Source organism: Cajanus cajan, chromosome 8 (assembly GCF_000230855.2).
Source record: "Cajanus cajan strain Asha chromosome 8, NIPB_CcT2T_4, whole genome shotgun sequence".
NCBI classification, from domain to species: Eukaryota; Viridiplantae; Streptophyta; class Magnoliopsida; order Fabales; family Fabaceae; genus Cajanus; species Cajanus cajan.
The window spans coordinates 18,395,307-18,467,395 of record NC_138524.1 but is presented as its reverse complement, the minus strand read 5'-3'; the positions used below and the strand labels follow the sequence as shown (position 1 = coordinate 18,467,395).

At 29.5% G+C, this 72,089-nt stretch overlaps 2 protein-coding genes and 1 pseudogene across 7 annotated transcripts; 2 read left to right on the top strand and 1 right to left on the bottom strand.

The window, feature by feature from the left end:
- Window positions 1–3,096: 3,096 nt before the first annotated feature.
- Window positions 3,097–13,604, top strand: LOC109807096 (G-type lectin S-receptor-like serine/threonine-protein kinase SD1-1). 5 transcript variants are annotated; one of them, XM_083062545.1, is made up of 6 exons: window positions 3,097–4,775; window positions 5,077–5,184; window positions 5,309–5,460; window positions 5,537–5,747; window positions 6,432–8,007; window positions 12,896–13,604. In XM_083062545.1, exons 2-5 carry the CDS (start codon window positions 5,097–5,099, stop codon window positions 6,449–6,451), a joined length of 471 nt encoding a protein of 156 aa, XP_082918671.1. In that variant the 5' UTR covers window positions 3,097–4,775; window positions 5,077–5,096; the 3' UTR covers window positions 6,452–8,007; window positions 12,896–13,604. The 5 variants fall into 5 exon arrangements, 3 of the variants coding, with proteins under 3 accessions (XP_082918671.1, XP_082918670.1, XP_082918669.1); XM_083062544.1 differs by having other exon boundaries at window positions 3,098–4,775; window positions 5,018–5,184; window positions 5,537–6,097; XM_083062543.1 differs by having other exon boundaries at window positions 3,101–4,775; window positions 5,537–6,097.
- A 6,141-nt stretch (window positions 13,605–19,745) lies between these two features.
- On the top strand, window positions 19,746–20,894 carry LOC145950933 (uncharacterized). Of its 2 annotated transcripts, XM_083062884.1 has the most exons (3): window positions 19,746–20,124; window positions 20,211–20,316; window positions 20,389–20,894. In XM_083062884.1, exons 1-3 carry the CDS (start codon window positions 19,981–19,983, stop codon window positions 20,742–20,744), a joined length of 606 nt encoding a protein of 201 aa, XP_082919010.1. In that variant the 5' UTR covers window positions 19,746–19,980; the 3' UTR covers window positions 20,745–20,894. The 2 variants fall into 2 exon arrangements, with proteins under 2 accessions (XP_082919010.1, XP_082919009.1); XM_083062883.1 differs by having other exon boundaries at window positions 19,763–20,124; window positions 20,211–20,894.
- Window positions 20,895–46,895: 26,001 nt separating this feature from the next.
- Window positions 46,896–48,966, bottom strand: LOC109794025 (pentatricopeptide repeat-containing protein CRR2, chloroplastic pseudogene; annotated as a pseudogene).
- Window positions 48,967–72,089: the final 23,123 nt, after the last annotated feature.

Below are 72,089 nucleotides of genomic sequence, written 5' to 3'. Positions count from 1 at the left end.
TCAAAATTACAAACTGCAATGTTTCAACCTGAATGTAACAATTTGACCTTTGTTCACTAATTTGATCATAACTTGAATTTTAGACCTCCTTTTTGAGTGATTTCAATGCCATTGGAAATCTAACATCCAAAACTACAATTCATATGAAGATTACAAAACCTAATTCTAAAGTTATCATGCTTAGCACAAAATTTTTTGCAACCGATACAGAGAGGATAAAATCTCTTTGTTGCACCTACGCCTGACGTGACTAATGCCATGCCCAACGTGAAACCTTGTAGGAACAACATCAAATGGTGCTTGACGTGGTCCATTTGACATCTAGTGCGATACTAGTTTGTGAGGAACCTACAAACTACACGAAAATTTCACAATACAAATCCAAAACCTCAATACTCCAAACCATTGGATAAAAATCACAATTAAGGCCTAATGCTACTCTATCATACCATCAATCACTGAAATTTAATTTTCGCTTTATTATATAAATTAAGAATTTCTTACAAAAACTAAAAACACTCCAAATTCTCAAACAATACAAATTACACAAAATTAACCACACATATAAACATCACATATGATGCGCATAAGAAGAGTATAAAATAGGAATTCACAAATTACAAGAAAGAATTGAAATTCCTCTTCCACAATATACAATAACAAATAAAAAATTGATGATCAATTTCATTACCTAACATATATCTCACACCTAGAGCGAGACTATTCACTCCTCCTTACCTCAATGAACACAGACCTTTGAGGTGACCTCTTTCTGTCTTTTGTTCTTCCAATTCTTCGAATCACGAAAATATAAAGAGAATGGATGAGAAACATAAAACATAAAGTGACTCCTCTCTTGTAAAACCCCTCTTTTAGAAAAAGACCTAACTCCCTTCCCTTTTAATTAAAACAATTATAAAATAAAATAATACAATATATATATATATATATATATATATATAAATACATAAAGACTAACAACTTAACCTATACTTCTCCAACAAAATATATAATAAAATATCATAAAAGCACACATTTCTCCGATAAATATTATACAAAATTATTTCACAAATATTTATTATTTAATTAAAATACTCATAATTATTGAAAACCTTTAAAATATTTTATAAAACTCTTTTTATCAATTTAAACATCCTTTTAATAATTTAAAAAAACTTAAGGTGTACATGTGGTGGAAGACTTGTTTGTTTAGTTAGATAAGCTCATCTTTCTAACAAATTTTGTGATCATAGATATTGAAGAAGAGATGGACATTCCTATTATTTTAGGAAGACCATTCATGACCACAGCCAAACCTAAGAAACATGGAACATATTGTTTAGGTTGGACATACGAAGGAGGTAAAGCAACTCGATATGCAATTGGACTTACACTACAACACAAATGGTATTTAGCAACATTTAAAAAATGTTACTTAATTATGTATAAATGTTGCTAATTTGTTTTAGCAACATATTATCAAATGTTGTATATAGTCAATGTTGCTAAAGACTTTTAGTAACATTTTTGCATAATTAGGTAACATTTTTTAAATGTTATCAAAGTAGTATTTTTGTAATATTTTAATAATGTTACCAAGATTTTGTTAATCTTATAAAATAATTAATTTTAATTTAAATATTACTATCAATTATTGTATTAATATGTCTCCTAAACTTCTAAGAATTCTTTAAGTTTTTAGGGAAAGAAATTTTTAGTTAGTCACCACTAATTATACATAGAATATCAAATTTCATTTATCTTAAATATAACTATATGAGTATATATACTTTTTATGAGTCATTAATCTATTCGATGTGGGACTTTAATTATGGGTTACAATTAGATATAAGAGAAATATATTTTTTTTTACTCGATGTGGGACTTTGATTTTAGAAGCAATTATAGTAACATTTTTCAAAAAAATGTTGCAAAATAACTTATGTAAATTTTTTTTACTCGATATGGGACTTTGATTTTGAAAATAATTGGAAAGAATAATATTAAAATAAAAAATGTTACTCTATCTATAATAACATTTTTCAAAAAAGTGTTACAAAATAACATTTATATAATATATAGTAATATTTTAACAAATGTAAACAAGAAAATGTTGCTAAAGGATTAAAATTTAGTAGTGTTAGATGACGAAGGATCTAACAAGGTGTAATGAACTTAGGGGTCAGTTCCTCAAACATTATTGTCCTTCCACTCTAATAATGGGTGTCTCCTTTAGAAACACATGATACCCTCTTTAAATTTTAAGGGCTTTTTTTTTTATCTTTTCACCTTAAGGTTTATGTCTATTTTGGGCAATTTTCATCCTTTTTCAAATCGTTTCACTTTTTCAGTAGTCTGCTACACCAACTCCAATCCCACAACCATATTATCACCCTCCTTGTAGCAATAGAGGTGTTGGACAGATCTTATACACTCAAATCCTTCAAAGAGTCATGCCTATAGTAGCATGAAAATTATTATTATTGGTAAATTCCACCAAAGGTAGAATGTCATCCCAACTTCTAAGATAGCCTACAACTCAAGCTCTCAATAAATTTTCTAACAATTGAAGTATCCCCTCAAAATTACCATATGTTTGAAGGTGATATGCAAAATTCAATCTGATGTAAACTTTGTCAAAACTTAGAGATAATCCTTGAATCTCTATAAAAACTTAATTACAAATTACACTCTATGAAACTGCACCATCTCGTTAACGTACAATTAAGTTAGATTTTCCAAGAAAAAATGATGTTAAAAGGTAAGAAGTGAGCACTATCATGATGTCAAAAAGTAAGTAATATAATATCAAAATTACCACGCTATCATGAAGTTAAAAAAAATAACATAGAAGTAGCATTGCACTGTTGCAAAGTCATTTATAATGATCTCAATATCTAGTTAACATAATATGAAAAATACCGCCTTTGTGGTTGCAAAGTCAAGTTGAATTCCGATGTACAACTAGTAGTAGTGTTTCTATTTTTCAAAGTGAAAGTTATAGGATAAGTTATTCAACACACTTCGCTGTAATGGATGATTATTTCGTTACACAACTATTATGACTTTTTCCACGCAACTGCTCTACGGTTGTCTGTGACTGTCACTCTAAGCAAGTCTTTTTCTGACATCAATGAGTGTTGTCTTGGTATTACTCTACGAACCATCTACCATTTGTAATACTGATCCTTTGCAACTTCCCTTTCGCCCCCTTCCTTAATCAGTTCATTTATGTAATAGTTATCCTCTTCCTCCGCGTAATTAGAAAAGCTCTTATATTCTCGCAATAACTTGTCTTCCTTAACCTTCTAATAGCATGTTTCTATTATCATCCAATTCCATTCAACACCAAAGCTACGTGAGAGGAAAATTATGTTGAACGAGCTTTGGAATTCACGAGCAAAGTAAAACAAACACGAACTATTTCTACTAGTGGTAGGTAGAGGCCATATAGTGGTTGCAAACGTAATTTAGAAGTCATTGCTTCCATAGAATCAAAAATCAAAATGTTATTCATTTGGTTCTTATTATTCTTCTGCATGATTACAACTTCCACTTCAGTTGAGCGTTTAACAGTGAGTCAATCTATCAGCGATGGTCAAACTTTGGTTTCGGCAGGTGGAATATTGAAGTGGGTTTCTTCAGTCCAGGAAATTCAACAAGAAGATACTTGGGTATATGGTACACAAACGTATCCCCTTTAACAGTGGTGTGGGTGGCTAACCGAAATAAACCTCTTGATGATAAATTAGGACTTCTCAAACTCAATGAAAATGGGATTCTTGTGCTTCTCAACGGCACTAACAGCACCATCTGGTCATCCAATATATCCACCAAAGCAGCGAATAAGAATAATCCAATTGCTCATCCATTGGATTCGGGAAATTTTGTAGTGAGAAATGGAGAAGGAACTAACGATGACAATATCTTGTGGCAGAGTTTTGATTATCCGGGTGATACATTGTTGCCGGGAATGAAATTTGGATGGAACTTGGAGACTGGTCTAGAAAGATCTCTATCATCTTGGAAAAGTGTTGATGATCCTGCTGTGGGAGAATATTCTGGAAAAGTTGATCTCAGAGGGTACCCTCAATCATTTGAATTCCAGGGAATTCGTATAATAACTAGAGCAGGGTCATGGAATGGCTTGTCTAATACTAGAAATCCAGATTCAACTCGTGAAACGACGCAAAAATTTGTGTTGAATGAAAAAGAGGTGTATTTTGAGTACGGGCTTCTTGATAGATCGGTCTTCTGCGTATATAGACTGACCCCATCAGGCACAGCGCAGACTTGGTTTTGGACTACTCAAAGTAGCACCCGGCAACTCGTCTCAAATGGGGAGAAAGATCCATGCGAGAGTTATGCCTTTTGTGGCGCAAATGCTATATGCAATTATGATGGTAACAGTCCAAATTGTGAATGCATGAAAGGGTATGTTCCCAAGTCTCCTAATCAATGGAATATATCAATTTGGTCCAATGGATGTGTTCCAAGGAATAAATCAAATTGCAAAGACAGTTATACAGATGGCTTCTTGACGTACACCAACATGAAAATACCAGACACGTCTTCATCAACGTACAATAGAACCATGAACCTTGACGAATGTAAGAATTCATGTCTTAAAAACTGTTCTTGTACAGCATATGCAACTTTAGATATTCGAGATGGAGGAAGTGGCTGTCTGCTTTGGTTTAATACTCTAGTTGACATGAGGAAATTCTCTCAATGGTGACAAGACTTGTATATCAGAGTCCCTGCTTCAGAATTAGGTAATCTTTTATTTTCACTGTGTATTTTGCCTTAGATTTATTTTCTTTCTGTTATTGTGGCTTGAAATGACATGCCCGAGACAATCATTAAAAGGAAGATCTGTGGGTTGTGAGATTTTGCTAAGCGGAATGAAAGTTACTGGTATTGCATGATATATATTAGATGGCATTTACTTTTCTAAATTAAATAATGTTTTGCTTCCTCACTCGGTCATCTAATGTGAGTATATTCACTTTATCAGCTTCAATCAATAGCTGTTGTTCTTAAAGTTGGTGCCTGATCATGCTCTGTTTCATTTAGATCAAGCTGGCCATGGAAACATGAAGAAAAAGATAGTTGAAATCACAGTTGGGGTGATTATTTTCGGACTAGTCATAAGCGCATGCATATTTATAATAAAAAATACAGGTACGTACATAGATGTAATTTACTATCGAATATAGCCTATTAGGATTAAGAAAAAAAGAACAAAATCTGTGCATATCAGTTTTACGTGTTAGTGTTTAAATACATTTATTTTCCAACCAATCAGGGGCAGCAAGAAAACTTTTCAGCAAGCATTACAAAATTAAACAGAAAAAGGAAGATGTTGATTTGCCAACTTTCAATTTGTCGGTCTTAGCTAATGCTACCGAAAACTTTTCAATCAGAAACAAACTTGGAGAAGGTGGCTTTGGATACAAGGTGATAAAGAAAACTAACATACAGAACTTCTATTTTGCTTAAAAACTTTCTAACTTTAACAGATGATTTTTTTCAGGGCACACTGATAGATGGACAAGAGTTAGCAGTAAAAAGACTTTCAAAGAAATCAGGACAAGGGTTGGAAGAGTTTAAAAATGAAGTAGCATTGATCGCAAAGCTTCAGCATCGTAATCTTGTAAAGCTTCAGGGTTGTTGCATCGAAGGGGAAGAAAAAATGTTAATTTATGAATACATGCCCAACAAAAGCTTGGACAAGTTTGTTTTTGGTTGGAGCCCTTATGATTTATTCTAAACATCTATGTATTTAATTTCATATTTGTGGTATATGAAATTATGGAGGTTGCAACTGCTATGTTAAATACATGTCTCTTTTTTATTAGATGTGACCAAAAGAAAGTTGTTGGATTGGCATACTCGTTTCAACATTATTAGTGGCATAGCTTTAGGGCTTTTGTATCTTCATCAAGACTCTAGGATGAGGATTATTCAAAGATCTTAAAACAAGCAACATCTAACTAGATGCAAATTTGGATCCCAAAATTTCAGACTTTGGCTTGGCACGGTTATTTTTGGGATATCAAGTTGAGGCAAACACAAATAGGATAGTTGGAACATAGTAAGTTAGTTTCCATATTACTATGATTCTTTAATATTGTGCTCTCAAGTTGATATTGTGCTCTCAAGTTCTTACTTAACATCGGAAAAATTATTTTCAGTGGTTATATATCTCCTGAGTATGCTGCATGTGGACATTTCTCAGTGAAATCAGTTGTGTTTAGTTATGGTGTGATAATATTAGAGATTGTTAGTGGAAAGAAAAACACAGAATTTTCAAACCCTGAACACTACAATAATCTTCTTGGACATCTAAGTATATTGATCTGACTATGTTGTTAATCAATATAAATTGAATTATTTTACTCAATCTAATTTAACTAACTCTGTCTCAGGCATGGAGATTATGGAATGAAGAGAGGACAATGGAACTATTGGACAAAGTGTTAGGAGAACAATGCACACCCACAGAAGTCATACGATGCATTCAGGTAGGCCTGTTATGTGTGCAACAAAGGCCAGAAGATAGGCCAAACATGTCCTCTGTTGTTTTAATGTTGAATGGTGATAAATTATTGCCAAACCCAAAGGTTCCTGGTTTTTACTCAGAGAAAGATGTTACATCTGAAGCTAATTCAAAAAATTCCTCACTTTAGAAGCAGCCAAAGCAGCTCTAGCCGAATACAAAGCTACAGCCGCAGGAAAAGCAGCCAGTCTACCAACCAAACAAAGCAGTCCTAAGAAATTTACCAACTTAGGAAAAATACCCAGCTTCAAAAACCTTACAATTCATAATATTAAGACAAAACAAGAAAAAGAAGAAATCACTAAGCTCACTAAGGAGATATTTCAACAAGAATACGATTTCTTGTTAAAATATTCAGAAGAAGACAAATTAACCAGTATTTATCCAATAACCAGTAAAGCAACAGGGCCAAAAGCGGTAGCACTACCAGAGGCAGACCCAATCAAAGTATACATGATGTTCCAGTCAAGACTACTCAGTTGTATCTACTTCACATCTCTGGAAATATTCAAATATTTTCCAGAAAACATGAAGAAAGCAATCAGTCAATATCTAAGCAAAATTCTTCAAAAGAATGAAGGTTTCCTGAAAATATATGGAACAATTCCAGTATTTGAAGGAGGTAAAGTAATTCAGCCAGCAATCCAACTATGCCAGATTGGAGTTAGCAATCACAACTATCCAGATTTTGGAAAGGCAGAACACGAAGATGAGTTAACTCATTTTCTTAATAATTATGTCCTATTATTAACCAGAAGCATAAAGGTCAAGGGAAGAATCAATTATTCAGCCAAATCAGTCCTCATATGGAGTCTTCAAGCTAAAGAACCCATGGAATATGACATTAAGCTTGTTCATACATTCATGGAAAACTTAGTTCGGATCCAGTTCGACTTTGGACCCGATATCAAGCAGGAAGTTTGCAAGAAGCTTCAGGAAGAATTTCCCGAAGACCATGTATGCGAGTTATGCCATGGAATCGAAATAATTGAGGAATGATGTAATGTCACTCTAAAATTATTAAGATACCCTTAGCTGTAAAATAAAAGTAGATGTGACCTGTCGGTCCACTACTATCGTATAATGAGCATCTAGGTGCGCGTCTTTTTCACTTTTTTGTATCAAATAAATGAGACCTGTAAAAGAGAACCTGATCTCTTACGTCTCTTAAGTCTATATAAGGAAGTCTCTAGAAGTAAGAGACATCCTTAGAACCAACATCCATCATAATATACCCACTTATGAATAAAATTATGTTTTTCATATCTATGAGTTCAGATACTATGAGTAGCTAAGAAATCAGAAAGATAGCGAGTAAAGAGTTAATATACAGAAAGGTATTCTGTTAGGAAGATCTGGAGCCCTGGAGATTTTCGAGGACAGGAAAAGCCAGGAAGGCGTATAGTCCATCCGATTTGGGTTGATCGGGACAGAAGAATCCTCAGGTATATTAACTACTTACTCAATATATTTCGATTCACATCATATAGAACCATTGTTATTAACAAAAAGAAGCATGAAAGAATTTAAAATCAATTTAGATTCTCAGAATTACAGTCAGTATCATATTATTGCTCAAGTAAACAGAGAATTAACAGTAGTACTAATAGATACAGGAGCATGTTCGAGTCATATAAGTCCAGACTTAGCCAAAGAAGTATATGATTTAGATCAAGAAATAAGTTATATAACATTCACAGGAGAAACAGTTGTTAATAATAAGGTTACAGAAGCAGAAATAATATTCAGTAAAGAAATAATTTGTAAGATTTAATTACCAGTTGATAACCGAAAGCATAAAGATAAAAAAGAAATAATTTGGTATCAGAGCAAGGCAGACGATTTAGGCATTAAGACAGTATAGATTAAAATGAAAGATCAACAGTCTCCAATAATTAGACAAACAGCTATAAACAGATCTAAAAGAATTAAAAAACAACCATAGAAAGAAAAATGTTAACAGAAGAGAGGTATCAAAATAGTAAAAGCTTTATTAAAATGGGAATACAAAGTTTAGAGAAAATGTTAAAAGAACAGAAAAAGATTTTATCACCATGAAATCTTTCGAGAAATATATTCAACAGTATCATAAGGCAGTAAAAAAGGGAGATATAATAAGAATTAAAAAATATGAGCAATTAATTATTAAGTGTCATGAAAGGGCTTTTAAGAGTCTTAAAATTAGATAATAAAGAAAGGATCTTAATAGGATACATAGTGATAGTTCTAGTATTAACAAGAAAGCTAAAATGGAAGAAACAAGAGATTTTAAAGTATTAGAAAATCCATTTAAAAAGTTAGAAGAATTAGTATACACAATAGATAGTTCTTCATACCCAGCTATACCTATAAGAGAAAAATATTTTACTATTCCTAGAAACATACTTCAAAGAGAATATGTTATAGGAGGAGGAAAAGAAATTTCCCAACAAAGTTTATCAGCTAATGTACAATCATTATTCAGAATACAGAACAATCAAACAGAAATACTAGTATATATATTAGATGTTTTATTTAATGAGATAAATGACCCATGAAATCAGTATTAAAAACTATTAGAGATAGACAACTACAAATAATAGACAAAATAGAATTTCCTAGAGAACCCGAAATGGATGCAGAAAAAATACACTATAATTAATAGCTATAAAAGAACAGATAATAAAAACAAATGAATTACTATTAGAATTAAGTGAGTATGAGTGATCCTCCAAAAGTATCAAATCAGATAGCCAGTATTTTAGAACTATTAAGACAATCTCAAGAAAGTCTTAATAACAGATTGAATAACAGAACAGTTAGTCAGAAGACCTAAAGAAAACAAGTACAAATATCAGAGTCTCAGATTATTTAAAACAAGGAAAACAAGAAGATTCTACTAGTAGCCAAGAATGTCTAACGCCAAATCAGGCTTTAGAATTTCTACAAAACTTAGTAGAAAGAGATAACCAGTTAGGATATAATGGATGAAATAGATAAACTAACACAGTTAGTGGAAAAACTTCAAATAGAAAATTCGTACATGGGAAAGATAGATGAAGAAGACACACAGGGAATTGTGTATGGATTAGATAGTGATGATGAAGACCCTAGAATAGATATGAACAAAACACCACCAGGAACACCAGGCAATAGAACACCGAAAAGAGAACGAACACCAGAACCTGAAACTAGTTTTCAAGGAGAAAATAGAAATGAAAACTTAGCAAAATCCTTTCAGGATTATACATATGGAAATAATTATATTAGCAATAGAGGAAAGATACAAATAAATATTCCACCAAAATATATAGAAAGAGTAAAATCTATTATGGGAGGAATCCTAGATATAGATTGCGCCTCTAATGCACAAGACCTAGTATTAATATGGATAAACCAGTTAAAAATGCTAGTACAATTAGATGATAATACAATTTATTAATCTTACAATAAATGACTTTATTACCTATGTAAAATATAAAACAGGATATTTAGCAAGTTTTCTTCAGAATACTCAAATTAAGTATTGTAGGACAAAAGAAATATTGGATGAATATTTTGGTTATGGACCAGACGAAGCTAGAATAGATGACAAACCAGAAGTAATTAGAATTCTTAGTAATATGAAGATATGTGATCCATGTAAAATAGGAAGTTTCTTTTGTCAAGTAAAAGAAAATTACTATAGAGTAACAGATAGAACAGGATTGTTAGAAATAGTAATTAGTAAATTACCATATCCTATGACTCAGTATATTCAAAAAAAATAAATAAATAAATAACAGATCCTAGCAGGACTAGAAGAAAGCAAACATTAGGATTGATAGAAAGATTTGCAAAAGAATATAGACAACAACTATGTCTGAGAAAAATAGAAAATGTTTATAGTAAAGAAGTAAATCCTAGATGTTGTAAGCAGCTAGAAGACGTACCACAATCGTATGGTTGTAGTAAACCATATAAGAAAACCCAAAAAGAAGGTTTGTACCTAGAAAATATTCTACTAGATATAAACCATGGAAACCAAGATACAAGAGAAGGTTTAGAAAGAAATCTTTTAACCAAAAGGATTAATCAAAAATTTGTCCTAGAGGAAAAAAGAACTGTAGATGTTGGAAATGCCAAGAAATTGGTCATTCATAAAGATAATACTAAAGATAAAAAATTACATATGATATATAGTATAGGTTTCAAACCTATAGAAGATGAATATGAGGAAGGAAAAATTATTGAACATATAGTATTGATTCAGAAAGTTCCTATGAATCAGATTCTTCAGTAAATTCAGATGAGTAAAAATAGTACTTTTATAGAAGTAAAACTTTTTAATAAAAAGGTAAGAGCATATGTAGATACCGGTGCTAGAATTTGTCTTGGACAAGATACATTGTTACCACCAAAGAATTGGAAGAAAATAGAAAAACCAATTATAGTTAGAATAGCAAATAATAAGACTATCAGCCTAAATCAAAAGGCAACCGATTTAGTCCTTTTAATGGAAGAAAAAAAGATTCCCATTACCTAGTCTATATAAACAAAATACAGGAGTTCCATTAATATTAGGAAATAACTTTCTCAAGTTATATTATCCATTCATTCAGAAATTGGATACAGTTAGTATTAGATGTCCCGAACTAAACAATCAGAAAAGTCAGGTGGTTACTTACAATACTTTTTCCTTTTTACGGGGGGGAAATATTAAGACAAATAGAAAGACAAACAATATTTCAGATTTACAAAATAGTTTATCAATCAATAGAAGATAAAGTAAATAGTCAAAATCCCTTAGATCCAGATAAAAATAAGAATAATATTGATTGTAAAAATAGAACTTCTAGATCCTAATAAAGAAATAAATATTCCTAATAGAATACCATATTCAGAAGATGTTAAAGAATTTCAGGAAGAAACAGCTAGTATGTTAGAAAAGAGAATAATAGAAGCAAGTACTAGTCCACATAGTGCACCAGCCTTTTATGTAAAAAATCTAGTATGTTAGAAAAGAGAATAATATATCAAGTACTAGTCCACATAGTGCACCAGCCTTTTATGTAAAAAATCATAACGAAATAAAAAGAGGATTAGAGAGTTCAGTTTAGCATACATAGATGATATAATAATATTCACCATGTTTATTAAAAGAAGATCACTATAACAAGCTAGAATAGCTACTTCAGGAATAGAATTTTTAGGGATGAAAATATTAGAAGGAGGCTTTATTGAGCCACAAGCACATTTATTAGAAAAAATAGAATTGTTTCCAGACCAATTAGAAGATAGAAATAAAATACAAAGATTCTTAGGATGCCTTACATATATAGGAGAAAAAGGCTTTATAAAAGGATTAGCATTGAATGGGAAAATACTACAAAAAAATGATATCAGAAAAAATACCATGGAAATGGACAGAAGAAGCAACTATTGCAGTAAAAAAACTGTAAACAACATCCACAGGAACAGAATTTTTAGGGATGAAAATATTAGGAGGAGGCTTTATTGAGCCACAAGCACATTTATTAGAAAAAATAGAATTGTTTCCAGACCAATTAGAAGATAGAAATCAAATACAAAGATTTTTAGGATGTCTTACATATATAGGAGAAAAAGGCTTTATAAAAGGATTAGCATTGAATGGGAAATACTACAAAAAATGATATCAGAAAAAATACCATGGAAATGGACAGAAGAAGCAACTATTGCAGTAAAAAAAACTGTAAACAACTTCCAAAATTATATCTTGCAAAACCAGGAGATCTACTCATTTTAAATACAGAGAGCAGTTCTTCAAGCTATTCCAGATGTATATGAAGAATTCAAACAGTTTACTACTCAGAACAAACCTTCTGAATTAAAAACGTGGATAAAACGTTTTGAAAAAGAAGAAAGAAAGCAAATAGAATTGGGTAAAACCAATGGCAAAGACGGAAAGTCTTAAGTATGCCACAAAAGCAATCAGAATTATCAAAGGATAAGCCACCCTTATCTAGAGATAATAGCAAACGAATATTGTTATCCAAATGGGTTTCAGGAACGTTTAAGCCAGCTGAAAAGAATTATACAGCTCATGAGAAAGAGATAATTGCAAACGAATACTGTTATCCAAATGGGTTTCAGGAACGTTTAAGCCAGCTGAAAAGAATTATACAGTTCATGAGAAAGAAACATTAGCTTTTATTAATGCTTTAGAAAAATTCAAATTAGATTTACAACCAGTAAAATTTATTTTTCAAACAGATTCTTCTTACACAAAGGATTTTACAAAATATAAGTTTACAAAATCTTATAATTCTGGAAGACTACTTAGATGGAGTCTCAAGGCTCAAGAATACGATTTTATATCAGTTCTTATACCAGGTAAGGAGAACTTAGCAGATACATTGCCCAGAGAATGTCCGGTTCCTACAAAGCAACCCTAATGGAACGGAAAAAACAGGTAGAAGAAGAAATAGAAGCTGTAAAAGAAAAAGTTAGACAATTTCAAAAAGAAGCAAGCAAAAAAGAAAAGGAATTAGCAGCTCTCATAACAATCCTTCAGCTAGAAGAAGAATCAGCATCAACTAGTCTTGTAACACCAGACTTATTCATAAAGAAGGAACAACAATCTCAGCAAAACGAAGAAGAAAGACAAAGGTATTATGTCATATTCAATGGCAACCAAGGCATTTATGATCAATGGAGCAAAGCAGCTATTCCTAGAGAACTCGAAATAGATGCAGAAAAAATAAAACTAGAATTAATAGCTATAAAAGAACAGATAATAAAAATAAATGAATTAATATTAGAATTAAATAACAAAATATAAGTGATCTTCCATCAGATCAGATAGCTAGTATTTTAGAACTATTAAGACAATCTCAAGAAAGTCTTAATAACAGATTGAATAACAAGTTTATCTATTTCATTCATAATCTGTCTATAACTACTGGTTTCTTTTTGAAGAAATTTACTATTTGCTGTTTATCTTTTTCTACTAAGTTTTGTAGAAATTCTAAAGCCTGATACCAAATTTCTGACTTCTCCAACTACATATTTCATCTGAACATGGATACGTTTTTTCTTTATACTTCTTTAATTGTTCTTACTTTTAAGGTTAGACTATACATGCGGAATTCTTCTAATAGTATTTCTATTTCTATAAAGTATTAATATGGATAAACGAGTTAAAAATGCTAGTACAATTAGATGATAATACAATTAGTAATCTTACAATAAATGAGTTTATTACCTATGTAAAATATAAAACAACAGGTTCAGAATACTCAAATTAGTATTGTAGGAGCATCAGGTAGTGACACAGGATCAGAGATAAAAATCAGTTACTTAAATACTCTAGCAAAAGAAATATTCGATGAATATTTTGGTTATGGACCAGACGAAGCTAGAATAGATGACAAACCAGAAGTAATTAGAATTCTTAGTAATATGAAGATATGTGATCCATGTAAAATAGAAAGTTTCTTTTGTCAAGTAAAAGAAAATTACTATAGAGTAACAGATAGAACAGGATTTTTAGAAAATCACAAATTATACTCGGCTAATGAACTTTCCATCACGTTGTTAGATGCAAGATAGGAAAGGGATGCAAGAAGGCATAACCTTCAAATGTGAACATATAGAAAAATAATTTTCATAAATATAATAATAATTAACAATTATGTAAATTTTGTGATGTTACAATACATGCTTATCTCGTACATTTGTTTGAATACAAGTAACAACGTTAAATTTGGGCTCAAAATGGCCGTTCTCAAAAGTGGAACAGGTCGTTCTAGAGTAAGAAAAATGTCTAAAAAAGTTAAGTTTTATAGTCAATATGTGTTAAAAGAAATCCTTGAACGGCCCGTTTTTATATATATTCGAAGGTTCCGGAATGGGCTGTTTTGGATTCAGTACAGGCCGTTCCAGGAATCTTTGGATGCTTATAAATAGGAGACAGGGGTGAAAAAAATTATACTGATTGAGAAGGTGAAAATTTTAGAGAGAGGGAAGAGAGAGAAAGAAAGAGAGGGAAAGAAAGAGAGAATTCAGAGGAGGAGGTTTTGTTCAAGTTTTAGTTCTTGCTTATCTAGATAAGGGGAAAGAGAATTTATTTCTTTAAAATTTTATTTACTATTATGTTTATTTATTTATGTTATTTTTTATGTGTATTTATCTAGTGAGGTGTCTTTAATCTCATTTATTTGTTTAATTTATGATTATTTTTTATTTATAACAATTATTAAGGTGTTTATATTTTATATTGTTTAATTATTTTATAAGAATTATCATTTTTATTTATATCATTGGTACTCTTAATATATATTTTTTTACGTAAATATATTTATTATAAATATATTTATTATAAATATATTTATAATCAATTATGATATAATTGTTATATCTTGGACTCGTATTGTTATTTTTTCACGTATTTATAAAGATAAATATTGTTCTATGGTTATAGAAGATAAAGTTTGAATTATTTGTTAGAGGTTTGACCTTGGAAATTTAAATGAGTAAGAAATGAAGGTGAAATATTTTATTGTTGGTTAAAGTAAAATATTCTTTTATCGATTGATATATTATGATGCTCATTTATCTTGACTAATCACTATAATTCAAAGTTTATTGTATCATAAAAATATAATATATGATCTGTATATATATTTATATATATATATATATATATATATATATATATATATGTTTAATATTGATTATAAATAATTCTGTATATCTTTTTGAATTATTGTATTTTGTTCTCACTTCTCTCTTTTCTTTGTTTTTAAAATTAAATATATTATAAAATAGATAGATTTACTTGGAATTTCAGATCATTTTGTAGTTGTTGTTGTCTTCCTTGGAAGGAATTGGAATGTGGAGGGATGAATCTATTGTAATTTTATTTGTTATTGTAAATTTATTCCTATTAAAAAAAATATTGTTAATGATATAATTGCGAAAATATTATATAAGTATATAATTATTATTATATAAATTGGGTATTACATTAAGGTGTTGTATTAAGTGGTATCAGAGCAGGTTGATCCAATTAGCCGAAGTCTATAATTTTTAGCGATTGAATCCAAGGAGGTTGTATGTTAATTAGAATTTTGAATGTTTTGATGAAAGGTTAAAGTGTGCATCTCTGTTTATTTTTTTATTATTATCTAGGTTGCGTGAGTTTACAAATTTAATAGGTGCATGAATGTTTAGATGGAGTTTGGGGTTTTTCAGAAAAAAGAAGATTTTGATGCATAGTTTGGATGCATGTGAGATATGAGTTTATTTTGAATTGTATAGAGTCAGTGTATTGTGTTTTGTGTTTGCATGTAGCAAAATGTGTTGTTTTGGATGAGGGTTTTGAAACTCTTTGATTTAGATTAGGTCAGGCGCAAGTTGAGTGCATCAAGCGTAGAAGAGCTTAAAGTTCTTGGGTTGGTGTTAGGTCAGGCGCGAGCTGACTGCGCCGAGCGTGATTATATTTATAAATAATTGATTTAAATTGATGTTTATGCATGTTTAAAGTTGAAGTTTTAGATCATATATGATATATGATGTATGGTGAGGTATATGATTTATATGTATGCATGTGATGATACGTATGAATGGTTGAATATGATATGACATGTATATATATATGTTTATATGGGTATGTTTATCGATCATAATGGTGGTAGACCATGTATAATGTATGATGTATTATTGTATGTGATATCTTACGACATGTGTATGATTGTTGATCATGATGGTGGGTAGATTATGTATGATGTATGATGCGTGATTACATGTAATGCCTTATGGCATGAGTCTAGTCTAGGACTTGAAGAGGAAAACTATTTTCGAATTGGAAGAGTTCACAGAGTCTCTTGAGAGTGGTGTTTAGATAAGTCACTGATATATATGAATGGTGCTCTGGGAGGTCACTGGATTTGGGAGAGTGGTGCTCACATTACAAGAAAATTCGCTATTACAGATGGCAAGAATATGTGGGAAATGCCAAAAATCTGTGGGTAATAGTGCATTTTTGATAGATTATCAACGGACACCAATTCGTTGGTAAATTGCTCGTTTGAAATATTTACTGACGTATTTTTATCCGTGGGTAACTTTCCGACGGATTTTCCCACGGATTTATTAGTGCGAAATTACCAGAAATTATAATTTTTTTTAATTTTAATAAATTTATTAATGTAACAATCCTCATATTTGGTCTTTTAAAGGATTTATTTCACGATATTTCACTGTTTAGCGTGTTTTATTCTTAATTGTGCAATTTATGGAAAACTTCCTAGAAGGTCCATCTCTGTACTACTCCAGGTCAAGCATGTTTAACTGTGAAGTTATGATGAGTAAACTACTGAAATGTATATGTATGTTGTCAGTATAGTACAAATTAATTCATTTAACTTATCTTCAAATATACAATCTCATATTTGTACTATAATAATAATATATAATAATTTTATATTACAAATAATAATAATTAATAATAATAATATATTTAATTATTATTTATTTATATGTACTTACTTTTATAATTAACATCTACTTATTTCTATTTAAAATTATAATTTAAATTATTTAATTTTATAATTTATAATGATAATATAATTTATAAAATTATAAATATTTATTTATATTTTAAATAAATTATTAATTAATTTAATATATTTATTTACCTTAAATCAAACATATAAAATTTAAAAAATGTATTTATCTTTGTTTTCTTTTTCTAATTATCAACTATTAGTAAAATATTAATTTAAAATTCTTATCTAATTATATATAATATTCTCATATTAAATTTAAAATCAGATATTAGTTATACAAAAATATTAAGATCATATAGTAAATTGTTAATAAGATTTTAGTTAAATAATTTAAAATAATTAATGTTTCAATTATATTGTTAATTAGCAAATAATTTATTTTCAAAACTAATTAATTTTTTATATTAATTATTAGTAAAATTTAATAATTTTTAATAATTAATTGGATCGATAAAATTCAACACACACCATGAGTTATTGAGCGGAATAACTTTACCAAGAGTTATTTTGTAAGTTATCTTAAATCAAATATATAAAATTCAAAAAATGTATTTATCCTTGTTTTATTTTTTAATTATCAACTATAAATAAAATATTAATTTAAAATCTTATTTAATAATATCATAATATTTTTATATCAAATTTAAAATTAGTTTTTATATTTTTGATAAATATAAATTTGTCTGAAATATTTCATTAATAATATAGCTTTTCCTATTTTCATCGAAAATATAAATTTTTTGACAGATTTAATTTTGTTTTATAAAAAATTATCTTGGATTAATATAACATTTTGTATATATGATTTAAGAGTAAAAGATTTTTAATTTAACGGTTGAATTTACAAAATTCACATTTAATATAAAGTTATACGTCATCTTGTAACTGATTTTGTCTAAAAAATAATAGATAATCATACCTTTAACTGATTTTTATTTTATATATTCTAATTTTATTTGTAATAATATGATTATATATTTAAATAGTTTAATTTTAATAATTTTTTAAGTATATTTTTATCTTTTTGTCTTAAATTTTTGAATTTTTATATTGTAATTTTAATAATTTTTTATTTTTATTATTTATTAATTCTTTTTTTAATCTCTATAATTTTATCTTACTTTTTATTTTATAAATATAATTTGGATTATTTATTTTATAATTAAATTTTTTTAAATTTTTTATGAGTTTACATTCTAAGAATGTATTGAAACCTCTCAATCTTTGATTATTAGATAGCAACAACATGAATATTCTGATTATTAGACATTATGTTACAATTCTACTGATCGTATTATATGTTATTTTTAAATTTGAACTCCTAAACTTTATTTGTTATGTATGACATTTTATTTTGCATGAATGAACTTGTTTTGATTTACATAATTACGATTGATTTAATATCTTTAAATAGGATAATTATTTAATACAATTTTGAATAATAAAAAAATATTTTTTTATAGAATTTTCCACGGATAATCCGTGGGTAATTTTCCATGGGTGATTTCACGAATTTCCAACAGATTTTTCTGCGGGTAATTTTTCACGGATTTGTCTGTGGGTAATTTCTCACATATAAATCTATGGGAAATTCGGTGAAAATTTTTTTTAAAATTCAAAATTATATTAAATAATTATCCTATTTAATAATCAGAATATTCATGTTGCTATCTAATAATCAAAGATTAGGATTCTTAGAATGTAAACTCATAAAAAAATTAATTTAATTATAAAATGAATAATTCAAATTATATTTATAAGATAAAAAATAAGATAAAATTATAGAGAATAAAATTTTAATAATGTTATAAAACATTAAAAAAGAAAAGAATTATTAATTAATAGAAATAAAAAATTATTAAAATTACAATATAGAAATTCAAAAATTTAAGAAAAAAAGATAAAAAATATATTTAAAAAATAATTCAAATTAAAATTTAGAAATAAAATTATACTTAAAAAATTATTAAAATAAAACTATTTATATATATAATCATATTATTACATATAAAATTAGAATATACAAAATAAAAATCAGTTAAGGGTATATGATTATTTATTATTTTTTAGACAAAATCAGTTACAAGATGACGTATATTTCCCTTTATCTATTACTATATATTATCAAACAACTATATATTTAACTATTTTTCTTCCATTCATTTTCTTTGTCTTTATCTCTACTTTATATTATATAGATTCATTGAAGTTTTAAATACTCATATTTATCCTCGTTACTTTGTATTTTACTGATTTACTTAAATATAAAATTCAGAAATCAATAAAATGTAAATTTAAGAAATTATTACAACTTGAAGAGATATTTTTAAATCAATCAGTTATTAGGAACAAAAATAATTATTTAGTGTAATTATTTTAACTTTAATGTTTTAAGTTTTAAATAAAGAAAATTTAATCTAGAAAAAATTTCATTAACCCCTACTTGAAGTTTTTCTCAATAACTTCATACGTATATCTCTTCTCAAATTTTTAAGTGAGTATTAATTTTCTTATTTATTTATTTAAGTGGCACATACAACTACTTATATAAGATAATACTTTCACTACAAGAATTTTGCGGATTAGCGAGGGAATTTAGCGAGGGATATAAATCCAAGCTATTCCCTCGCTACTTAGCGAGGGAATAGCTTGGATTTATATCCCTCGCTAAATGCCCTCGCTAAATAGGAACATTTTGCGACCAACCTTTATTTCCTCGCAAATCTTCCGCTAAAGTTAATGCTTATTTAGCGAAGAACTAAGGTCCTCGCAAATTCCTAGCAAATCCCTCTCCAAATTATGACCCAAAATAAAAAAATGGTATTCATAGTCAATACTTTTTCTATTAATATTGACAATTCATTTTTATGTTAAGCTCTATCATAATATGTTACAATTGTATGATAAATGTGTTTATGTATTTATCTTAAATTGCATATTATTTCACAGGAAGCAGAGCATAAACGTCCTATTTCTTATGGTGAATTGTACAACAAAGTTCGTAAAAGAAAAGATGGTGAATATGTCTCTAACAAAGCCAAAAATTTCATTGTAAGAGTGTGTATATATTTTTAATGTAAAAATTAAACATTGTTTATCTATTACTATATATACCTTGATACATTTTTTTTTTGTAGGAATCATATGAAAATGCTATGGCTGAAAAGTATGGGGAAGACGCATCAAAGCATCCTATAGTTGACACTGATGTTTGGACACAAATTTCTGGTGAAAATAAGAAAGGTAGAATCCACGGCATGGGTCATAGCTTAGATCTTAGCATTACTATGCATGGTTCATCTTCAACTGTTGTAGGTCCCTCTACCACACCTGTTAGAGAAGACATCACTACATTAGCTACTCAAATGCAAGAACAAATGCAGTCACAATTGAATCTACAAACACAATCCCAAATGCAATTGCAGACACAACTACAAGCACAGATGGAGGCACAAGCACAATATATGCAGGCACAATTGAAGGCACAAGCTGGTATACAAGCACAAATGCAGGCACAAATGAAGGCACAAGCAGAAATGCAAGCACTTTTGCAACAACAAATGCAGGAACAAATGCAGGAACAAATGCAGTTTTTGAGGAAAGAGATATTACCAGCCTTAAAGATTCCATCACCATCATCAGTCAAAAAACTTGGGAAGAATCAAGAATGAAAATGTTGAATTCTAGTTTTTTTTTATTTACATTAGCATTGTTAACTCACTTGAAGAGTTTTATTATATTAGTTGGTATTGAGTATTTTTATTATGTTAGTTGGTACTGAATATTTTTATTATGTTGGTAATTCAGAATTGTTTTAGTTAGCCTTTAGTATTTTTATTTTATTTGATGCAAGTTGATGACACAATAATATATTTGATATGCAAAATACAGGTACTACAATCTTGATATCAAAACAAAACAATTATGATAGTTATAGTATGAAAAATGCAGGTAAGATGAATATATGAATATTAAAAATAAAATTGCGACAAAATAGTGAGGGATTAGCGATGATAACCAAAACATAACAGTAAGGGATCTGCTAGGAAATAGCGAGGCATATCATGTGAAAGACAAAATAGTGAGTGGAAAAGGAGCAAATAGCTAGGAAAATATAGCGAAGGAATAACGAGATAATTGCTAGGAAAATATTGCGAGGGAATAGAGAGAGAATTGCTAGGGAAGTATTGCGAGGGAATAGCGAGATAATTGCTAGGAAAATATTGCGAGGGAATAGCGAGAGAATTGCTAGGGAAATATTGCGAGGGAATAGCGAGAACATTGCTAGGGAAATATTCACTACTACAAAAACATTATTTAACATCGCCAAATTTACATCGGTTCTAGTAGAACCGATGTAAATGATAAACGCGGTGGCAAACTTGTAAATAAATAAAAAATAAAAACATATTTACATCGGTTTTATTTATAACCGATGTAAAAATAAAATTCGGGAGTTGTTCTACATCGGTCTTGGGTCATGACCGATGTAGAAATGAGAACCTAATTTTCCCCTTTCCCTCATCAGCAACGTAAACCCAGCTGCCTCCTCCCACTCCCCATCCCTCTCCCCCATCCACCAAACCCTAATATCTTCGTGCTCTCCTCCAGCCTCACCCCCGACGCCGCCACCGCCGACATCTCCATCCACGCCCTCTGCTCCACCTCCCACCTCGACCACGCCGTCCAATTGCTCAAGGAATTCGCCTCCAAGCACTGCCCCCTGTCGCCACCGGCCCGAAACGGGCTTTCGGCATTCGCGAAGGATGGTTGGACTCTTTTATTTGTTTAAAAATATGGATTGCTAGAATGACTTATTCTCAAACTGAGACCTTGTCAAACGAGCAATTTTATTAAAAGGCTCACCAATCCATGTTAATCCCAAGCGGGACCCTCCATGGATTAGCGGTTTTCATAAAAAGGAAGGGTTCGTGGAGTCGCCACCAATGTTTTACTCAAAACATTGGAAAAAGAAGTTTAAGGCAATCGATTCAAAAATCGACTTCGGCCATGACAACCAGAGTCGGGTAAGGGAGTCGGTTACGCGTGGGGAAGGTGTTAGCACCCCACAGCGCCCCTTTCGGGTTCCCTACGACAGATTATTTAAAAATAATAGTGCAAAATTACTAAATTACCCCTATTTATTCTAAGCAATTATAAATTAACTATCTACATGATGACAGTTTAAATATGTACACACAGAAAGCGGTAAAAGAAGGGACTTTAAAGAGATAAACCTTTGAAGCGTGCTTTCTTATATATCTTGACAGAAATTGGGAAGCGTTTTGGCGTTCCCTCCCTCTACAAGACCGCTCGCTCCCTCCTATAAAATTTTAACTATGGAAATCCGGAGGATTTCCCTTCGACTAGGTTCGAGACTCAAGCAAATGGCTCGTGACTCAAGAACTTCGTCGGATCAACTCTCCGAGTGATTTCTAGGCAGAGCACTGCTCAAAAAAACCCAGAATACTCAAGAAGAGGGTTAAAACTGTGTGTGAAAGTGTAGAATGACGTCCCATTGACGTCATATTTATAGGGATGAGGCTCAATACGGTCTCTGGGGGTCAATACGGTCCGTATTGAAGTTTTGAACTACAATACGGCCGTATTGAATTCAATACGGCCGTATTGAAGTTCAAAAACCTCAATACGGCCGTATTGAAGTTCAGTGCAGCCGTATTGAATTCAATGCAGCCGTATTGAAGTTCAGAAACTTCAATACGGCCGTATTGAGTTCAGTGCGGCCGTATTGAAGTTCAAAATGTTCAATACGGCCGTACTGAACCTCTGGGAGGCCGTATTGGGCTTCATTCCTCCCACTTTTCTTATTTTAGCTATCCTAAGACCTCTAGACCTATAGAGAATCCTCCTTGGGCCTTCTGGAAGTCCTTCTGGCTGATCTTCCTTCAGTCTTCGAGAGTCTTCAAGCTTTATTTCCGACCCGGACAATTTTAGGGGTCTACACCCCCAGACACCTTCACCTTCAACCACCTCCTCAAGCACCTCTGCAAGTCCCGCCCCCTCTCCTCCATCTACGCCTTCATCGACGAGATGCACCGCGACTTCGCCCTCAAGCCCGACCTCGTCACCTACACCATCCTCATCTACAACGTCTGGAACTCCAAGAACCTCCGAGAGCCCACGCGCCTCGTCGTCGTCCTCCACCGCGAGGGCTTCAAGCCCGATTGCTTCCTCTACAACACCACATGAAAGGCTACTGCGCCCTCAGCAGGGGGAGCGAGGCCATCGAGGTTCTTAGTTAGTTACTTCTCATCTCATGTTGTATATAAGCTAAGTAGATGCCTAGTCCCTTATCTATGTCTTCTGAATCTGAAATTGAACTCTCTAGTTTCAGAACAGTCTCAAGAGTTACTGCAAGAGCCAAGAAAAGGAAGTTATCTTTTTTGAGTGGGCCTCCATACGTGGCACTCATGCCAATCTTCAGGTAGAAGTTTCTATTGATAGTTGAAATTCTCAAAAGGGCACGATCTTTGTACTTTGCTCTTTGTTAATTGATGAGCTGGCTTCCCTTCCCCTCTTCCCATCTTTCTTGCCTGTCCATTTTCCCCTTTTATAATTTGCCTAATTCCACTTTGGATGTTCAATCTTTTCTCCATTTTGTTGGTTAGCTATTTTCAGCTCTATCAACAGTAGTTTGTTAATTAGTTTTTTTTTTCTCTCGTGGAAGATTATATTAGTTCAATTTTTATTTGATTGACTGTTACTTTAGATTGTCTCTTATCGAGTCTCTACCCTTTGTGTAGGCCATTCCCATTCCATCTTCGGAAGTAGTTATGGTTGAAAAAGTTTTCAATTTAGCTGCACAGAAGTTGGGATTTAAATTTGTGGCCAAGAAATGTAAGTATTATTCTTCAGAGCATGTTTCATATTTCATTGCTTATGTGGTCTGCTTCAGACCTAGATATCCATTTAGTTCTTAACCCTTATTTCCCTTTAAATTTATTGTTTTTCATTGCCTCATTACCAATTCTCAGTCATTGATTACCTGACTTGAAGAAAAAAAACTTCAATTTATTTGTTTTGAAAATGCTCTACATTTTTTTTGAGGTTTTTTTATTTATATTCTGCTACATTCTTATGTTGGTCTTTAATGCAACCCAGTTGATAGCATTTCTGATGGAAGAGAGTTTTTAAAGACGCAAACTGATGGGGAATCAAGCTTGTTCTATGCTCAAATCCCAGGTGGCACAATTCTGCTACATCATGTTGAAGAGAAAGAGAGATTTCCTGCCCAATTTGGTCGTGAGGTACCTGTCCAATAGGGATGCACTGAGCAAATATAGAATCGTATCAAGATATTTCTTAACAATTTCCTTTTTAAGAAGAGGTCTTCAATGATTAGATGTTTTTGTTACAAGATTGCAACTCTTTCTATTTTTTTTTTTAGAGAAAATCTTTGTATTTATTAGTAAGAGTTTACACTTGTAAACATGAATCAGGTTTTGAAACAGGCAGGTTTTTCACCTACTTTTTATACGTAGTTGAGAAGCTATTCACATTTGTTTCGAGAGGCAGGCGGATTGAGGGTGAACAGGGGTTGAGGGTTGAGAAGCTATTCACATTTGAATCAAGCATTAGTTATAACTAAGGGCATGCCATTTATCAGTAAAACATCATATTTATGCTTGTGTTATATTATTATGAACAGGGGTATTATTTTCTGAGTCACTAAAATACCTTGATTTTCAATTTAGTACAATTACTTATCTTGTATGAGTAAGAACTATGAAGAGTACTCACTCCCACAAGGATAGCCAATAATAGCTAGTTATAATTTTGTTAATTCCATAACATTCTTCTTAGATTGTAAATTCTTTTGATGTGCTTTCGGATTTGTGTGAATATGAAAGTATAGTAACTCTCCTCTTTTCTGTTATTAAGTCTTGAATTTGTGTTTTGTGTTGCTTGACGTGGATACGATATAGATATATTTTATTAAAAAAAAAAATTGGTACCTTTTTATGAATATAAAAATTTGGATTTTTTATCATTGATTTATTGAATTGGGTATTAGGTAAGGTCAGTAAGTTTTTTAGATAAGTTTAGCTTCCAAAAGTTTACTTCAACCTTGAGTTTGACAAACTTGATTACTTTTTTATTTAAATTTTCAATTTTTTGGTTGTCTATAAAAGCTGCACGAGATTCAGTAGGATCTTTAGTATTTTATTTATGTTTATAACCAATAAAAGAATATATATATATATATATATATATGTATATATATATATATATATATTATTTAATTGTGTGTACTCAACTATTCTTTTCTTAAGCTATTTTTCACATACTTAGCAACTGCTTCATATGAAAGCTCCTCGTTCACTGTGTGGGATTATGCTCAAGGTACGATGAAGATCTTTGCCTCCTTAAGTTGTTTTCACTTTACTTTGAAACATCCTTTCTGTTTGGTGATGTTATTATTTGCTGAATATGCTTAAAACTCATTCTGGAATTTTCTTTTTCTGCCTGAATTGTTCTCCAGCAATTTTGAGCCAATAGTATAGTGTGTTGCTTGTACTCGTCTTGTTAGCATCGATAGTTTAAAGCTTGTAGTGTGAGGACTGACTATATTTAGATTGTCATTGTATATGCTATACACTGGGATATTTCTCTACCACCCTGTCATACCAATTATATTTTCAAAACATTTACATTTCTTGTCTAATTTAGATTTATGCATATTTACATTCCAAATTCCAAGTATTTCATTTTAATCTGCATTCTTCTCTTTATTCTTCTTAAACTTTCTTTTAATTTGGATTGCTTTTAATTTCCTTACAAAAATTTACGGTTTTACCATTGTAATTGCCTGAAATTTGATTGCTTTTCTTTAGATTTTTACATTTACTTTTCAAAGTTCATTTACATTTACGAGTATATGATTTATTTTCATTTTATCATTTAATTTCAATTGCATTTTTAAGTTTCACTTTCGATTACAGCAAACAGTTTATCTTACCAATTTTTGTCAATTACTGTTGTCAATTAAAGATGGTTTGAGTATATCAGAAGCTCTAGATAATTATTAGTAACATAAGAATTGCTTATTTGTGGTGATTGTTCAAACTATGAACTTGACTGCTTTGGCATTTTAATCTTGATTCTATCTAAAAGGCCACAATAGGCTAAACACTATACAGCTAAACCGATTATAAGATGAAGCCCAGATAATACTTTAGTAGAGTTGTATATATATTGCAACAATAGAATTATATTATTTTCAATTTTTCCTGGATGCCTAATTTTTGAGTTAAAAAAATCCAGAATCATTAAGTTGGAAGGCAGGCTAAGGTTATTTTTACAATCTATACAACTTGCTGCTGACATGACCCAGAATATTGTTTGTATTTGGCTATTGTTACTATTTTTATGATTACATACTTCTTTCTTACTGTGTGGTTGTAATAATTTTCTATGCACTATCATTTTTCTGGTAATGTTCACAGGGATGCCTATGATGATTGCCATTAGGTTGTCATAAAAGACCTCCTCTGAATGTATGAATAGGGGGTAACCTATACATAGATTGGTTGACATATTTTACATCAGTTCTATCAATAACTGATGTAAAATGTCATATTTTACATCGGTTCTGGGTGGAACCGATGTAAAATATATCATATATTTTACATCGGTTTCAGCCAGAACCGATGTAAAATATGACATATTTTACATCGGTTTTCAGAACCGATGTAAAATGTCTTGCACTTTTTACATCGCTTTAATCTACATCGTTTTGAAAACCGATGTAAAATGGCTAAACAAACCGATGTAAAATGTGTCTTTTGTAGTAGTGATTGCGAGGGAATAGCGAGAATTGCTAGGGAAATATTGCGAGGGAATAGCGAGAGAATTGCTAGGGAAATATTGCGAGTGAATAGCGAGAAAATTGCTAGGAAAATATTACGAGGGAATAGCGAGACAATTGCTAGGAAAATATTGCAAGGGAATAGAGAAGGGTCTGCGAGGGATATTCAGCGAGGGAATTGCAAGGCCTTAGCTAAGAAATGTAGCAAGGGAATAGAGAGGGGTTTGTGAGGGAACATTAGGGAGGGATTAGCTACAAATTAGAGAGGGATATTTTGCGACCCCTTAGCGAGAGAATAGCGGGGAAGCTTGATCGCAAATTAGCGAGCAAATAGTAAGCATCCTTAATATCATTAGCGAGGGCCTTAGCGAGGGATTAGCGACGGATTTTGCGAGGGATTGGCGACGAATAAAATCCCTCGCTAATTAGCTACCTGTATTTAGCGAGGGAATGGTCTCTCGCAATTTCATCACTATTCCGTCGCAAAACTAATTAGCGAGAGATTAGAGAGGAAATAGCGAGGGAATAGTCCCTCGCTAATATGTAATTTTCTTGTAGTGTTTGATATACTATTAAGAGAAAATAATTTATTAATACAAATATCTATAATTAGATGAGATTTGATCTCTTATTTCATTATTTCAACTTTTTTGAAATTTATTTTAAATATCATCCACACTGTGATTTAAAAAATATTAAAAATGAATTGAAAAAAAAATCTTATTTTCAAAATTGAAGATCAATGAAAGTTTTCATGAAAATGACATAGCACTGGATGTAATTTAGAAATAAATGATAGATACATATATATGATTTGCATAACATAATTTAACTTTTTTTCCCCATTATTTAATTAATAACATTATTTTCAAAGAAATAAGTGATTTTTAAAAATTAAAGAAAAGATATGTTATTCTTAAATTTGGATGTCATGTGTTAGTATTTTTCAAGATAAGTAAAAAGAAACACATTTACGCTAATTAGTTTATAATTTATAATAATCTAAACATATAATTATATATAGATAAGTCATACTTCACTCACTTGATTTATATTTATCTTATTTATTACAATATATTTATATTTTGAAAACACCTATATAATAATGAAAATATTATATAAAGCATTGTTGTGTGTATCGATGGGATCAGGATTGCTTGCATTTGAAAAATAATTGGCTTATATTTTATTTAATAATTTCATACGGATTTAAATCTATCAGAAATTTCGTCAAAAATTTTAGACGGATTTAAATCTGTTGAAAATTCCGTCAGAAATTCTATCAGTTAAAATTTCGTCAGAAATTTCTCACGGATCTAAATCTGTGGGAAGTGAGAAATTATCGTAGTGTCAGATAGGCCACTGGGTTGGGTGAGTCTCCTCTAAGTCCTTAGTTAGTGTTGGAGCGGGGTATGAGGTCGAGGGTTATTCCCTTAACCAAGTATTCAGGGAGGTCCGTGGATTCTTGCGAATAGTCGGTGGGTTAACTCCACTATTGACTTGGTTATGCATGCCAAGATTGTGGTAAGCCCGTACCCAGCTGTGCTATACTTGACGGTAAATCTGGACTTCCAATTGTGTAAGTGACATCATCTAAGTAAACTCGAGTGAGAATTATATATCCTGTTTAGCTATGACCAAGCGGGCGTATTGGGTGTGAAAACGGTTGGAGTGGTTTCGGTAGGATGGAATGTCACTTATATAGCTCTATTGTTATAGAAATCTTTTAGGTGTATGCATGACGACGCATTAGATGATTGATATGCATTGATATCTGTCATGAGATGCATTTATTGCATAATTATTAATATGTGGTGTTTGATTTCATGATTGATAGTTGAATTATGTGTAGTATGGTGTTTTATTTTGTACTTATGATTGATTTTGAACTCTAGCTTACCCTTATGTTTTCATGTAGTGGAACTGCTATAATTATACTTGGTATGGAAGCATGTCAGGACTAACTTGGAGTTGTGATGACCGCTGCGAGAAAGGGAGGTTGATCCTCGTGTTAGGATTACCATTTAGTGGTAACGGTTTTGCATTAACAATTTAATGATTTATTTTGTAATAAATATATGATTTCATTCAAATATAAATCTAATTATTCAAACTTCACTCTGCTCCTTTTCATTATGCTTATGTAAATTATATTTTTATTATTATTTACCTTCGAAGATAATTACATTTGTACTATTTAGAATAATTTTATATACGTTTTTAGTCTTATTTATTAATATACTAAAATAAAAATATTAATCATTACTAATATTATCTGTGCGTAGCACATATCAACTTACTAGTTTGATTAATTGTAGAAAAAAAGATCAAAAAATATATTATTTATTTTAATCATTTATTAAATTAGTTTTCTTAATTTCATGTGGTTCTTAGACTCCAGTACTTGTTTAATCTGAATCAAAACTGTACCATAAAATCAACCACTAACTTCTAGTGCAACGTGCGTGTTTATATTTCTATCTGAAGAAAAGTATTAGAAATGTACTCGAACACACTTTTCAAATCAAAAAATGTAAAACATTGTCCATGAAACCATTAACTTTATTTTCTTATTCTTTTGCATTCAAATTATTGAAACACTTGGTATATTGTTTTATATGGGACAATTGAAAAAGCAAATACATTTGTGAGGAAATACATCAACGCAAAATCCAGTTCCATCAGAATGTTGTTGTTGGCATTTGCTTCAACCATTTGGATCCAAAATCGTCGAACATTGATTATCTGTCTTATCTCCACTTGTCCTTGCAATAACTAAAAGAAAGCAAAGCAAAAGTGATGTTAGAAATGACATAATCTCGTTAAAAATCATAGAACGAATGTAAAATTAAACCAATAAAATGCAATTAGGTATACGTAGTTTCTTTCTCTCTCTTTTTTTTTTTTTTTTAAATTTGTAAAGTAGTATCATTGCAAGTCAAACTAAACAACTTAATTACTAAGATCACATTCATCTAGTTTTGATCACCGAGATTCATTACTTAAATGATCATCTTTTTCTATGTTATCATCATTTTCTATCTATAGTTATTACAAAATATTTAACACTAAGATTTCTGAGAAATTAAATTAACTAATAAAAAAAAAGTATTCAAAAATAATATTTTTTTTAGAGAAAATGTTGTCATGATTTCTTCTAATGGTAAAACAATAATGTTGATACAAATTTTGACATATGTTTCGTGATTTATTCAAGATATATAAGATAATAAAAGAAATTTCATATGTTAATTTTACGTTACAACTAAAACAATATATTTCATTGTTACAATACACTTTAGTATTTTGCAATTAACTCCATCAACTAGAAAATATAACAAAATATCGTAATGAATGTAACCAAAGATACTCGTAGCAGTTTTAACATGATTTGAGTCCCAAAAAAAAACGAAATTTTAAAATAAGAGGAGAGAGATCTAAATACAAATACTAAAATGCACATCTTTAATTAAAATCATACAAATTAATAGCCGAATAAACAAAAGTTGGTACAATGATTCACCAAGGTGTTGACATGCTAGGTTGATAAATCATGAATTTAACAATTAAATAAATATTTCTTTTATTTTGAAAAATAAAAAAATCATCTAAACTAGTTAATTTGAACCAATTTAAATATTTTGTTTAATTTGAGTGAACTCAAAGTACCTCGAATCCAAAATATCTTGAATTCAAACCACTAAAATCAGCCTAAAGCCTAAAGATGAAGGATTAAAGTAGTATACACATAATCTTAAATTTAAATTTTACTATTGCTTTTATAATTATCTTGAATAAAAAAAATGTAGTATCTATCCATGAGATACAATTTAATTGATTGAATAAGGTGTGAGAGTATTATATATAAATTCCTTGGTATGAAGTTCAATTCCCATGCATAAAAACATTTGTAAGACAAACTAATCACTTGAAATACCGAAATTCATTCAAGAATTGAACTCTCCAAGTAATATTTCTACACCCACGTAAGGTATCAAAGTGAACACATGATTAAGAGACTTTGTTATCTGTGGTCATCCTATTCCTTCAATTTTTAGTTCATTGCATCAATACCGCATAAAGAACATTTACGGGAGACGTACATATAGGCAATCAAATAAACAATAAATAAAATATAGAGAAAATATTAAACCTGTTAAGATAAGAACAAGAGTGAAAATTATTGTGAAAGAAATTTTAGCCATCCTCAAACGACAATGTCAATAACAATAAAATTTAGTGGTATTGTTTGTTTGTAGTGTATCATATTTGAAAGAGAAGTCGAAGGTTTATATACAAACAAAATAGATAATCTAAAAATCATTTACGCAAATTTCCTTCTTAGTTTGACATATAGACGACGCAAATAAAATCTCCCAAATAAGAAAACATTGTCTTTCGGATTTCCTTTCAAAGTTTTGAGAAAATATTCATGCTTCCATGAATGACCGACATTGAGAATCTACATTTATTCATGTTTTAAATGTTCTTGTTTCCCAAAGAAATTATATAATTTATTCTAAAGATATATATGTAATAATTTATTATGCTTTGATTTCATACAAAAAAAAAATCTTATAGTATAATCTATATCATTATTTTTACATATATAAAAGGCGGTCCGTGGAGCATTTTTTTTTCCACTCAAAATATGGTTAACTAAGACATTAATTTCACTCTATTACAATTAGTAGGGACACATTTGTCTTTTACACATTTTTATTTCAAATTTCAAATTTAATGGTCTAATAATTTTTTTCCACTATAATTTTCAAATTTCAAAATTTGTATATTTTACATTCAGTTACTTTTAATAGGCAGGCCCAATTTGATCTTGATGTATGACTTTATAATAATATGATATAGTTAGGTATTAATTACAATATTTTAAATTTTAGAATACTTAGGATCACATTTATAGAAAAAAAAAATTAAATAGATTTTTAGTTCACGTAAAATATGATATTTTTATTTTTAAGTCTTTTAGAATTTTTTATTTTTTTTTTATTTTTTTTCCCGTAAAGATTTTTCATTTCATTCTCGTCTTTACGGCCAAATTATCTATTAAATCAACAGAAAAGGCGAGAAAATCACAAGACTGGAATAATTTTTTTTTACAAAAAAAAGCAAAAACAACTAAAATTTGAGAAAATCAGAATGAAAACAACAAAAATTTGAGAGGTCAATTTAAAATAACTAAAACTAAAAGAGTAAAATGAAATTAACATTGTTTTATAAGGACTCTATTTATTTGAGTTAAATTTATAAAATTTAGATCTTGAAATACAATAAATGTGTTAATACAAAAAAAAAAAAAAAACTATAACAAATGCATTGGTGATTAGTTAAAAAATTGTAAAAATTAAACACACAATATCATAAAAGTTATAAACTAACATAATTATTATTACAAATGTACAAAAGGTAAATATAACAAAATAAGTAGGGAAAATCAAATATAAAATTCAATTTTTTATTTATTATATTTCTTTCATAACTTGAAGGTGATTTACTATATGACTTCTATAAAATTTATTTTAAGGTTTAATTTAAGAAAAAAAATTCATCAGCAAAGACAATTATATTACAATGATACAAGGGTACCAAAAATCGGTATACAAATACAATGTAATACAAAGATACACTTCAGAAATAATACATAAATAGGTGTTTGTCTATGATTACCCCTATTATATACATATTGCCATCTAAAATCGAGCCTTATATGCATGAAGAGTAGAACTCATGTCGATCCAAGATCCCCCATACTAAGATATATATATATATATAACATAACTCATGTAAACCTTTTGCTACTTTGTCCCCTAATGCACAGCCGGGCCCAATGATTAAACTTAGGGTTTCATCATGATGGATATTAATATTTTACTCTCCATAAGTGCAAATTAAATTTTAAACTTTATAAACTTTCACCAAGGAGAATCAAAGTATTTTTCTAAGGCATGAGAACGATTTTCTAAGCTTTTAATGGATTGCTCACATCATGGATATGACATGGATATCACTATCCATTTTTTCACGATAGATTAAATTACCTAAGCAAGATGTTGCTACACTCTACTACTAACATGGAGTTCATGGACAAACCACTTGATGAAGAAACTACTATCATTATTGTAGTAATTGCAAACCAATGCCAATGGGGTGGTGAAAGAAGTAGTACAATGTACAAAACCTCCTAAGGAAGTAAGTATGATATAAATAGTGTTGATCATTTTTTAGCTAAATTTGACACATCAAATCAAAGATTCAATAAGTTAGAAAAGGTAATGTGAAGGTGATAGGTGCTACTAACCTTTGTTGTGAAGTATGTGATGTGCAAGGACATTCAACTATTTATTGTTAAGTAGGAATGCCAAAACAACATGGAACAAAGTGGAGAACATTGTTGCTACACACAATTTTTACGAATAATTCAATATAGACAAGATGGACCCCTACTCAAATACTTATAACTCTGGATGGAGGAATCACCCAAATTTCTCCTAATGGAATAATCAAGGACAAGGAGGTAGTTGTCATCAAAGGTATTAGCAACCTTCAACCTTTAAGGGTCTAGTAGTAAAGGTTTCCAACAACAGCAAACAAATGAGGCAATAGAGGTTAAAAAGGAAGTGTTAAAACTCATAGACACCAATGTCATATACCTATCTTCAATACTACTAAGTGAGTCTTGTTCATAGTTCACAAGAAAGGTGGGATGACTATTGTGTGAAAAATAAAGAGCAAGCAAAGAGTCCAAGAATCAGTTGGGAATGGGGGTTCTAAGATCTTTCTTTCTTTCTTCTACACCTTCTCCATGTATTTTGGATTAGCTCACATCACCATAAGTGACTAACTTTTCTCTTTTGTTGGGGTTGAACAATCCATCAAACTTTCATGTACTCCTTTTGATTTATATATGATAATTTATTATTTAGTGTTAGTAATTTTGATTTTGTTCTTAATGTTAAGGTGACTTGATGATCACTCATCTTTGATCTTTGATTTGGATTTCGGTTGAAAAACATTTTCTAAATCTAGTTTTGAATCAAATCACCTAACAACTCTAAAGACTAGGAATAGATATGGAGTTTTTAGTTGAACAAGTTCTTAAACTTAATGCAAGATTTCTAATTTGGTAAATAGAGGAATCACTTATTGAGTTAGTCTCCTTAGAATTTCTAAATGCTAGGAATTGATTTGGAATAACCTTAATGAACTCAATAACATTGGATGATAGAAATCATATATAAATGATCTTAAGAGGACATGAGGGTTACATTGGTGAAATTCAATCCCAACAGCTTTGCATACTGTTATCTTTTAGTTTTACTACTACTTTATTGTTATCTTTTTATAATTCCAATATCAAAATATGAACAACATTATGTTTAAAATGTTTGTGAATCTTTTTGTTTCAAGCTTTTACTAGGATATTATAAATTGTAAGTATCTCTTGAAGTCCTTGAAGTTTGACAACCTATATTTAATTTCTATACTATAGTGACTTGGTGTAATATTTGTCTCAAAATCTCATCATGACAGCCATACACTTGTGGATTTTGCACATCACAAGATCACTAGTGGTCTTCTGATAGCATATTCCACACCAACACTCTATAACAAAACCCCATCTTTATGGAAATGATTCATATCACATAATAAAAACTTAATGCATAACAGATACATATCTCATACACATATATCCATTGTAAAATATTCACTACATCGCTTGTATTCAACTGTAATCATTTGACTATATCCTCATGTGTCCATACTTTTCACTCTTCTACAACTCAACCATGACTTCCCAAATGACCAAGTATAAATTTGGATTTCTTTTAACTAAGAAACTATACATAGACTTAACTCATAACATGCGTATATCTCATAGGCACAAACAACTCATAACACAACATCTCAAAACACATAGTTGTAACCCTTAACACTTTTCATATACACATCACAATTACTCGTTAAATCCTCACATAAAAAATCATAAAACAATGTTTCTCTCAGTTTGCTCTTAGTTTTTAACACTCACCATTATAACCCATACATTTTTTATCTCTTATTTTAAGCTTCCATGACCTCGTGTGGTGTAAACACAATAGTTAGAGTTACTCCTAAGCTATCAAAATGGTATTAATTTTATTAGGAATATAAGATAATTATCTACAACTTTTATGTTGATCTCAAGTATTAATTTTTCTATCTATTATACTTAAAAACACAAAACTATGACATTTCAAAGATACAAAGCCATTGTGTGGCTAACATCCAAAGATACAAATATTATGAATACCATGAAGCCTAATTCATTCATATAATGTGCTTAATAAGGCACACAACTTTCTATACAAATTAAAACCTAATCCAAGGGTTTCAAATCATCCTTAACTCAATAAATCAATCAATTTAATTACTAATTACTAATTAATTCTAGTAGATTTTTAGGCTCTAAGGGAATCTCCAATGGAAGCAACTCATTTGAGTTGCTTCATGCTTTGAAAAATGAAAAAAGTGGTCTCGAGTGTGCCATGTCAGTATTAAGCAACTCAAACACAAATTTAGTCCAATGGTAAGAAACTTTAAGAATTTTAACTTTTAGAATTTTTTTTCTAATCATTTATGAACCAATTTTAAATTTTTATTAAAAAGGGTAATTGCACTACAATGAAAGAAAATAAAATACGAGAAAAAATACACAAGAAGTAGATATTAAAAATAAAATAAAATAATAATAAATACATAGACATTATACGAAATTAATTTTCATCATTATTATTTTCGAAACATTCTCAAATATGTTCAATAAGATTTGCTTGAAATCTAGTAAGGAACGGTTGCTTGAGGAAGTAACTCTCTCTCTTCTTCAAGCAACTCATGTTGCCACGTCAGAGTCCTCCAATGGTAAGAAACCGGGACTTGAGTTGCTTAATGGGACACGCAACTCCCATTAGAGTTACTCTAAAAATTCTAAAAAATACTCCCAAATTATCTCTTTAGATTTAAAACTCAAACCCCCAAATTAACACATTAATCAATCAATTCTAAAACTATCACTACTCTATTGATTTAAGGTTCTCATAATATCCTAAGAGTTCATAATAAGATTCGAACTCAACCCTTTACAAGTCAATTACACAATGTTGAGGACAATTTCACGACAAGGACACTCAAATTAATCTAGACAAATAACCATCACACAAGTCTAGGATTCTTATAGTCCCCTTCAAAAAACACAAAGAAACAAATAAAGAGATTAAGAGTCAATCTATCCACAATTATCCTACACGCATGAGTAAAACAACTCAATCCCCTCATTTCTTAGATAAAGCTTTTGCAAAGGCAAAGATGGTGCAATATGAACTCCTCCTCCACTAGCTCCAAGCTCATTTACACGAGGTTTTAATGACACGAGAGGAATTCAAGAAGTAAATGGAAAACAAGGGTATTTGGTCAAACCTAATATAATCTCTTATAAGTTAATCAAAGGTTATTGGGTCACAAGACAAACCCAATAACATAAAACACTTTTTATTTTATAAACTCTTCTTATCAAGTAAAAAATCCAACTAGTTTCAAAAGTTTTATTTTTGTTATTATAATTATATAACTCTTATTTATTTAAAACCCAACAACTATTTTTGAAATCATTTTATCTCAATTAATTAATACTTAATTAAAATCAAAATAAATTATTTTAATTTCTAAAAATATAATTATTCTTAATTCATATTTTATTTTATTTTCTAACAAATAAGGTGTTACATTACCAATATAATAATTTATTTGATGATAAATATATGATTCCATTCAAATATAAATCTAATTATTCAAACTTCATTCTTTTCCTTTTCATTATGCTTATGTAAATTATATTTTTATTATTATTTACCTCTAGAAGATTATTATTCATTCTACTAACAATAATTTTAAATATTTTTAGTACAAAAATTATAACGATTTAATTCAATAATATCTAAAAACTTGTGTTTATGTTTTATTTTTAAAATTTTATTAAACAACAATTTTCTTATTTATTAATATACTAAAATAAAAATATTAAATATCATTACTAATATTATCTGCTCATCATGTGTCTACCAACTAGTTAGATTAATTTGGGGGAGATTAAAAGAAGATATATATTATTTATTTTATTCATTAGTTAAATTTTTTTTCTTTCATATGTGTTTCATAAACTCCAGTTCTCGTTTAATTTGAAAAAAATTGTAATATAACATCGACCACTAACTTCTGGTGCAATGTGTATTGGGAAAAATTCAAGTCTCACATTGACTATAAATTAGGCAATTGAATAGTATATAAGTGGAAAACAACCATCACCTTTCAAGTCAGTTTTGTAGGGTTGAGTTAGGCTTAAATCCACTATTCTAAGATGATATCAGAGCTATCCTAGATTCTTAAAAAAGGGTCACCCACCATCCACCATTGATACATGCACCATAAGCATGAGAGAGTGTATTCAGAAAAACTCAAGTCCGGCCAATCTTAAATCATTAAAAGGGTCACCCACCATTCATTGATACATGCACCATGGGCATGAGAGAGTGTATTCAAGTCCCACCAATCCTAGATCATTAAAAAAAAGGGTCACCTACCATTTATCCACTTACCAAACCCAATAGTGTTGGACGTGAGGGGGTGTATTGAGAAAAACCCAAGTCTCACATCGACTAGAGATTAAGCAATTAAATAGTATATAAGTGAGAAAGCAACTCTCACCTTATTACAAGCCGGTTTTGTAGGGTTGAGTTAGGCTTAATCCACTATTCTAAGATGGTATCAGAGCTATCCTAGATTCTTAAAAAAGGGCCACCCACCATCCACCATTGATACATGCACCATAAGCATGAGGGGGTGTATTGAGAAAAACTCAAGTCCCGCCAACGTGAGGGGGTGTATTGGGAAAAATCCAAGTCCCATATTGACTAAAGATTAGGTAATTGAATAGTATATAAGTGAAAAATAACCCTTACTTTTCAAGCCAGTTTTATAAGGTTGAGTTAAGCTTAAATCTATTATTCTAAGAATGTGTCTAATTATGTTTCTATCTGCAGAGAAGTATTAGAAATGTACTCGGTCACACTTTTCTAATAAAAAAAATGTAAAACATTGCCCATGAATACATTAACTTTATTTTCTTATTTTTTTGTATTCAAATTGAAAAACTTGGTATATCGATTTAGATGGAACGACAACTGAAGAAGCAGATACATTTGTGAGGATATTTATCAACGCAATATCCAATTCCATTAAGATATAGGCAATTGCTTCGGCAAGTACTGAGGTTGCATTCATTTGGATCCAAGATTATCGAACATTGACGATTATCTGTCATTTCTCCACCTGTCCTTGCTATAACTACAAAAACAAGTGATGTTAGAAAAGACATAACCTCATTAAAAATCACAGAATGGATTAATATGGGAAACAAAAAAATGTAAAATTAAACCACTAAAATGCGATTAAATTAGGTAGTTTTTTTTTTTTTTAATTTGTAAAGTAGTTCCATTGCAACCAAAAAGATGTTGGTCCAAGAGATGTTGACTCATTTCTTTTAAGTAAGAGCTTAATTTTATTAAAAACAAAAGTATAGTTGGAAGGAAGACTTACTATAATATTCTTTGATAAAAATTAATTATCAATAAAATTAATAAATATTTTATATTAATAACATAATTAAAATAATATTAATTTCATGAATTTCAAGTAAAACAAATTATACTAAGATCATATTCATCTAGTTTTGATCATTGAGACAAATTAATAACTTAAATGATTATATATTTTTTAGATATCTTAATTATGTTTTTAATTCTTAAACTTTTTTGAAATTTACTTTTTAATCCCAGAACAAAAATTTGACCAGTTAAAGTTTCTAAATAAAAGTTTGACTATTCTAAGTCTTTAAACTTTTTGAAAATTTGGATTTTAGTCCCTAAGACCCATCAAATAAATAAATAAAAATAATGGTTTTAAACTCTTGTTCAGAAATTAAAAATTAAATTTTTAAAAAGTTTAGAGACCGAGTCAGACTTTTATATCACTACTAGATTTTAATTCTTTAGCAACATTTTAATTTCTTGTTTATATTTATTAAAATATTACTATATATTAAATAAATATGTTATTTTGCAACACTTTTTAAAAAATGTCATTATAGATAAAATAACATTTTTTATTTCAATATTATTCTTTTCAATTGTTTTTAAAATCAAAGTCCCATAAGTAAAATAAATTTATATAGGTTATTTTATAACATTTTAAAAAAAATGTTACTATAATTGCTTTTAAAATCAAAGTCCCACATTGAGTAAAAAAAAGTATATTTCTCTTATCTCTAATTGTTGCCCATAATTAAAGTCTCACATCCAATAGATTAATGACTCATAAAGAGTATATATAATCACATAGTTATATTTAAGATAAATGAAATTTAATATATTATATATAATTAGTGGTGACTAACTAATAAGAATGTCTTCCCCTAAAAAATAATTAAGAATATCTTTAGTCTTCTCTCAAAAAAGTCCTAGGAGGCATATAAATATATAATAATTGATAGCGATATCTAAATTAAAATTAATTATCATTTTATAAAATTAACAAAATATTAGCAACATCATTAAAATGTTACAAAAATAATACTTTGGCAACATTTTTCAAATGTTGCCTAATTATGTAAAAATGTTATTAAAAGTCTTTAATAACATGGACTATATACAACATTTGATAATATGTTGCTAAAACAAATTAGTAACATTTATACATAATGAAAAATGTTACTAAAAACCATTTGTGTTGTAATTACCAGGTTCATAAATCACAAGTTACAAATTAAGTCAATAATAAATTAATTTGATTTTCGCATAATAAAAAAAAATCATCTACATCAATTTAAATATTTTGATCATTTTTAGGTGAGATTAATTGATTTGTCTATTTTCCGAGTTCCGACTTGAGATATCAATATCCATTTAAGAATTGTATTCTTCCAGCGAAAGCTCTTCTATAACCATAGACCAAGGTATCAAACCAGTGAACACATGATTACGAGACTTTGTTATCTGCCTACATCCTATTGCTTCGATGTTTAGTTCATTGCATAAATACAACATAGAGAACAACAGGAAACATATACATAATAAGAAATCAAATAAATTAACATTAAGAAATAGGGAGAAATATTAAACCTGCAAAGATAAGGACAAGAGTGAAAAGTACTGTGAAAGAAATCTTAGCCATCTCCCAAACAAATGTCAATAACAATAAAATTTAGCGGTATTGTTTTTAGTGTATAGTGGAAAGAGAAGTCAAGGGCTTATATATAAACAAAAATAGTTAGTCAAACTATTGCTCTCTATTTCAAAATTTATATCAATTACATTTAATAGACAGACCCTTAAACTATGGTCATGGATATCATAATGTTGTATTGAGTAATTATTTTCATTTACTATGGTATGGTATAAATTGGTATTCATTCATATTTACAATTAATAGAGTCATATTTGTCTTTTTCTGTATTTTTATTTCAGATTTCAAAATTAACTGGCTAGTTTTCCTTTTGACAAGAACTTAGTTTTTACTTCCCTCTAATTTTCAAATTTCAAAATTTATATCAATTGCATTTATTAGAGAGACCCTTAAACTATGGTCATGATGTTATATTGAGTAATTATTTTCATTTACCATGGTATGATATAAATTGGTATTCATTCATTTACAATTAATAGGATCATATTTGTCTTTGTCAGCATATGGGCTTCATGTTTGATGTCCCCAGAAAGGGCTTATGAGCACCTTTATCAACAAGGAAAGTTTTGTTCTACAACACTATGTTCATTGTATCATATGTAATGCCTTCTCCAAGTCCTCGGAGTAGACTTTCTGATCAGCGTTGCAACTAGATGCCTTCTCAATCGTCTATTCGTTTATTAACACATGAACATTCTACACCTCCTCCAATCTCACCATCTTTCACCATGGTAGAAGACCAAAAGTGAGCATAAGGGGCATGGTACCATTTTCATTCTATCTCAACAAATTTGTCGCATCCCACATTTTTCAAAAGACCTTTCAACACTCCAAACCCATCAACTTCCATCTTAGACAGATCACCCCACTTCCCGGGGAGAAAAGCATTGGCTGGAAATTCTTGGGCAGGAGCCATCCATTGTCGTTCAACAAAGATAGTGGGTGCCATTGTTTGACTTTCAAGGTTTTATGTTTTAGAGAAAAATATAGTGTTTCTAATTTGAGGGTAGAGATATTAGGTTTGGGAGAGGTGAAGTGTTTAGGGTGTTTGAGTGAAAGAGAATGTGAGAGGTTTTGGTAGAGCTGTCAAAGTGGGCTCTAGCCCGTGGGTCAACCCGGCCCACCTTGAAAACGGGCCGGGCCGGGCCAAAAAAGTGAAAAAATTTATGATTGGTCAAAAAATGTGACCCGGCCCACTTTCGAACCCGTGGTGGGCCGGGCGGCCCACCTGACCCACTTACCAACCCATCCCCTAAACCCGCTAATAATCCACTGACAACTCACTTAACTATTTATTATTATATATGCATTATTTTAATAAGATATCATTTTTTTATTAATAAAGATAAAATTAATGTTAAACAATATGATATTACTATAAATTTATCTATCCAAACCTCTAATAAAATTTAATATTGATGAATAATCACTCTCATGAAAGATTTTTTATTTTTTGTTTTAATTTTTTAAAGTTGCACACTTATTAATTTAATTTTAATGTTGTATCCATGATACTTAGTTTAATAATTTTTACTTTAGATTAAATATTATTTTATATTGAAATTTATTTTAAATTATAATTTTTTTTTTAAAATCAGGTGGGTTGGTGGGCGGCCCGTTTAGCCCACCAACCCGTGGTGGGCCGGGCCGGGCTAGAAAAATTTGCATAATATATTTGGTGGGTCGGGCCGGGTTGGCCCACTTAAAAAGTGGATTGAGGTGGGCTGGGCCAAACGGGCCGGGCTGGCCCGTTTTGACAGCTCTAGGTTTTGGGGGTAGTTTGGTAATTTCAAATGACATTGAAAGCTTTATTTGATGATTGGGTTAAAGGAATTTATGCCTTGTTTTTGTTAAGAGAAAGCAGGTAAGAAATAGACACGAGAGAGTGAAAATTGCAGGAGAGAATCCAAATTCGAAAATAAGTAAGGATGTTTGATCGAAGAGAAATAAGAGGGTGGAAAATTAAATGATAATGAATCTCATTATCTTATTTATTTATTTTTCTCTCTTCTATTTTAATATATATCTTATTTCTCATATATTTCTCTTTAATCAAATAATCAAAAAAAAAATTTACCTATTTCTACTCGCTTTTTTTTCTCCACTCTATCTTCACCTATTTCTTTTTTCTCTACCAAACATACACTTAGCGTTTCCCCAATTCATGACACAAATTTCGTGACAGCTATGACTATTCAAATTTGCTTAAGAGATAAAGCATCAATAGAATACATATGTATGAACTTATTAATGGAATATGTGACGAGCGAAACACAAAATGTTTAGTCTTAGACATTTTTCTTATGTAACTTATCTCTAATGAAAGCAAAACATTCCTTTGGAAAATCTTTGGTATCATCCAATTAATGAGAAGTATCGATAAACTTTATGTAAAAAACTTCTTTTTGCACATAGTCTATAATGAATGATATTTATTTCAATATATAGACTGCTTTGAAATGTTGTATAGGAGTCTTGGAAAGTCTAATTACACTTGTATTATCACAATAACATGCATATGGTTTTCAAAAGATGAAAAATCTTCATATTGGTATTTTACCGAAAGGTGTTGTGAGCAACAAAATGTAACTGATACATATTGTACTTCAATTGTAAATAGGTCTATGGAAGAATTTTGTTTCTTAATTATTGGTCTAAGAGATCAAGCATGGCCCTAACAAGTGACATCCTTCACTTGTACTTTTTCTTTCAACTTGTATTATCACAAAAAAAAAACATGTATATGGTTTTCAAAAGATGAATAATATTCCAATTGGTATGTTACCCAAAGGAGTTGTGAGCAAAAACTTGTAACCAATACATATTCTACTTCAATTATAGAGAGGTCTGTGGAGTTTTGTTTCTTATTATTGGTATAAAAGATCAAGCATGGCCCTAGTAAGTGACATTCTCCACTAATATTCTTTCATTCAACTTGTATTATCACAATAAATATGGATATGGTTTTCAAAAAATGAATAATCTTTTGATTGTTATTTTACCTAAAGGAGTTGTGAGCAACAACTTGTAGCTGATACATATTCTACTTTAGTTGTAGAGAGGGCTATAGAATTCTATTTCTTGTTGGTCCTTGAGATCAAGCTTTGCTCTAAGAAGTGACATCTTTCACTTGTACTCTTTCTTTCAACTTTGTCACTTGAATGGTATGCATCACAATATGCAACTAACCTATAATCTTGTCAAGACTTATAGAACAAACAAAGGTTTAGTGGTACCAACTAAATATATGAAAATCCTTTTCACAACTTTAAGAAAAGATTCCTTGGGGCCTGGATAAAACCTAGTACATAGACAAACATTATGCCTTATGTTTGGTCTACTAACAGAAAGATATAGAACATATTGGATATAGAACCCCTCCTACTCCCATTGGCCGACTCCTTCTTAGGATTGGGACAACCCTTTGCAATATGCCCATTTCCTTAACAATTAAAGGAAGTCAACTCCTGGTTTTGGCAAAAAGACCATACCTCCCACACGTCAAGGAATTCAAAAGAGTAGAACCCAACATATGCCACATATGAACTAATTGGCAATGGAGTACTAGCTCCCCTAACAATTGTTAGACTAATTAATCATGCAACATAGATTGTGGTCTACTCCTACTAGTGGAATCATGCTTTTTTTTTTAATCCTTGATAGACCCCACAGTTTTGTAGTGTTTCGCACATGCCCGAATATAATCATTGAAGATCCTACACCTATTCATTATAGGGAATAGGTGAATCTCTTGGTAATTAATGACCTGCTTGATCTCATAATGTAAGTCAAAACTTCACACATTTTGAGTGCTCACCATCTACGTTGTAGTGAGAAAGCAACGAACCAACTTCTTTTGATTCTTAATATCTTTTGGGAAATACTTGTCCAACAATACCCCTTTGAATTTATCCCAAGTTATTAGCATATACCTGCCATTATTTGTAACACTGTGAATTTTTGTGATTATTCATTTAATTTTATTAAGTAAATGATTTGTGTGAATTATTGTTTTATGGCTTCAAAACCCTAAGGATTAAGAAATTCTTATGAGTTAGTTATTTAGGAGTTGTTTTGAGTTGAGGTCAAAATTAACTATATGTTTAAGGGAAGGTATATAAGATTTTCTTAATATTTGAACTTCATAAGTTCATTTTCTTAAGAAACTTAAAGGGAAGTTAAAGAGAGGAGCTTTAGACCCATAAAGATTTATTTTCCTTTTGTTGACTTTATTGAGTGTTTATATCTTTCCCCCGAAGTTAGATTAAGTAGCCATGTGGAGATTCAAAGCTTGGAGAGCTTAGAATCATGTGTTGGTAGTGTCATGTAAAGAAAACTTTGAGGACCACATTTTTCATCGAGTATTTAGATCTGTTTCATTATTTTAAACTAACAAATAATCATAAAAACATTTTACACATTGATTTGAATTAATTAAACATAGTATCAAATAGTTTTCAAAATTTTTAAAACTTTGCAAACCTGAATAATTTATTAAAAAAATTTAATTCAATGATCAGATTGTTAAAATTTGATGTAGAACTTGAGTTATTGAGTGGAATAAGTCTAAGTAGACTTACTCCAAGTGGATTCCTCTCTATGTGTGTGTGTGTGTGCACGCACGTATGTGTGTGTGTATAGGATCTCCTTGTAGTCCCACTGAGGAGCCATTATGTTTTCAATTCATTATTTCTTATATATATATATATATATATTGTTGCATGTATATGTAATAATTGTTTTCATGGTAATCATAGGTAATTAGATTCATGTTTTTTTCTACTTAGTCGTTGAGCTATAAAATGTATGGATCTGTCAGGTTGTTAAATTATCATCCTCTACAAAGGTGTTCTTCCAAAAGTACTCATCTTCTTCAAATAGCATATGAAGGTGACAATTGCCACCTTCTATGCATTAGAGCATTCCATAATGTGAAAGATCTTTTTGACTTCCTTGATCTAGCTTTGAGCTCCACTAGGTTTGTATCCTCCCTTAAATGTGGGCAAGGTCAACATATTATTAGGACTAAAGCAAATTGTAAAGTTAAGCATTTTAAAAATTCATAATGATATCTTTCGATAAAAAAATAAAAGTATTTTAGAGATGGGTCTTGAAAAAATAATTATATTTGTATATCTTTTAGAGATAAGCCTTTTAATGTGAATTTTAAGAATGCAAAAAATGACTCTTAAGTTATGGGACCTTAAAAAAATATATATAAATATTAATATAAAATAAATTTTTTTAAAGGGACCTAAAATGAGGGCTTTGTTGGCCTCACCCTTAGGACAACCCTAAATATAGGTGAATTGTTCTTTAGAATTTGTCTAGCCATTAATTCTCAATTGCCCCACTAGCATTCTAATTCCCCACAGCCTATGCAAGGTCTATAGAGCATCAACAATTGCATATGTTTAAATCACATATAAGAAGGAACTAATCGTGGCTTACTAAAACACAAAAAAAAAAAAAATCACAAGCACACTCAAATACATAACTCAATACCTTTTACATGTGATCTCTTATGCTCTTAATTAATTGTATATGTATGTGGTACCAATAGTTTTCAACATAATGCACATGCAAGGTAGTTTAGAAGTACATGAAATAACATAGATTACCACACAATAGATAATTAACACATTTACTTTCACTAGGAGGAAGATCCAACAAGAGGCAATTATGGTTTCATAGCTGACTGTGGTTACCACTTTATCGCATATGTTGATAAGAAGTTTCCTATTATTAAAGTCTCCAAGAACAAGATAGAAGATCATGGAGACCTTCGTAACTAGATTTGCAAACCAATACCTCCAAACAAAAGATGCATGATATGACTGGACTCTTCACACAACATAACACTCAAATGGAACATGACTAGGCAATGCCTGAACTTGGCACGTGCATGGCTTGACAAGGGCCAGACCTTATAAGTGGCTAAGCAAAGCTTAGACTTAAACTCATGTCACATGTATAACTCAAATACACACGCATAGCTCATAATACATCATTACTCCACATAACTCTTAGGTTCTCAAAAATCCAAATTATTATTTATTATTTACGCTTTACAACACTAAACATTCTCTAATCTATTTATAAACTCTTATTATACATTCTCAACTATTCCTCAGGTCATAATACCTTTATTGGTAAAACAACACTCAACTCACTCAAACTCGACATATGCTCGTGTTACACTTTAGTATGATCATGCTCAAGCCAAGCTCTTTGGAAACTCTAGCACCTAGCATTACTAAGGCCATATTCGATTTCTCAACTTCATAAATAATGTCAAATGGTGCCTAGCGAGGACAACCATGCTCAACTCCAAAACCTCTAGTGGCTCACAGGAAGAGTCACGCCCAATGTAGTCTTTCTAGCGTCCAACAACATTGAGACAAGGAATCATAAGGCCCCACTTCTGATGAGATGCCAATTTTGTTCCATACGCAGAAATTGTGAATCTGCCTCTTTTCCAAGTCTTTTATGGCTACACTTATCCAATTGTTATTCACAAATTAAGCCTTAACTAATTACTCTATCAAACAATAATTTTAAAATATATAATTATGAAAACACATAATTTATACACAATTTATACATAGAACGACTATTTAAATCAAATATCAAAATTAGTACAGATGAACCCTAATTAATCAAAAAGGGTAGAAACATACACTTAACTCAATTAACCAAGTAATAATGAAATCACATAATTAATATGTAAATCATGTACTAGCATTTTTTTAGAGTGTTCATAACCTTTTTGATTACATACAATCAGGACCTACATAGGCATAGAGATCGCCTTACTACTCACATTTCTTACATGTGCCTACATGTTAGATAAATCTCAATTTTCCTTTTACCACAAAGGATGATCTCTAATGCGAAGTGTGTTTTTTTTTTTTTTGCAAAGTCCAGATTGTATTGGTAACTTACTAGCATGGTGGTGATGGTGAATCCGATATCCCTTTCCCATGGTCGGATATACCTGTTTTATCAACCATTTTCTACAAAAAGGCACCATATTGTGTTTGGGTTTCTTTCCCCATAACCCTATCTAAGCTAAGCAATATCTGGAAGATCTGCGTTGTATATAGATGAGTCTCATCATTTACTCCAAATTTATGATGACCTGATTCCAGCTCTACAGAGCTATACCCAATTGGCTTCTTGATTTCTTTCTCCTTTACCACTTTCCTAACTCTGGCAGCATCCTGCCATCGCCCTGCATCTTCGTACATCTGTGCTAGAATCACATAGCGCCCAGCATTATCAGGGTCCAAGACAAACAACTTCTCCGCAGCCAATTCAGCAAGCTCAATCTTTTTGTGTATTCTACAAGCACCCAACAATGCACCATAAACATTTTTCCCTGGTTGGATAGGCATAGACTGAATAAACTCCACTGCTTTCTCCAAATCCCCGGCTCTCCCCAACAGATCCACAATGCAAGCATAATGCGCCTCACTCTTTGCCACTCCATGAGTTTCCATGGTGTGAAAAATGTGCCAACCCTGCTCAAGCAACCCTGCATGACTGCATGCAGATAATAAACACAAAAACACAATGCCATCAGGGCGCAACCCAGACTCAACCAATTGCTGGAACAAAGCCATTGCCTCCTGTGCAAGACCATGTGTCCCATAACACCTAATTATCGCATTCCACACTACAACATTTCTATCAGAGACCTTGTCAAAGATGGCTCTTGCCATGCTTACATAACCACAATTTGAGTACAACGATATAAGCCCACTGCCCACAGCAGAATCAAGTCTCATCCCTGTCTTCACAATATAACAATGAATCCAATACCCTGCATGAACATCCGCTACCTGAGCAAACGCGGGAAGAACCATCACAAACGTGGCATGATCTGGACCCACAACACCCTCATCTCTTAACATATCATAGAAAACCCGAATAGCATCATCCACATAACCATTCACAATATACCCCGAAATCATGGAGTTCCAACTAACAACATCTCTTTGAGGAATTTCATCGAACAGTTTTCTAGACACTTCAACATCTTGACACTTAGCATAGAACGCAACAAGGGCATTACCCACAAACAAGTCCAAGTCCAATCCACATTTCACAGCATGCCCATGAATCACTTGACCCTTTCTAGAAGCTCCCTCGGCCCCACAAGCCTTGAGCACAAATGGGTAAGTGTAGCGGTTCGCGGCGGTGCCACGCCACCGCATCGCATCATAAACCTTCAAGGCTTCCGCGAAGGGACCCGCGTTAGCGTAACCCTTGATGACCACGTTGCAGCAGAAAACATCAGGTTGGGACAAATTGTCGAACACCTTGCGTGCGTTGTCGAGGTTGCGGGGACCGAGGTGAGCGTAGCTATCAATGAGCTTAGTGGCGATGAATGGGTTTTGATCGTAGCCCTCGACGACAATGTGGGCATGCGTTTTCTTAATGGTGTCGGTGGTTTTGCAAAGGTGCAACAGGTGTGTGTAGTGAAACGAGTCATTGTTAGGTTTGGGTCCCAAAATTTGTTGCACTCTTCGAGATACGCCACGCATTGGGGCTATTCTAATGCGAAGTGTGTGACATCACAAATTCAAGCTTTGCTCCTCACAATTCTTTGGTTTTATCTATTCTACGGAGCGTTAGAAGACAAAACTAAGATTTGTTAAGTGTGTCTTACTTAGTTCCTTAAACCCTAACAAGTTAACTACCAGCTTTGGGTTTCCAAGATCCAAACCCATTACTTGACCTAAGCGTTAAAACATTCATCAACCCTAACATTTTATTTTATAAAACAATCTTAGTTTATTTTAAAATCCTGCTATGAAATAAGTCGAAGCTAGTAAAATAAACTATACATTATATAATTATATTATTTTAATTTAAATAAAAAATATATATAAAAAAGAAAGAAGATACAAGATGTAACACTGTTTCTTGATTGCATATCGGTCTCCAAAAATCTTTCCAAACAATCGTGATTCGTAAGGATCCCAAACTAAAGGATTGAAATAATAGTTGTAAATAAATCTAATATCGATACTTTTGTGTTGGAATGTCACTATTACATATATCACATTTAGTAACATTTATGTGCCAACATGTAATAAAATGTTACTAATTTCTCTTAATTATATATTTTTGTAACATTTTTAACAATAAATGTTACCAATTAATTTGAATTATATTCTTTAGTAACATTTTTAATCATAAATGTTATTGTTTTATTTAAATTATATATATATTTTTTTTTTTACTTTCTAGCACTAAATATTACTAATTTATCTAACATTTTAAACATTTTTAATAATAGATTTTACTATTATTTGCTTATTTACTAATTTTAAATAATAATTAGTTTTTATTTAAAATCTATTTTCTTATTTTAAAAAAAATACTTGCTTAATCCGGCAGAAACGTGCAATTCCTCAAAATAAAAGATTAATTAAATACTTGCTTTTCTGCACCAAGAGAGAAAAACAGAGTACAAACATTATTCAGAAAAATTGGAAAATCAGAAGACTGAGCAATGGCAACTTTCTCTCATTCTACTCTCTTATTCTTCACATTCAGAAGCCACAAACACTCGTATACCTAGTTCTTTTCATCTCTCATTCAACTCTCTTACTCTTCAAAATCGGAAACCACATACTCATTTGACCTAGTTATCGAAACGTTAAAGTAAGTTTTACGATTTTTAATTTTGAGTAACCAGATCTTTTGATTCTCTCATATTGTTCATTGAATTAAGGATGTGAGCGAGATATCTTATTGGTTCAGTGTTCTATACAATTGTTGTCTAGCTATTTCTGTTGTGCCTAAGAAGTTATTGTGTTGAAGTTAAGAATCAGTGTGTTGTTCTCTGTTGGAAGAAGTTGGATTGGTTTTGTGGTAAGGTCTTTTTCTCTATTTTCAGTATTACATTTACCTCTGAATAGAAATAACAGATGATGAAATGATATGGTTAATTTGATGTTTTCCTTGTTTTCCCATGTTTTAGCTGAAAGAGACTGCCTAAGAATGTGCATGTTGCCTTTAGGATGTTCTCTGTTGAGGAATATATTGAGTAAACCCTCAATTTCATTCTTAAAGTATTACTCTCTCCACTACTGAGTGATCCTTAAAGTATGAAAATTATATAATTAATCCCCCAGTCCTTAGATATTAGAAATCATTAAGTAGTCCATCAAGTTTTGAAAAATCTATCAAATTTGTCTCAAATTTAGGAGTGAGAAATACTTGAGCTACTAAATCGATGGTTTATTCAAATGTTGCTTAAGAAAATAGATATTGGACTTAATTTAAAAGATATTGAGTGATAACATGAACTTTTCATTCAAGTGCATAAAGACATGCATCCATATTCTTGGTATTATTTGGTTAAGCTCACTTTGGATGTTTCCGTTATTTTTGTTAAACTAATAGCTCTAAGAACATGAGCTTCTAATTGCTGTTCAGATTAATCATCTAATTAGATGATCATGAATTGTGGCTAATATGTTAGTTTAAATTTTTAATCTAATGTTGTGTTAAGCAAGGGTTAAATGGCTAGAAAGTATAAACAATACATCTATGAAGTGTTGTTGTTATATGAAGGATGGATGAATTGGTCATTTGAATGGCTTCTATATTTATTATTTGTGGTTCTGGTAGGAAATGTCCCTGTTTGTGGATAAATGTTATGCTCTTTTTTATTTTATTCATCCACTGTAGTTCTATAAAACACCACAATGCAATACTAGAAAATTGCGAAATAGCGACCGAAATTTATCAGTCGCTATTTAGCGACTGATTATGAATCATCAAAATAGCAACCGATTTAGCGACCAAAATAAGTCGTCGCTAGAAAATCGGTCGCTATTTCGGTCGCCAAATAAGAAATTTTGATTTTTTTAGCGACGAAATTAAATTCGGTCGCTATTTCGGTCGCTAAGTTATAAATTTTGATTTTTTTTTAGCGACAGAATTAAATTCAGTCGCTATTTCCGTCGCTAAATTATAAATTTTGATTTTTTTAGCGACCGAATTAAATATTAGTTAAAATTAGCGACGGAATTGAATTCGGTCGCTAAATAGTAGTTAAAATTAGCGACAGAATTGAATTCGGTCACTAAATTGTAGTTAAATTTAGTGACATAATTGAATTCGGTTGCTATTTTCAGCCGCTAAATTGTAAATTTTGATTATTTTAGCGACGGAATTGAATTCGGTCGCTAAATATTATTTAAAATTAGCGACGGAATTGAATTCGATCGCTAAATTAGAAATTTTGATGTTTTAGCGACGGAATTGAATTCGGTCGCTAAATCAGAAATTTTGATTTTTTAGCAACGGAATTAAATTCGGTCGCTAAATCTAAATCAAAAATTTTGATTTTTTTAGCGACAAAATTAAATTTGATCGCTAAATATTAGTTACAATTAGCGATGTAATTCTATTCGGTCGTTAAATATTAGTTAAAATTAGCAAAGAAATTCTATTCGGTCGCTAAATATTAGTTAAAATTTCTTATTTATTTTGATCCATATTTATAATATATATTTCTAACTTATGATAACTTTATTTTTAAATAAATTTTTATATTTAAATTTTAAATTAGTATTTTATTAATGGTTGATAATTAGAAAATAAAACAAGGATAAATACATTTTTGGAATTTTATATCTTAGACTTAAGATGAATAAATATATTAAGTTAATTAATAATTTATTTAAAATGTTAAAATTTAATTTATAAAAATAATATTTTAAAAGAGAAGGGTTATAATAACATTGGTGTAACTTTTACTAAGTATTACATCGCTCAATAACTTTATATGAAATGTGAATTTTATAAATTCAACTGTTAGATTGAAAATTTTTTACTCTTAGATCATATATACAGAATCTTATATGAATTCAAGATGATTTGATACTTCATTCTTGGAAAACAAAATTAACTTAATATATACATTCCAAATAAAATATGAACAGTTTGATTACTTTTAAGTTGTTGTTCAATTTTAACAAAAATTGATATAAACATATAAAGTGATATGAACTTTCAATCTATCGGTTAGATTTACAAAATTCACATTTAATATAAATTTATTGAGCGGTGTAATACTTAGTAAAAGTTATACCAGTGTTATTATAACCCTTCTCATTTTAAAATATATAAATTATTACTTAAACTTTTAAATTTATAATAAATAATTTAAATTGTATCATGAAATTAATTTTAAATAGAAATAAGCAGATTGTTAATTATAAAAGTAAGTATATATATAAATAAAGATTAATTAAATATAATATAATTATTATTATTAGTAATATAATTATTATATATATTATTATATATTTATAACGGTCTAGATATACCAAAATGATAAGGATCCAAAAATAATATAAGTATGAGATTGGATAATTAAAGATGACTTAAATGAATTAATTTGTACTACTTATACTAACAACATGCATTTGTTTTTCGGTAACTTATCTCATAAGAACATCACAGTTAAACGTGTTTGACTTGGAGTAATATAGGGATGGGTGACCTCCTGGGAAGTGTCCAAAAATTGTGTAATTAAGGACAAAACATGCTAAAAACTTAATATTGTGAAATAAAATCCTTAAGAGGCCAAATATGAGTGATTCGTAGCAACCAAATTTGCAACGTCTATAAAATTTAATAAAATAAAAAAATAAATATTTAGCGACCGATTTATTCGGTCACTAATTTGGTCCCATACACTTCAGTGACCAAATTCATTTCAACCATTTTGTGACCGAATTAGCGACCGAAAATTTTTCCGTCGCTAAATAGCTTAGCGACCAGGGTTTTAGCGACTGATTAAATTCGGTCGCTAAGGTAAATAGCGATCGATTTTTGCAATTTAGCGACCGATTTTGGTGGTCGCTAAATTGCATATTTTTTGTAGTGGGGTTCCACCTATGAAATTCCAATTTTGTAAGTATTGGGTACAAACCCTCTGTATGTAATTAGTTAATCAAAGCTTTCAGATAAGTCATTGGAATGTGGTTGGAACTATCCAGCTGTAACAATTTTGATCCCTTATTTTTGTTTTTATCTATAGCAAAAAAGTTGAAAATTTGCAAAAAAAAGTTCAAACTTCATTGTTGATTGTATGCTGACTTTTGTATATAATATTGCAGTGCCTAAAAAAGCAAGAGAGCTTTATCTGGATGTGAGAAGGTTAGTTGAAGAACAAAATCAAGTGTGTGCATACTTTGTCTTCTGTGACTTTTGGTTTGACATTTGTTTTGTTTTATAATCTATTTTCTACCTTTATTTTAATAGTTTGCTCTTCTTCTTTCATTTTAGAGTTATACTGAACCATACTCAAACAAGCTGGTGTTGATGCTTCTTGGAACATTCAACTTAGTTTTATGGAATAATTGTGTATACTGATGAAGAAAATATGGTTACCTGATAATGCTTCTTCATTTACTGAGTGGATACACATTCTTCTTATTAAGAGTATTCATATGTTCATGCTTTTGTTGATTTCTGCTGTTTGTAGACCTTCTTATCAAGGCCTGATGCCAAATATTTGGATGGAAAACATTTTAGAATAGGTTTGTGCTAATGTTTATGTGTTAATAGAACTCTCTCTAACATTTTCTTTATTGTGAGACGAAATTTATTGAAAATCACAATTTTTGTGAGTCTAACATTCTCTTTATTATAGAGTCAAATTTATTAAAAATCATAATTTTTGTGTGTTTTACGTCTCATTTAATGAATTTTTCTTTTGATTGAATGATTAGAAATCACATTCTCTCATGCTCTCTATTGATTGTGAACATATTTTTAGTTTTGAGCTTTATTTTTTTATTTTGAGCATTTATATGTGAATGCACAAATTATATTAATTTGTGCATCAAAACTTTAGTATAGGGGTGGAAATCTTGCTACATGCTATCACATAACACTATAATTCATTTAGTATCTGCCCCTTTGCACCACTTTTGGGATTGATAACTATGCTTATAGTATTGTGTGTGGCTCGTCAATCTTGTTATTTTTTTTGTACTGCTGGAATGTAGTGTTGTTCCATGTGTGCTTATAACAAGAAATAGATTTTCCTTTTGTTCACCTTACTTGGGACTGTGGGAGGACCTTACAAAGTTAAGAGCATGTTTGAGTACTATAAGTGCTTCTGAGAATTTTTAGAGATAATTCTTTTTTTTTTTAGTAGTAAAATTCTCAAAAATTTTCTAACTTGTATCTAAATAGATATATGGCAAAAGTTATTTATTTAAGTGGCCAACTGACCATGGTTTGGAATGTTTCCTCTAATATGAGGACTAGGCATGGCAACGGGGCGGGGCAGGGGCGGGTTTTACGTTCCCTGCCCCCGCCCCGCAAATTTAAACCGCCCCTGCCCCCCGCCCCCGATACCCGCGGGGGATAAAATTTGGGTCCCCATCCCAGCCCCCGGCGGGGTTCGAGTTTCCCCGCCCCGCCCCTGCCCCCGCTCTTTTTTTTTCTTCTTTTTTTCTTTTAAATAAATATGAACAATTTTTTTTTAAAAAAATGGAAAGTAAAATAATTTATATTTTTACATATAAATATTTATAATTTTGGTTTATATATATATAAAAATAATTTTTTAATTATATTATTAAGCGCGGCGGGGGTGGGGGCGGGGGCGGGGTGGGTATTAACATCCCCGCCCCCGCCCCCGTCCCCGATTTTATCAATCGGGGAAAACCCGAACCCGAACCTGAACCCAATAAACACGGGTTTTCCTCATCCAAATCGGGGCGGGGTCGGGCTGGTACCCACGGGGGCGGGTTAGATTGCCATGCCTAATGAGGACTGTGTCCCTATGAAGCCATGGCAACATAATGATATAAATGAAACAACACTTTTTATTATACATATATATATATATAATATTATATATATATATAACATTTTTTTGGGCCCAAAATTTATGTGCTAGTAAAAATTAAGTTAATGAGATTTCTTTTTCCGCATCAAAGAGTGTTTTCCAATCTATCATTAAAGATTATTTTCTTATAAAAATAATTAAAGTGGATCTTTTCTAGTAAATGAAGACTAGTCCATTTTTTTAATGCACACCATAGGTAAGGATTCCTTCTCTGCAAGACCTAATTATGTACAGTACAAATTAGATAAGATGATTATCCATAGTCAAATTTAGTCTCTATGTACGTATTTACTCAATATTTAAATTTAAAACTACTACTTAAACTTGTGCTGAATTTCCTTGGGTTAGCCGTTCACTAGATGATGAGAATCAATTGATTCTGGAAGTTATTATTAACTTTATCATCAAAGTGTATTTTATTATAATTAGGTACCGCCACTCCTACAAATGTTAAAATTAAGAATTGTAGAAGTAAACATTAATCAGGATATTTAGGTGGCTATTTTTGCTTCTTTATGAAATTAGATCATGGAACATAATTACTGAGAATTATAAATATTCAATGAACGAGAGAACAAAATGGAAAGGAAGTTGAAATAGAATAAGGCAAAGAAAAGAGGGTGTTGTCTGTGTATTTTGAACTTGTTCTGCAAAGCGCGCACGAGGGTCTGCAACCGTGCTAGGCTCTCTTGTAATTTGATCATGTTTGTTGAATCTACCAATTCTAATTTCTAAGGAATGAGTTAAGAGTTTCTTGCAATTTGATCCTGTTTGTTGAATCTACCAATTCTAATTTCTAAGAAATGAGTTAAGAGTTTAGGACAGTATTTAATAGCCATTTTTTATATTTGTTCTTAATTTTTTATACCTTTATTTTGTTTATGTTGCAGGTATTAGAGTGAATATGGTTGTGGTGGTGGTTGTGGCAATTTAGATCGTGTGTATATTGAAGACATCTTACTATTTAATATGGAAGTTACATAACTCAAAATGAGAATTCATAGAAAAATGCAATAGTGACACTTAGATGATTTTGGTTTTATCTTTGACAAAGAAGAAATTACATGTTATTGCAAACTTGACAAATTAGTGTTGCCTTTTGAATGATATCATGATGGACAAAAAAGATTTAAATAATAAGCTTATCTTTATTTTAATTCATTAAATGCATAACTTCATGCTTGCAAGTGTTACAATATAGTAAGTTTTCAATTCATTGTTTGAATTAATAAGGAAGCAATGGATTCAAAGTTGTTATGATTTAGATGTTTAAAACATAAATTTGTAACATTTGATAAATGTGGCAAAAGGTGTCAATTGACAACATTTATAAAATGTTACAAGTGATATGCTAAAATGTTACAAAAGATGTCAATTTGTAACATTTATAAAATGTTACAATTGGTATGTTAAAATGTTGCTAAAACCTTTTAGCAACATGGACTTTATACTACATTTGTAAAAGTGTTGCTAATTATGATTGGTAACATTTTTCTTAATTTGGTAACATTTTTTAAGTGTTGTTAAATGTGAAAGATGTTGTAGTGTGTGTTATATTACCACCTATGTTGTATCTCATTGTTGTGATAAAGTGCTAAATTATACCTTGTTATTACTTTGTTCCTATTGTCTTTTTGTTTATTATATGTTTTGCCTATTCGACTACATTCTATGTTTTGAGTTAGAGTGAGATGTTTCTCACTTTCCATTTCTTGCATTTGTTTTATGTGATTATTATTGTAGGTGAGGTTCAACAAGATTTTGACAATGTTGGAGATGAGACTTCAACCCCTCCTTGGGTTTCATAGATTATTATGTTGGTATTTTGTTTATAATTAGTATATATGTAATGTGACATCCTATTGTTGGACTTACGTTTTATTAGTTATAGATATGAATTCCTTACTATTCAGTTTGAATTATTATGCTTGATATGTGGGGTTTATAATTATAATTATGTTAACAATAGGACAAAAAATGTAAAAATAAAAATAAAAATAAAAAATAGACATCAACCATAAACAACTTAATCAACTTATCAAAGTTGTTACATAATACATTGACAACTAATATCAAATTGACACTAATTATTATAATTCACAATTAGTATGTATAAAATTAGTCAATGATATAAGGGACCACATAAGTTAATGTTTTAAACCCTAAAAAATAAAATAAAATAATAAAAAAATAAATATACTAGGTGAGACAACCTGTGAGCCAACTTGACTCATCATAGGTTGACTCATGATGGATTGGGTTATAAGTGGATTGAGCCAAATTTTTCTTATAACTGAAATGAGCCAATTTTTCTAGTCCTACCAAGCTCAAACCTATAGTGAACTAGGTTGGATCACATGACCCAACTCACTTTGACGACATTATATTGATCCAAATCAACATATAAAATATTTTTGTAATTATTGTTAATTTGAATTAATGAAATGAAATCTCAAATAGTTTAAAAAAATTTAAAACTTTGTAGACTTAACCTATGAATTAATGGTAACTTTTAATTTAACGAATGAATTATTAAAATTTGATATAGAACATAATTATTGAGTAAAATAAGTCTACCAATATTTACTCTTGAAATAAATGGATCCCTCTTATGAAGAGGTTTCATTAATTTAAATTAGCAAATAATCATAAGAATTATTTTATACGTTGATCTGAATTTATATAATGAAATACCATATGTTTTACAAATTTTTAAAAAAAAATTGATAAGTTTGACCTATACATTAAAACAATTATTTAATGGTTAGATTATTAAAATTTGACGTAGAACATAAGTTATTAAGTAAAATAAGTTTACCAAGATTTATTCATAGAATAAGTAAATCCTTCATATCTCTCTCTCTCTCTCTCTCTCTCTCTATATATATATATATATATATATATATATATATATATATATATATATATATATATATATATATATATATATATGAGGAGGATTCAAACGACATCAGTGTAATTTTTACTAAGTGTTACACCGTTCAATAACTTTATATTAAATGTGAATTTTGTAAATTCAACCGTTAGATTGAAAATTCATATCACTTTATATGTGTATATCAAATTTTTTAAAATTGAAAAACAACTTGAGGGTAATCAAAGTGTTCATATTTTAATATGTTTTGAAATAAATATATTACGTCAATTTTATTTTATAAAAATGAAGTATCAAATTATCTTGGATTAATATAAAATTTTGTATATATGATCTAAGAGTAAAGAACTTTCAATCTAACGGTTGGATTTACAAAATTCACATTTAATATAAAGTTATTGAACGGTGTAACACTTAGTAAAAGTTACACTGGTATCGTTTAAACCTTCTCTCTCTCTCTCTCTCTCTCTCTCTCTCTCTATATATATATATATATATATATATATATATATATATATATATATATATATATATATATATATATATATATATATATATATATATCACTCTTTTAAAGGCAAATATATTTGAATTACAATAATTACACCAATAAATTTGGTGAGTATATTTTTATTATAATAATTTAGATGTTAACGTGGTTTAAAACAAAATTTGTATCCCCGTGAATTAAGTAGATAATTTTTCTATGTAAAAAAAGTTGTCTATTCCGTGTGTGTCATATTTTATTTTTTTTAATAATTTTTATTTTAATTAATAATTTGATATATACATATCAAAGAAACGAAAATTTGTTCATGTAAAAGAAAATATTGAATACGTTAATTGTGAGAAAATAATATATAATTTATAACCAAAAAAAATAATTTATGAATGAGATCAAATAATATCAGTGTAACTTTTGTTGTCACACCCTCTACTCCATAACACAAATAACAAAATGTGAATAACATAATCATTTATAATTAAATACGAAATATGTTTAGATAGAGAGCACCACAATCATAAACTTGAACAAAATAACATTATTAGTGAAAATTACAAGAAAAAAACTAAGGTTTTCGAAATATATTAATAGCAACAACATCCTAATTTAATCCTATCTATGCCCGATATCAAATGTCCTATCAGAGCAAAGCCCAATATTAAAGCCTAAGCTTCATCACCAACATCCTCAGTCTCATGTTGATGATCCCTTGCATAACAACCAAAAGAAAACAATACAAAAGAAAAGCGAGTGAGAAATATCTCACTTTGGCTCACGGTGTAGAAATGTTCATTGGATAGCCAAACATAAACATTATCTTATCACATTATCATGTCTCATTATCATATAATCTCATCATGTCATTTCAAACATATCAATTTATCTCACTTCGTATAATCATCAAGTGTATTCATTTAAGGATAAAATTGAATAACACAAGAAATTCACATCACTACTAATCATAGATCACAAGAGAGAAGTAACATAAGATTCACATTATACAAATAGAATTCATCAAATAAAGAAGGAAAGAAGCATAACAGGGCAACTAGCGTTCAGCCCCAAATTGGATGCTCATTGCAAGGATTCCAAAGAGTAACCCTAACTCTCTAGTTGGGCCATGCTCAGCATGAGGCTCATGCTCAACTTGAGGGTCACAAACAGCACTGTTAACTCTCTGCTTGACGCTTAGCACCAAACCATCAATCTTCTCACATGGTGAAAGTATTTTAAATCATGCAATAAACATTAAAAACAATACAATTTACTCATACAATTACATCTTTAAAAAAAATCCTCTCATATAGCTACTAATGTATTCCCTTAGGGTTTCTCATAGGAATACCAAAAATTTACAATTACAAACCAAACACAGACACTACTTATACATACATACTAATTACATCAATTAGAACATTCAAAGAGAAACAAAGAAGAAAAAGATACATTTGGGGAAAAGTCCTCACACATAGACATACAACAGAGGTAGGATTGGGGATTAATCTCACTACCCAACATACATTCTCACACCCAGAGCAAGGTTTCTCACTCTCCCTTACTTTGTTGAGCAGAAAAAGATGGATGATCAACTCCGAGGTAGTTTCCTCCTCTTTAAGTTATCTCAGCTCTGTAGCGTAAACGCGTAAATGAAAAAAATGTAAAACTTAAAAACTGATCAACTCTCTTTTCTTAAAAAAAAAAAAATTACCTCCCTTTAACCCTTTAGTTAAAAACGCCAACCATAATTATTCCAATAATCTTTTTCCTCATTTAATAAATAATTAAATAATATAACCTTTAATTATAAAACCTCACAATATATTCATATAAAAGTAATTATAAATTATAAATAGTTACTAAAATAAACATATTTAATCATTAATTTATAAATATAATAATTAATAATAAAATAGACATTAATTAGCTGTCATTTATAAAAATTCAAATATCAAAATTATTAATAAAATATCTATATTATATTTTTATAAAAAGCGGGATATTACATTTGTTAACTATTAAATCGCTTAATAATTTCATATCAAATATAAATTTTTCAAAACTTACTATTAAGTTGAAATTTTTGTACTTCTAGGTCATATATATACTGTAACATACCGAATTTTCTACTAATATAATAGTTTAATTATAATTTATTTTTATATTTATTGGGATTATTTTCTTATAATTGTTTTAATTTATTAAATGGGTCTTATAGAATATTTTAGAGGTTTTTAATAATTATGAGTATATTAATTATATAATAAATATTTATGAAAATTATTTTTTTGTAATATTTATTAGAGAACTATGTATTCTTATGATATTTTGTTATAATAAGTATTTGGAGAAAATTATGTGTTTTATTTAATTGTTTACATATTTTATTTTAATTATTTATAATAATGGAAGGGAAATTATTTTTGATAACCATGGTTCGCATTTTTACTAAAGGGTTAAAGGGAGGTTAGGTTGTACAAAGAAAATGAAAAAGAAAAAGTTGATCGGAGAACTATAAGGAGGAGGAAATCACCCCAGACTTAACCATTCATCTTTTTTGCTCAACAAGGTAAGGGGGGAGTGAGAAATCTCGCTCTGGGTAGGAGGAGGAAATCACTCCCAATCTTGTGTTTGTTGTATGCTCATGTATGAGGAATTTTCCCCAATTGTGTCTGTTTCATCTATTATTTTTCTTGTATGTAACTAATTATATGAATTGCTTGAATGAATGATTAATTTCAGTTTTAGAATTGTAATTGTATGATTTGAGATTTCTCTAGGTTACTACGGGAAACCCTATAGAAACAGACAAATTTCTAATGTTTTCTGTTTTACCTTCTGAGTTTTCTATTGTGTTCCTTGATGTTTGCTGAGTGTAAATATGTGTTTAATTTTGAAAATAAACAATTTTTTATATGAATTAGAGTGCTCTATAGGTTCCTATGAGAACCTTGTGAGAAACAGACAAATTTCTAATGTTTTCTGTTTTACCTTCTAAGTTTTCTGTTGTGTTCCTTGATGTTTGCTGAGTGTAACTATGTGTTAAACTTTGAAAATAAACAAGGTTTGATATGAATTAGAGTGCTCTGTGGGTTCCTGTGGGAACCCTATGAGAAACAGGCAAATTTTGAATGTTTTCTGTTTTACCTTCTGAGTTTTCTGTTGTGTTTCCTGATGATTACTGAGCATGAATGTATATTTAATTTTGAGTTTGAGTATGCTTTGATAGGAATTAGAGTGCTTTGTGGAGACTATGTGAATATGATGAGATAATGTGAAAATTGATTATGAGACATGAGATATGATAATATGCGATAATAAGACATGATGATGTGATATGAGAATGTATAGAGTCTTGAATTACATGCATCATTTGCATAAATTCTTTAAGGATACGATATGAAATACACCGCCAGGGAAAGACCCCTTGTGTAAAAGCTTGGGAATTAGTCCTTGGGAATAGTTCGGTTTGTAAGTCTTAGTCTCGCCTATTGTGTGCATGGGATGTATCTTGCGTGGCTTAGCTATCCCAACTAGACCCTGATACTATGTCCTTCTAGTTAGAGTGTGTAGAGGGTGTGACCTGACATATACTTCTAGACTACTCTACGTGTGTTGCTAGCGGCAATGCACCATGTGATGTGTTACTGGCGCCACATGTAGTCCGTGTCCATTACATGTGCATTTTAATGTTATATGTTAATGTGATTTTTATGTCTTGGATGAGCTGGATGTGATGTTGTTGTTAATCTATCTATGCTATGTACATATACATGTCTTGTTTGTGTTTGGCTATCCAATATGTATTCCTACACTGTGAGCTAGAGTGATATGTTTCTCACTCCCTTTTCTTTTGTGTTGTTTTCCTTTGGTTGTTATACAAGTGATTATCAGCATGAGGCTGAGGATGTTGGTGATGAAACTTAGGCTTCAATGTTGGGTTTTGCTCTGATAGGACATGTGATATCGGGGCATGGATAGGATTAGATTAGGATGTTGTTTCTATTAAATTATTTTGAAAACCTTAACCTTATTTCTTTTGTAATTTCCACTGATTATGTTATTTGTTTGAGTCATGGATGTGGTGCTCTCTATGTGAACACGTTTGGTATTTTAAAATGAAAGATTGTGTTATTCAAATTTTATTATTTATGTATTATGGTATGCGGGGTAGAGAGTGTCATATATACAAAACTTTTATATTAATCATGATGATTTGATACTTCATTTATATATATCAAAATTGATATAATATATAAATTTTAAAACATACTAAAATATGAAGAATTTGATTACTTTCAAATTGTTGTTCAATTTTAACAAAATTTGATATATTATATAAAGTTATAATTAAATAGTTAAATCACTAAAATATATATTTAATATATAATTATTAAACAATGTAATACTTAATTAAAAATTACACGTGTAATTTATTCCATATAATATATGAATGAGATAGTAACACAACAAGGTTTATAACATTTTTTTTTTATGTTGTTTAAAAACTTTATATTAGCAAATCTAGAGTAAATCTCAAAATTTTGCTCTTTATTTTTTTTCTTTCTTTTTTTGCGAAATCAAAGCGTTATCGATCATTATTATGTGTATGTATCTTTAAATTAAATTACTATATTGTTTTTTTTTTTGAAAAAAAGGGAAAAAAACATCCAATAGTAGAAGATTATTTAACCATTATGGAATCATGAATATTATATTTGACTTAAATGTAAAAAAAATTAAAATAAAATAAATAAATAAACTAAAAACTTTGAAAGAAAATTATGTCTTCCTTTTAGGGAGATTCTCTTTGTAAATATATGTCAATTTAATTTAATAAGAAGGAGATTTATTGAGATTAATTTTCAGACTATTTTGTTTATATATAAACCTTGAGTTTTCTTTCAACTATTATACACTACAAACGGTACCGCTAAATTTTATTTTTATTGAGATTGTTATTTGGGAGATGACTAAAATTTCTTTGGCAATAGTTCTCACTCTTGTTCTTATGTTTACAGGTTTAATATTTTCATACTATTTCTTATTGTTTGTTTGGTTTAGTATTATTCATGTCTCCTATAACGATTGTTTAGTATATCTGATATTGATGCAATAGAATAGACTAAATATTAGTTTAGATGATTTGTTTATTATGTAAAAATAAATTATTATTATTATTATTATTATTATTATTCATGATTTTATAAACTTGTATTAACTTTGTTTATTTAGTTATCAACTTATGCGTCTCGAAAGTTATATTTTATATTTGGGGCTTAATTAAATATGTTTTTTTTAATTTAACGTAAATTTATTTTTATTTTTTTAAAAATTTAAAATTAATTTTATAATTTTATAATTTTAAAAAATATTTTAATTCTTATACTCAAATTTTATTAGTGAATTTATTTTGTAAAATTTATTTATTAATATGTGTTTTTGTAAAAATATCATATTACAGTATAATTATTTTAATTTATCACTTTTAAATATATTTTAAAAAATTATAAAAATTAAGTTTGGAAATTTTAAATTAGAGAAAAAAATAAATTTATCCTAAATTTAGATTTAGATCTCTTTTGTTATTCCGCACGCCCTCCTCTCCTAGTGTAATCATGTTAAAACTGCTGCAAGCTTACGAGTTTATTATTTTGATTCATTATTCAATTTTGTTATCTTTTCTTGATAAAAGAGTTAATTAAAATGAAGTATTTAATTTTAGAAAATATAAAATAAATTGTTGAAATTTCTTTAATTACATATAGAGATAAATAAATCAGGATAGGCCAAACTTTGAACATATAGATTTTGTATGTTTTACAAATTAGAATCTAAATCCGATCTATTATTTATTATAGACTTTTTTTTTATAAGTTTGACCTGACTTTAAAATTTGGTATGTCCTATTAACATATTTAAAAGTTTATTTGAATAATTAATGTTAATTAGGTCAATAAATTTAATTTTTTAAAATCAATAAAATTATTTTTAAAATATAATTTACTTAATATTATTAAAGTTTAAATTTTAAAATAAATATAGGAGAAAAATTGAATTATTTTTTATTTAAGAGACAATTCATATGTAGTTATGTATGTCGATGTACACTTATACACAAGTTTAAAGTTTATAAATCTATAATATAAAAAAATAATAATTGTTTAAAAAATATTTTAAATTTTAATAATTTATTTTTTCTTTATAAATTTATTAGTTTATTTATACTTTTAATAATACATATTAATTTTTTTATTATATTATATAAATAAATAGGTTGACCTAACAGACTTTTCTATAAGTTAAAGTCTAACCTTTTTATAAAAATAGATTTTTTTAAAAGTTTAAATATAACTTTTTTATTAAACAGGTTAGGTCAAACTAGACTTTAAAGAGGTTAAGTCATAGATTCCTAATTAAAATCTGTCCTATTCTTATCCTAACTACAGTATCTTATGTAAATGGTAAAATATTTGATAAAATTGGATCATTAATACTGTTTTACCTTTGGAATATGTATGTTAAATATTTTGCAGCTGTACATTGAAGAAGATTTTGTTTATTTTTTTCATTAAAGATATATGAACTTTTTATACCAAATCTCTCTTTATAAAATTAAAGTAATATTTTTAGTTATAACTTATGTAAAAATCAAGGATTGAACTTTTATTTTTGACTAAAAAAATCATAATATAGGTGTCATAAAATCTTTTAAAAAAATGTGACAATTTAAGTTATTAATTTGTCATAGAAAATTAAAATTAAACTAGGTGATTGTCATCTTAGTCTAAGCTGTTAGGCTTGATTTGCAACGAAACCATTGTACAAATTAAATAAACTACCTATATTATCTCCTGTATTAAACCAATATATGATTTATAATTATATTATATCTTTTCTATAATTTTGTAGTTATTGCAAAGACAAACGGAGATGTGACAGATAATATATGTTCGGTAGTGTTAGAACCAAATGATTGCAACCTCAGTTCGTGTCAAAGCAATTGCCGTCAACAACATAATGGAATTGGAGATTGTATTGATGCAAATCCTCACAAATGTCTTTGCAGATTCAACTGTCCCATCTAGAGCCATATACCAAGTGTTTCAATTTGAATACAAATTAAAGAATAAGAAAATAAGGTTAATGAATTCATGTACAAACAAAATATTATATTAAAAAGGCGAAGGAGTACCTTAAACTCGTATAAAATAATAAATAAAAAAGAAAAACTAACCTATTACATCATTTTAGTTAGAGCTAATTTATCTTTTAAAAAACACAAATTACAAATTCACCATGTTCACGTAAAAAAAAATCAAACAGAAGAATCTTCCACACAACTTTCTTGACATCCTCCCCACTAAAAAATAAAAATAAAAATTTCCAGTTGTTGATGTTACAGTACAATTTTGATTCAGATACAATAAAAATTGGAGTATGAGAACACATGAAATAAAGATAAAAAATTATGACTGAGGAATCGTAAATAATGACGTAAGTTTATTTTAAGTAAAACATCATTAATTTTTTTTTTTAATTTTAGCTTTAACAATTGCTTGCTGAGAAAGTATTTACAACCTATAATATTAAGATAGTTATCTTTAATTAATTAAATAAATAAATAAATTATAATTTATAAAATATTTATCTCATTTTAAGAATTAAAATTATTCTTATTTAATATGCATTTTATTTCATTTTTATGATGATTAAAAATTATATTATTTTAAAAAAGGAGGATTAATATTATTTTATTTGGTTCAATAGGTATAATTCTAGCTCCCATGTATCTTCTAGTAGCAGAATCAAAATTACATGATCTTTTTAGTAGAAAAATATTTATGTGTTAACATTATTTATTTAAAAATTATTTTCATTAAATTTGGAATTTTATTAATCCTAAAATATAAAATTAATTAGAGTGTCCATCCAAGTTAATTTGTCAAAATGTTTTAATATTTTTATTATTTTACATTTTTCTTTGTTTTAGTCAAGAGATTTAATATATAAAACTATTACATCTCGTGTTTTAACATCTTAAGATGAAGATGTCACATCTAACTAACAATTTTTTCTCTCTAAGGTTTGTTATGATTTTAATTAAATTTTAAAAATAAATTTTTATTGTGAAATATATTATTATTCTTATTTTTGTTATTAATAAACATCTACTAATAAATATTATAAAAGAACTTTAATTATTATTGATAATGATAGAAATAATCAAGGGAGAAGTTTGAGTATATCAAATTATAGCAACTTGCATTATTTAAATTTTAAAGATAAAAAGATGTCATTCATTTAACTTAGGGTTGAAAATGAATCGAGTTGTACCAAAGGCTAGCCTAGCCTATATTTTTTTTTGCTGTCATTTTTTGGTCCAACCTGACCTATGTCAAGTCATCGGGTCGAATTAAGTTAATTAAAAAAAAGTAAATATATTTTTACAACGGTTAAACAAAAAAAAATATAACATAATTAATTGATATATATTGCCATGAAACACCTAGTTATTTTTGTGTAGTCATGAAACTTTCTATCACTAGAAGTTAATTACAAAGTTATTCTAGCAATATTTGCATATAAATTATATTGATTATGTTTGTCATTCTTTTCCTTGAAGTTGAAAACCCACCTGTTTATCTTTTAATTCATATTGCATTTGTTCACAATTTAATGCTCAAACAACAATATAATAAATGATAATCTCAGATTGTAAAGCACATGTAGTGACGTTGAGTCGTTATCGTCATTTCATGAGTACAAGCATAAGCATGACTACATATCTTCTTTGACAAATGAAACAAAGATAATGAGTCACGGGGTCAAGCCATCAACGGGACAATGAGGTTATGAGAGTAACAAAACCCTCACAATAGTTAGCCCTAACTCTAAGCTTGTAATTTTATAAGCAAATACAAAAAAGTGAAAGACTAGGTATTATAGTATTTTATTTTATTATTTTATAATACATTGCTATTTATATATTAATATTAGTTTAGATTATTTCAATTATTAGTTTAATGGATCAGTCGATAAGCTTGTTAGTCAACCTGACCTGAGCCCATTTGGCTTGTCGAGCTTAGTGGGATAGGTCAAAATAGTCTGATTATATTTAGGCTATCCTTTTTTAAGACTTAGTTTGATTTGTGGGCTGGTTAGGTTGACCCATCTAACCGAGCTCAAATTCACAACTCTAATTATCATTCTATGGGCACACATTTCAATTATGGGGTTTTCTTTATATCATTATTTTATTTTCCATATTAATTCTTATTAGTCTTGCATTTACACAATTCCTTTCCATTACCAATCTTTTTATGAAATAAAATTATGGTTTATTCAACAAGCATGAGTGTAGCACAAACATACTCCCTAGAGCACGAGTGTGTTTCGCTCTAAGCATATGTGTGCTTGTCTTTAAGCATGGACATATGCACGACTATGGTTTATTCATTCGGCCCAACATAAATGTGCTTCCTCAAGGAACGACCATGGTTCCTTTTACACAAGCCTGCACAAGTGTGTTTTTTTTAAGCATAGGTGTTCTTATTAGTCTAGAGCCGCGAAATCGCATCAAGCTCGACTAATTCATGTGGTTCTCACCCTCCTTTTCTCTATTTTCACATCACAAGAATAAGGTTACTCCACGCTTGAATTAATTGCCTTAAATCAAACATCAAGCAACGATAGTTTCAAAATTAATTCAATTGCACAAAATCCTTAATTCATGCATATAACCCTAACTTTCAATAAAGAAAATGAATAATTCTACATGAAAAATGCACAAAAAAATCATCAACATTCATCATCATACAACCACAACAAAATCAAACATCAATCATCTCATCAAATGCACCAACAATAAATCCTAAGGAGAATTAGGGGTCGCCACACTACTCATACCTTTTATATCTGCCCACAATGAGACATTCTCACTTCCCATCTTACCTCAGGTGATGATCTCCTAGACACAATCACGATCCTTCCCTATCTTTGTAAATATTGTTTGCACTCCTTGGAGTTCTCCTATAAGGTTTTCTCTATATGTATTTTAGGGTTTTAGAAATATAATGCGTTATATGACCTAAACCTTCATTTACTTACTTTTACTACGACTCTGGGTTGAGCTTAAGTGTTAAAACCTAAAGACTCCTCTCTAACGTAACCTACTACTTAATCATTATTTTATTTAATAAAACATTTTTTTATTTATATTATAACTCAATTAAACAAATTAATTAAGCCTATATTATAAATATTATTTAAACAAATTTATATTATTTTTATTTTGAAATCAGGATGTTACAACTCTTACCCATTACTTAAAAATTGACATCAAATTTTACTTATAAGAACAACTTCGGATACTATTCCTTCATCTTGCTCTTTAGCTCCCAAGTAGGAATCTCAGAAACAGTTCTAACCTATACAACTTTAATCAAAGGAATATTCTTGTCTTTGAGTTGTTTAACCATTTAGTCTTCAACTCTCACCAATATAAGGTCTCGATAGATAAGTTGTCTTTAACCTCAAGGTTATCTGACTCGATCACATGCGACAAATCATGAATGTACTTGCAAAGTTAAGACACACAAAAGACACTATGGAGGTTTGACAAGTGTGTAGATAAAAAAAAACTTGGTAAGTTGTTTCACTAGCTCTCTTGAGAATTTGTCACGAAATAATGAAATAAGGTGTAAACTTTTTAGACTTTAAGGCCTTACCAATTGAAGTCTGTAGAGTGAGTTTCAAAAATACATGATCACCTTTTTGAAATTCTAAGTTTTTCCTCTTCTTATCCATATAACTTTTCTACCTACTCTAGGCTGCTCTCATCCTAGCTTGAATCATTTTAACCTCTTTTTTGTAGTTTGTTGCACTTCTACGGGTCCTAGAATAAGGTTTTCTCCAAATTCACACCAACATAAAGGTGTCATACGTCTCCTCCCATAGACATCCCAATAGTATTAAGAAAGTTTGTTTTATTTAGTTAATAACATTAAATTCATCCTAAATTTATGTTTTTCTTTTTCAAAAGTACCCCTATCATTAATGAGACTCCTTCTTAACCAAATAATTAAGGATGTTTATTAAAAAAAATTAGATATTCTAATTTTGGTCTTATAACACTTATTAAATTTGAGGTCTCAACAGTTACAATTCACACAGTGGCACTTCACACAGCTCCTCGTTGGTCAGAACCCTTCATGGATAACTTTCCAGAAAGTCACTCATCCCTAAATTGCTTCAAGCCAAGCACACTTAACTGTGAAGTTCTTATGTGATTAGCAACAAAAAAGTAGATGAATCTTGTTAGTATATGTAGTACAAAATAATTATTTTAAATCATCATCAATTGTAAAATCTTGCACTTGTACAAATCTCTGGATTCCTTTTCATTTTGGTGTGTTTGGGCTATTACAAGTCCACTAGCTTCTGCTTGGTGCGTCTCCAAACCATACCGTACTAGGAGGGAGGACCTACTCTGATAGCATTTGTAACACCCCTTAGATTTGATGTCTTAATAACTCGAATCCACAGCACTTCACATAGGTCCTTGTTGGTTAGAATCCTCCATCAGTCAAAACCTTTTGTAGGTAACCCTTTTTGAGGTGTCCGTTTGCTTTTTAGGATCAACAACTAACTCTACAAATCAACACAAAGCTTTTCAATGTATTTTGTTCTCACTCGCACGCTTTTTAAGAAACTTTCCAAAAAGGTCACTCATCCTTTAATTACTTGAAACCAAACACGTTTAATTGTGGAGTTCCAATGTGATGAGCTACCAAAAAATAGATGTTTATTGTTAGTATAAATAGTACAAATTAATTCCTTTAAGTTATCCTCAACTCTCACATTTGTACAAATTCCTGAATTTCTTATTCTGGTATGTCCGAACTGTTACAGGTCCTCCAAATTTTAATTGACCGAATTTAGTCCATTAAATATCAAAATTATATAGATTTAGTTTTATTCAAGTTACATAAATTATTGACCTATTTAATTTACATAAATTATAATTATCATTCATGTATCAAATGATATATACTTATTATTACTAAATAATTAATATATATATATATATATATATTATAAAATTATTGATAAAATAATATCAAAAATTTTATTAGTATATTGATAGATAATAAATCAATATGATTTCTTAAATGTAAATTGGTATATATTAAAATAATTTTACAAAAATATATTAGATAAGATAAATATATCGGAATAAAGTTAATTAGAAATATTGACACATCATCTTATTAACAAAAATTATTACTTTTAATTGGAGAGACTAAAATCACAAAATTACAACACTTACTAAATGTGACAATTAAAAGTTGAGAGATCAAAATTATATAATGTGATCCTTGAAGAATCAAAATTAATCAATTAAAATTTAGAAGACTAAAATCATACGACTAAGTTAAAAATAATAAGATTATATGTTTATAGAATATTATAGATAATATGAATAATTATCATTATTATTATTTCAAAAATTAGAATTTTTAGATTCAATTTGATATTAAATTGCAAAATAATGATTAAATGAATTATTGAGATGTTAAAATGTGTTAATTATTGATTTAATTATTTAATTTTTTTTTAAATATCCTTAAAAAATTACAAAGACGATTACAAGATATATAAATTAAACTTACAGTGAAAATTTGCTTAATTATATGAATGTAAAACTTAATTTTTTTTTGTCTTATTCCTAAAACTTTTTAAACACTGGTCTGACTCCACCAACTAATTGAGAACACTTATTATATATATATATATATATATATATATATATATATATAAATTAATGCATGAGATATTTAGATTGATTTTTGTAAAAAAATAAAATAAATACCACTTTTATTTAAATCTTATAATAAAGATATGATGAGAAGCAGACATAATAATAACAACAAAAATAATAATAATAAAAAAATCTAAGGGACCTAAAAGAATTATTATTACACCAACCCACTGAATTTGGACTCTTTTAAAAGTAGGGGCAGGTTCTTAGATTCTTAAAAAATATTGACCTCTGTTTTCTAGAGATTATAAGGCAACTCTGCCAACGCGGACGAAGACTTTTGACTTTCCTTTATCCACTGATTCCAAACACCCAAATTTGAACACTTCAAAACATGCATTTCAACTAATGTTCTTTTATTCAAACAAAATACGAGGAATGATACTCATGCTCTGTCTGATAACTATTTTACAAAATCACAAATTTTAATAGATTTAGCATTAATAATTTCCAATCTTTCTTTTAGTAATTTCTAATACTTTTCAAATAATAATAAAGCAAATTAGTGATTTCTGATTACAATATATGCTATATATTAGCATAGTGGCTTAGCATCTTGGTGTCACATGCTGGGATATATAATATATTAATGAAGAATTTTGTATTTAATTTTTGTGTGTGTGAGAACTCTACAGATGCATGACAAGCAGCTGTCACAATACTAAGAGTGTGATAAGTATCGACTAGCATCCCTCAATACAATATTATACCAAAAAATAAATATTAGAGAGTTAAACTTTAATATAAATATATATAAGTAAAAAGGTGTTTAAATTTTTAACT

What these genes read in the sequence shown, in the direction of transcription:
- LOC145950933 (XM_083062883.1), top strand. Translation starts at nt 19,981, where the DNA reads ATGTGTTTATGTATTTATCTTAAATTGCATATTATTTCACAGGAAGCA. An exon ending in ACAAAGCCAAAAATTTCATT is followed by an intron (nt 20,125 to 20,210) that starts GTAAGAGTGTGT and finishes TTTTTTTTGTAG; the next exon opens with GAATCATATGAAAATGCTAT.
- LOC109807096 (XM_083062544.1), top strand. Translation starts at nt 5,097, where the DNA reads ATGAAGAAAAAGATAGTTGAAATCACAGTTGGGGTGATTATTTTCGGA. An exon ending in ATTTATAATAAAAAATACAG is followed by an intron (nt 5,185 to 5,308) that starts GTACGTACATAG and finishes CCAACCAATCAG; the next exon opens with GGGCAGCAAGAAAACTTTTC. An exon ending in AAGGTGGCTTTGGATACAAG is followed by an intron (nt 5,461 to 5,536) that starts GTGATAAAGAAA and finishes GATTTTTTTCAG; the next exon opens with GGCACACTGATAGATGGACA.